This window comes from Dromiciops gliroides, chromosome 6 (genome assembly GCF_019393635.1).
Source record: "Dromiciops gliroides isolate mDroGli1 chromosome 6, mDroGli1.pri, whole genome shotgun sequence".
Taxonomy (NCBI): Eukaryota; Metazoa; Chordata; class Mammalia; order Microbiotheria; family Microbiotheriidae; genus Dromiciops; species Dromiciops gliroides.
Window position 1 is genome coordinate 16,382,358 of NC_057866.1, and position 72,089 is coordinate 16,454,446.

General features: G+C 38.6%; 4 protein-coding genes and 1 pseudogene across 4 annotated transcripts; all 5 read left to right on the forward strand.

The window, feature by feature from the left end:
- The first annotated feature begins 2,349 nt into the window (after positions 1-2,349).
- Positions 2,350-3,288, forward strand: LOC122731350 (olfactory receptor 1444-like). Its single transcript, XM_043971385.1, has one exon. It carries the CDS (start codon positions 2,350-2,352, stop codon positions 3,286-3,288), a length of 939 nt encoding a protein of 312 aa, XP_043827320.1.
- Positions 3,289-16,964: 13,676 nt separating this feature from the next.
- Positions 16,965-17,918, forward strand: LOC122731438 (olfactory receptor 5B12-like). The gene has a single exon (XM_043971546.1). It carries the CDS (start codon positions 16,965-16,967, stop codon positions 17,916-17,918), a length of 954 nt encoding a protein of 317 aa, XP_043827481.1.
- A 19,025-nt stretch (positions 17,919-36,943) lies between these two features.
- LOC122731829 lies at positions 36,944-41,565 on the forward strand (annotated as a pseudogene).
- Positions 41,566-49,290: 7,725 nt separating this feature from the next.
- LOC122731346 (olfactory receptor 5B12-like) lies at positions 49,291-50,247 on the forward strand. The gene has a single exon (XM_043971379.1). It carries the CDS (start codon positions 49,303-49,305, stop codon positions 50,245-50,247), a length of 945 nt encoding a protein of 314 aa, XP_043827314.1. The 5' UTR covers positions 49,291-49,302.
- Positions 50,248-65,639: 15,392 nt separating this feature from the next.
- LOC122731454 (olfactory receptor 5B12-like) lies at positions 65,640-66,584 on the forward strand. Its single transcript, XM_043971573.1, has one exon. The coding sequence runs from the start codon at positions 65,640-65,642 to the stop codon at positions 66,582-66,584; it is 945 nt and encodes a 314-aa protein (XP_043827508.1).
- Positions 66,585-72,089: the final 5,505 nt, after the last annotated feature.

Consider the following 72,089-nt stretch of genomic DNA (forward strand, 5'->3'; position numbering starts at 1 on the left):
TATTGCGGGAATCCAACAAGGGAACACTATGTATTTTCAGATTCCTCTCCATTTCTCCACCAAAGGGCTTGCATTGTCTATTTCATAGAGGTCTTAAAACGAGAGAACCCGGGTTCAAATTCTAGTTTTGTTACTTACCCAGTCTCCTCTCTGGACCTCAGCTTCTCCTACAATAGGAGGAAGCCTCTGGTTGGACTAGGCAATCTCTTCTAGCTCTAAATCCTATAAGCCTTTTTCAAATTAGGAAGAGGATGGCTTGGACAACCTCCATAAAATAGACAACAAAATTCCCTGATTCCAGTCTACTAAGTGGAGGTTTTCAGGATAGATGGGCACCGTGGCTGCTTCTGAGAATCTACACTCTTCCACCCTTTCTACAGGAGTCTCAGAACCAGCAAACCTTTAAAATCTCTCTTGCTCTCCTCATCCCATTGTTATTCCTTCCCTAATGGCCAAAGAAGAATGAATTTTCAAGGGCCTCCTTTCTTGGGGGCAGAACCAACCCTCCCCTGGCCGCCCTGCCACTTCAGATAGCGGGAGGGGGCAGCTCACCCAGAGTGCAGCCCTGGGGAAACTCCCTCCTCATTTCCTCTGAGGTTTCTTCATGCTAGTTGGGGAGGAAGAACATTGTGGTTATCTGGGAGAAGAAGCCCCATTCTGAGACACTAAGAGATTTCTGCCCTGATAAAGGAAGAGGGAGCAGGTCCTGGCAGTATTCAGCACTGCTGGTTGAGGTAGGTCTGAGCAAGGGACATTCTTGTCTGGTCCCTTTAACTTTTCCACCGTGGCCCCACGTGCTTACAACTCTACCTAGGGATCCACACAGCTGCAGTCAAATAAAAGGCATCCATCCGAGGGGAAAATCACATAGAAAATAGAACCCTGTTTTCATCAGGAGTCAGATCTTTCCCCAATCAGGCTGCCCTCCTCTTAGGGGTGGAGCACTGGCTTTTCTGAACAATTTCCATATAACTGTTATATGTTTCATAGAAGAACAAGCAGGTAGAGAAGATGGACCAGGATCAGAGGCCTCCTTGAGAATAACAGTTAACATTTATACAGCACTTGAAGGTTGGCAAAGAGCTTTATAAATAGTCTCTCATTTTATCCCCAGTTTTCATTTATGATTTCTTGAAATAGAGCTCTGAAAAACCAGGTTTTGAGAAAAACCGTTGGGGTTCACATGGATCTACTGGACTACGCCTTTCAACCCAAATGGCTCTGGCTCTCGCTGATTGGCCAATAAAAGGCCCCAGTCCAAGCCTCAGTGCTTCTCGTTTGGTTTTTGATGACTCAGAGTAAGCCTAAATAGCAATTGTTTCTCTTCCTCTCCCAGATTGATTCTTTTGAGAAGGTAAACTTGGCCATCTTTTGCCTCCTGTGCTGTAATCACTGAATGGGTGTTGCCTCAGACAAACAGAGACCTGGAAAAGACCTCATTGAAAAAGACCAGGGTCTCCCACCAGTGGTCCTGATCGATGATTTGCCACTGGATTCTTATGACTCTGGAGAAGAGAGTGAGGCTAATAACTGTGCACAGTTCTGCCTCACTTAAATCCAATTCACTTGCAAGTCAAGACATCTTCCTCCTGAAAGCCATGACCAAAATAAGAGCCTAGATGTCATCTTCCAAGAAATTATCAGGGAACATTGTCCTGATATTATAAAAGCAGAAGAAAGGATGACCACCAACAACTAACATGTTATCCTTATAAAAATCCTGGGTGGTAGGTGCTATTCTTATCCCATTTTATAGATGTGGAGACTGAGACAGAGGTTAAGTGATTTGCCCAGGGTTACACAGCTAGGAAGTGTTTAAAGCCGGATTTGAACTCAGATCTTCCTGAATTCAGACCTAGTGTTCTATCTACTATGTAACTTAGCTGCTGAAAAAACTTCAACCATAGATGATAAAAGCTCTAATGAGTCAAATTGTGCCCACTATTTCCCTCCTCTTAAATAACAATTAAGGATTGACTAAAGGTTTTCTTCTTATAAGTTCAGGGATGAACAGAATCTAGACATACAGAAAGTGATATAACCCACTTATTATTTGAAGGTGCCTGGTGTTTGTGTCTCTCTTGCTATGATATATTTTACCTGCTTTGTCTAGATTTTGTATTTGTTCATGCATATGCATATAGATGCTCCCACCAGAAGGCAAGCTAAGCCCAACGAGGTTAGCGCTGTTTAGTTTTTGTTCCTGTGTTCCCAGGACATAGTGCAGTGCCTGGCACATAGTAGGTGTTCAATCATAGCTCGTCGAATGAATGAATGGATGCATCCCTCTTTCATTGGTACCTTTTCCTTTCCCCTGTAGGTTGGAGAAATAAAAGGGGGCAACATTTCATGGGAAACAGCACTGAAGTAACAGAGTTCATTCTCCTGGGCCTGACAGATGACCCCAAGCTTCGTCTCCCACTCTTCCTAGTATTTTTGTTCATCTATCTTCTCACCCTTTCAGGGAACTTGGGAATGATGGTGCTGATCCAGTCTGACTCCCGCCTCCACACTCCGATGTACTTTTTCCTCAGTAATCTTTCCCTTGTAGATCTCAGTTACTCCTCAGCTGTGGCTCCCAAGGTGGCGGCTGCCCTCTACTCAGGGAATGGGGTCATCTCCTACTCGGAATGTGCTGCCCAGTTCTTCTTCTTTGTTGGCTTTGCCACAGTGGAATGCTACCTCCTGGCTTCCATGGCCTATGACCGCCATGCAGCTGTGTGTAAGCCCCTCCATTACACCACCACCATGACCACCAGTGTGTGCCTCTGTCTGGTGGTTGGCTCCTACGTCTGTGGCTTTGTGAACGCTTCCATCCATACAGGAGATACCTTCGGCCTCTCCTTCTGTAGCTCTAACGTGGTTCATCACTTTTTTTGTGACATCCCCCCACTCCTGGCTCTCTCCTGCTCTGACACCCACATCAGCGAGCTGGTCATCTTCTTTGTTGTTGGTTTTAATGTCTTTTTTACTCTCCTGGTCATCTTGATCTCTTACCTGTTCATCTTCATCGCCATCCTAAGGATGCGGTCGGCCAAGGGCCGCCAGAAAGCCTTCTCCACCTGTGCCTCCCACCTTACTGCTGTTTCCATTTTCTATGGGACAATCATCTTTATGTACTTGCAACCTGGCTCCAGCCACTCCATGGATACTGATAAAATAGTATCTGTCTTTTACACAGTGGTGATCCCCATGTTGAACCCCCTGATCTACAGCTTGAGGAACAAGGAAGTCAAAAATGCCCTTAGCAAAATGATCAAACAGGTGAGGTTTTCAAGGAATGTTTAAACTTCCCAGCAAGTGGGAATTTCACCTCTGGCACTACTAGATGACTTTGACTGAATGGGCCTCAGTTTCTTCATCTGTAAATTGGAGTGGGATTGGACCAGTTCCCTTATGGCTTTAGATTGATGGCCCTATGAATCTTGGGGTGTGAACTCACTGAAGCAAGAATGAGAATTCCTTCACCTGTCATAGATTTGTACATCACAGCCACTCTAAGACTTTGCAGTTAAGTTCTAATGCTTTTCCTGGGGGCACATGAGAGTTAAGTGACTTGCTGGGGGTGATAGAGCAGAAGCCAAACCCAGCTTTTCCGGACTCCATCCCTGCCCTCTATCTGCTACATCAAACTATCTTTACATGTAAAATTAACTAGGAAAAAAAAAAAAGCAGTAACCCAACTCAGTGGACCTTCTCAGCTGTCTGCACTTTGTGTTCTAGCAACGCATAGGTTAGAGATGCCAACAAGCAATAGAGTGCAATTGGGTTATACGAAGCGAGAAGAATAATAGTTTATGGAGACTGGAAGGGAGTATATAGCTGTATCCAAGGCACTGTGCAGTGTGGGTGTGTGCACAAAGAAGAAAAAAGTGGGTACTGAGAGAATGTGTAGATTGCTATTGCCATTTGTACTCTACTGTGAGTGTGCTTTTTAGAATCCAGCTCTGTCAGGATCCGTGCATCTGATATTAGGATTAAATGCCTTTGCAGTTGCTTCTTTAGGACTATCAAAGGGTAGAACCCATGGCTGTGCCGGCTTGCTTTAAAAGCTCACCGTAAGTCACCATTCAGAGTCTGATATCTGGGGCAAACCCCATTTTCCTCTGCATAATGTAATCCCAAGAGAAGTTTTTACTGATGTGTTTAAAAGACGGTCGGGGTACGGATAGGCGTAGGGAAGGCTGTTTCTTAGATAAGAATTTTGGGGGGCAAAGCCAATCAACTGCCAACAATAGTAGCAGACAAAAGCACAGAGTACTTTGAGGTTTGCAATGTATTTTCTATTTATCTCATTTGGTCTTCACAATAACCCTCTGACATAGGTGCTTTTATTGTAACAATAAGGTCCAATTTAATAGGGATAAATAGCTATAATAATTGACTCTTTGTATAGTTCTTTCTGGTCTGGAAAGTGCTTTCCAAGCATTATCTTGTTTTGAGTCTAGCAGATACTAGGTGTACTCACATCCCCATTTCACATTAATTATTCTCATTTTACATTGGAGGACAGAGACTCAGGAAGGTCATGGAATTATAGATTCAGAGCTGGAAGGAATCTTCGAGGTCACCACAATTTAGATTTTAAACATCACAGAGTTGACCACCTCCAGTCTCCAGATGGAGAAACTGAAGCGCAGAGAGGTTAAGTGATTTGAATGTGGTCACACAGCCAGAAAGTATCTGAGGTAGGGTCTGAAGTCATGCCTTCAAGTCCAGGGCCCTCTCTGTATTGCCAGGTTCTCTCTTATCTCATCCTTCTTTTCTACCTTTGATTTCACTGGTCTACAACACTCCACTCCCTGTACAAGTGCAGATCAGCCAGTGCTATGCAACTCCTAGCGTTAGAGAGCTGTTTGAGGTTAACAATGTGTCCAAGGAACATTTGAAATGATTCTCCTAATTCTGAGGTGGCCTTCTCCACTATGACACCATGATAATTAACAACAACAAAAATGCAAAGATCCCCTTACTCCAGATTCAAATCCCCCAAATTCCTGAAGAATAATCCAACGAATGAATAGAACTGGAATTGGAGCCTCAGCATGGACAGAACTATTTCCCACAATTGCTCATGCAAAATATTGACTCACAGAGATTTTAAGAATGATATTTTCAGTCGGTGTCACAGTATAGAATTCTCCTAACTTCCAAACTACATGGAATAAAAAGCTCTCTAAGCCCAGAGATGCAGAGGAAGAAATCAAACCATGTTGGAGGGGGTAGCTAGGTGGTGCAGTGGATAAAGCACTGGCCCTGGATTCGGAGTACCTGAATTCAAATCCGGCCTTAGACACTTAACACTTACTAGCTGTGTGACCTTGGGCAAGTCACTTAATCCTCATTGCCTGCAACCTCCCTACCAAAAGCAAAACAAAACAAAAAAGCCATGTGGAAGCAGGAAGACATGCATATCATTCCTTTCATCCTGACTGCTGCTATTGGAGGCCACCCAGAAATGCTTTCGATAAGTCTAAAGAGGATGAGCTTACAACATAGCACTTGTGTTTAATTGCAAAGAAAGTCATACAATCTATTAGCATAATAGTTCACCAAATATTAAAAGTAAAAGCATAATAGTGGGGTAACAATTTATGCCAGGACGTTTTCTCAGTTCCACAGAACATAAAAATGAAATAATGATAACAACAATAAAAATAAAACAATAATGATAATATCATACATAAGCGCTCAGTTCTCATAGTTTGTTGCTCATGGAGATTGCCGTTGGGTAGAGCACTGGACTTGGAGTCAGGAAGACCTGAGTTCAAATCTTGCCTTAGACATTTACTAGCTTTCTGACTCTGGGTAAGTCACTGAATTTCCATCAGCCTCATTTTCCTTATTTTTAAATGCCAATGATAATAATAGCACTAGCATCTTAGGGTTGTCATGAGGATCAAATGAGAAAAAAAAATATATATATATGTGTGTGTGTCTGTATATTTATCTTCTATAAACATATTAATAGCATTTACATAGTACTTTATGGTGTGCAAAGCACTATACACACATGCATGTATACATATATATAATATACATATATGCTCATATATAGAGACCCATACAAACACACACACACACACACACAAGCAGTTAATCCCTAGGGTTGTAGTAAGGATCAAATGAGATTTTATAATACACAATACATACATACACACACACATACATCATGTGTCATACACATGCATTATTTATTAAATATAAAAGCACAACAATTATCTAATAAAATTTATTTATTAAATCAATTCATTAATTATAATTATAATAAAAATATAACAAATAACTAAAATGTGCAACTATATTGTATATAAAATATATTTCATATATAAATTAATATATTAATATTTATGCTATTATATTAGAAATATTTATATAGGAAACCTGCTTTATATAAAATAAAACTGAGAATATCATAAGTAATAAATAAAACAATAAATTAATTAACATATTTATAAAATTAATTCATAAACTTATTAAACATAAGATGTATATGTATGGCACAGTATATATAATATATCATAAATAATATGTGTACACAACATATATGATAATATACAACATAATCTCATGTGAGATCATAGATCATATGTTATATAATATACAATACCATAAACATATACTTATAGATAGCAGTCACATATAATATATAATATATCACATATCACAAGATCATATAATTTATATAAAGTCTCATATCTATATCATTTGATCCTCACAATAGCCCTGGGAAGCAGGTACTATTATATATATTTACATAGATAGCATTTTGTAGACCTTAAGGTATTATGTAAATGATGACTTATTATTTTTAGAGAAGAAACATTGGTCACTGATGTTCCTTCAAGGCCCTAATTCATCTAATCTTCATCTCAAAGAAAAATAATCAACAAGTTTTCCCTCTTGGAAGGCCCTGAGTTTTCCATTAGCAAATTTCCTCAGAGTGCACATTTATGGAATGTTGATTGGAGGAAACTGGGAGTAGAGAAGAGGCTATTAAGAGCAGACTCTGTCTGACAGGAGGGTTTGTTGCTTTCAAGCTGAACTAAACTGAAAGCTGATTCTCTTCAGACTATGTCCTCAGAGCTCCATGACATGATCCCAACAATGAAGCTGAACATAGAAATTCCATCTTACACTGTTGTTGTGACTTCCCATAAGTGGATCCTTAATTGTGGGAGCCGTAACTGTGTTGAATTAGGCTATGGGATACCTGGTAGTCCTTGAAGTTTGAAACCCTGACAGCCTCAGTGGAGCTGGTCTGTCAAACTAATGACAAACCAGTGATTCCAGATAGAAGCTAGCCAAGCCAGAAACTCTGGTAGTTTTCTAGGGGTCAGGTATAATTGTCCCAGGACTTAGAAATCAACTGGGGAGGCTATGGTTTGGGGAAATTGATATTTACCCAATGAGATTTTTTTTTTCCTGTTTTTGGAGAGGTTGGATATGGGATGGAGTGGAATGTGCAACTGAAATGTATATTCAGATGTAGTTGATACTTCTACTCTTTCTATGTCTTTAATCAAATTAAACTGTGAACTAAGAAAATGATCATTTTTCTCAAAAGCATTTGTTTGACAGTAGTTATAATCAATTACGAATAAACATTTTTGAAGCACCTATGATATGCCAGGCACTGTGAAAGTGGCATAACCTAATGAGTGTGGAGAAAAGCCAAGAGATGGATTGATATACATTTGTCTAGATGATATAAGAGTCTAGGAGATGTTATATGGGGAGGGTAGAGTGTAGAATGTGGGTAATTGACCACCAATATGTGGTGCTAATGGCTTTATAGGAAGAAGCAGCTGATAGAACACTATTATAGAGCCACCTAGTTTGATAAACATTCCCCATTTGTCTTTTTCCAAGTCTGAAAATATGTTAAATAGCAGTGGGCCAGGGACAGGTTACTGAGACATTTTGATAAAGATCTTCCAAGTCGACATTAAAATATTAATTTTTATACTTTATGTATAGCCTTTCAACCAATTGTATGTCACTCCCAACCCTAGATCTTTTCTTCTTGTTTATGAGACTTAGTGAAATGCTTTATAAATATTGTGGTAAACTATATTGACAGCATTTTCCTCATCTGTGTATCTAGGAACCTTGTCAAAAAGGAATGAGATTAAGGTGGCACAGTGGATAAAACACCGACCCTGGATTCAGGAGGACCTGAGTTCACATTTGACCTCAGACACTTGACACTTAGTAGCTGTGTGACCCTGGGCAAGTCACTAAACCCTCATTGCCCCGCAAAAAAAAAAAAAAAAAAAAAAAAAAAGGAATGAGATCAGTCTGGCATGATTGTTCTTGATGAAGCCATGCTAATTTTTTTGTGGTTACTGCTTGATAACTATATCTTTTATAAGACACTCTGAAATTTCCCCTGGGGCAGCAAGGGGGCTCAGTGGAAGGGGCATTGGGCCTGAAGTTAGGAAGACTCTTCATGAGCCCATTTGGGATTTTCTTGGCAAAGGTACTGGAGTGATTTGCCATTTCCTTATCCAGCTCACTTGACAGATGAGGAAACTGAGGCAATAAGGGTTAAGTGACTTGACCAGGGGCACACAGCTAGTAAGTGTCTGGGGCCATATTTGAACTCAGGAAGATGAGTCTTTCTGACTTCAGACCTGGCACTTTTATTTACTGTGCACTACTTGGCTTCCCCTTCTTATCAGTAATAATGAGTTCTTTCAGAAATGCATTGCCTTTTGTCATATGGCAGCTTAGTCAGTAGGAAATATGTTAATCACCCAGTAATTAGCCAATAAGGAATACTGGGAAGAAGTGATATTCATATCAGTACCAGGTTTAAATTGGCCTTACTCTGAGAACTCTCTGAAATCACATCTGAGGCATGTATGATTGGACAGAAAACACAGTGAGCAATCTCTTGTCTTGCATGCGCCTAAAAAGAATCACATTGGAACTCTTCAAGTAGAGACTGGATGGTAATTTAGGCTTATTTTAAAGGGGATCCTTATTCATGTATGGACTGGACTAGCTAAAGGGACCCTGAGGTTCCTTCTAACTTTGAGAATCTCTTATTCTGAAGGCCAGAGATGTTGAGTGTCATACACTCAAATGATGACTCATGGTCTTTTCATAGTCCAGGCTGAGCTTCTACAATCAGAAGAACTTTATCATTCAAGTGACATGCTTTGGGCCAAAGTATGGTGGGACAACCTTGGGCTTCAGCTTCCAAGAAAGGAAGGGGATTACTCTGAAGCACGTGGGGTTGGAATAGGGAGCTCATTTTGAGATTTGTGGTGAACTGGAAAAAGGGAAGTTGTGTTCCTCTCTCATCTCTCACTTGGAAAGTAACCAGATTCTTTGACTGATTGTTACATGGAGTGCGTGCAGCCACATATAGTTTTTTTCAATGATCCAAATGCCATCAGGGTATATTTATGGGAAACCGCATTGCCTATCGTCTGTGAGACTTGTCTTGTTTCCTGTTTTTCTGTTACCTATGTGGTGGCTATCCTATGACACTACCCAATTAGCTTATGTCCTCTAGTACCTGACTCTTCTCAGAACAGCCACAACCCTTGTGCACCATGAAAAATACCTTTCCCCTTCTTTTTAGGTCATTTATTCTCCCTACTCCAAGATCAATTCTCCTTGAAAATAAGATTACATTGAATCTCTTCATCTTGATCACACCTATCCAACCTCTCCAAGGCATTTAATATAAACTATTGTGTTACACTCAAACTTGGATGGAGTCTCCATTCTTTCTCTGATGTCTATTTTTTTTGGGGGGGGGAATGAGGGTTAAGTGACTTGTCCAGAGTCACACAGCTACTAAGTGTCAAGTGTCTGAGGACAGATTTGAACTCAGGTCCTCCTGAATCCAGGGCTGGTGCTTTATCCACTGCGCCATGTAGCTGCCCCTCCTCTGATATCTTTTTGACCAAGATTTGAGTGACCTAAGTCACTTATCCCAAGGCCTCATTTTAATAGAACCTACCTTTAATCATGTCAACCAATTAGATGTGATTGCTATTTGATGTATCACCTACAGTTAAAAGGGTATATAAACTGAGTCCACTGCTATTTTGACCTTTGGTCTGAGGGAGATGTCCAGTGACCATCCTTTTATTGATAACCTGTCAGCCTTATTAATAAAAGGAATAAATTACTCAGAAACACTCTCATATTTTTAATCATCACAAGTAACTATACCCGTGACAATTCAGCAATTGGGGTTGAATCCCCATAGACTTCAGCATGTAAGTTCTTCTGCAGAGTAGCTAGAGTGGAGGGAAGGGAGGTTGTTCTCAAAGGAACCATTGTCCCTAGAGGACACTTACATTCCCATGGCAACATACCTCTATCCTCTAGTCATGAAAATTCCATTCTGACACTATTTGGGTTCAATTTCAATGGTATAAATGTGGAGTTGGGTGTTCTCTGATAGTTCATTTGGAAAGAGTTTTTTCACACCTTGGTTTGGTTAGAGACTTTGCTCAGACCAGGAGCCATGCAACAACAATGGCAATGGATCAGAATCTAGGACCTGGAGAACACTGAACATTTAGCCCTGGTCCCTGGGATGGAGCTCCTACAACAGAACCTCCTTCCTCCTCCCTTGGCTGGACTGTCAATGTAAGGCCCCTAAATGAAGGTGTTATGCCACTCCTCCCCTGTGGATCCTGTTCCCTGCCTGAAAGGACACAGGTAGGTCTGAGTTATTATAATCCTTGTGATATTCTGTCCGTGATGCAAGTGGTAGATCTTACCTGTATTTATAATACTAGTACCAGATAAAAGGAAAAACAAAAGCAACTGTGACTTCAGGAAGGGACAGAGAGCTCAAAATGCTACCTTCTGAACTTGCATATACTGGTATTTGGACCATGTGGGTATCATTAGATGGATTACAGTATTTATAGCTGGAAGAAAACTTAGCGATCATCTAATCCTATCCCCTCATTTTACAGATGAGAAAATAAAAGTCTAGAATGGACTAAATGAGTGGCCCAAGATTACACAAGTAATAGGCAACTGAGCTAGGATTTGAACCTGTGTCCTCTTGTCCGAAACGCAACTGCTTTGTACTTCTCCAGTAGCGTTTAATTCACACAGTTAGTAACTGTTCCTTTGGGTCTTTCAAAATGCTTTCTAAAGGATTCTACAGATTGAACTTCTCTTCTGCTATGGTTCTGGTTTTAGCAGTTGAAGACTTTGCTCACATTAGGCTCTTCCTGGCTTGGTTACATAGTTGTGTACATACTAGCCGGTGCCAGAGATGGAAGAGACCATTTTGTCTCACACTCTCCTTTTGTGGGTACCCAGAGCAGACGTCCAGAGAAGGGAGTGACCTGCCCAAGGCTATGAAATAAATTAATGGCAGAGCCAAAGAAGAGGCTAACTCAGAGCTTACTAAGTCTTCTACCACATCCTGCTACCTGTCCCTAGACAGAAATCATTGGCTGAAATAATGTGTCTACATTTTCAATGACAAGTCTTTTCTGTTTCTTTTTCTTTAAAAATGTATTTATTTTTTAAACATCATCTTCCTTTCCAAAATAGCTTCTTCTTTCCACCCAGGAGAGCTGTGCTTTGAACAAAGAATGAAAAAAAGAAAGACAAAAATGAAGTTCAGTTCAGCAAAACTTACTGATATATCAGGCACCTAGGTGGCACAGAGGATAGAGTGCCAGGCTTGGAGTCAGGAAGACCTGAATTAAAATGCAACCCCAGACACTTACTAGCTATGTGACCTTGGGTAAGTCACTTCACCCTGTTTGTCTCAGTTTTCTCATCTGTCAAATAAGCTGGAGGAGAAAATGGCAAACCACTCCAGTATATTTACCAAGAAAACCCCAAATAGGGTCACAGAGAGTTGGACATGATGGAAATGACTGAACAAGAACTAATATATGCTGGGTATCTGACAATATCTGCAATAACTCACAGCCATTGTCTTTTACCTCTGCAAAGCAAACAGATCAGTTTCTCGGTCTTTATACTCAGTGCTATTTGAGTTCAGTAATATAGGCTTATTCATTTCCTTAATGAACCTTATTAAGCCTACGGGGACTTTATTTGCTTAGAATGAAGTTTTCCGGGAGAAGAAGGACTTGATGCTCAAGGTCTACTCGAAAACTAGCTTGTGGTTTCCCTGGCAGATAGCTTCCCTAGTCTCTGCTCATCTTTGTTGCCTAAAAGAAAAAAAGTCTTACAGACATTTGCATATAATAACTTCTTTCCCCCAAATATTGGTTCTATTTTTCTTGGAAGCTTTAGATATAGGGGCCCTGATGTTGACATCTTCCTCTGAGGGTGCCCCTTGGTCTTCCTTGTTACTGAAGAAACTTTCTATGGTCCTCACCTTTCTCTGTTGGCTCATCTTGCCTTTCTTTTACTTGATTTTTAGCTCCTTAAAGTGGGGCACTGTTTCCAGGCTGCAGTATCCCAAGCTTAAGAAGTCCCAGGTGCTATGATTTAAAGAGGATCAGGTTCTTCACTCACCTGGCCTGTTTCCTGGTCCGTAGATGACCCCAGACCAACTTGCTAATCAACCAGCTTTGTGTGTTGTGGTTGTTAGCTCCGATGAGCCTGTGCCCCTCCCCCACCTGGGCCACTGCTACTGGAGCCTACCTCCTGGTTCTCATCAGGGGTGTAAAATCCAAATTCTGCCTTAGCACCAGCATAGACCCCTGTAGTCTCCCCCCTGCCTAGGGCTCAGCCTACTCACCAGACTGTGAGCTTAGTTCCAGACAACACTGGTGCTTCAGCTCTGGGGGTCTCCTTCTCTGGTGAGGACTTCCTGAGACTGGATCTGTGTCAGGGTGACTGTGGGGTTGGGCTCGACTCCTGTATCAGCACAGCAGCTCCCTCCTTCTGACCTTCCAAGCCGTTCTTGGTTAGAAGATGATTTCAGCACATTCTTTGGTGAGTTTTGCTGCTCTGAGCATTTTTCTATGGCATTATTTGGATGATTTTTCCCCCCAAATATTGGTTCTAGCAGTTTCAACTACCTTATAAACTTGTTTCCAATTTTTGAAAAGACATATCTTTTGTCTTTTTTCAGAAAGTTCTTCTTCCTCTTCCTCTTCCTCTTCCTTCTCCTCCTCCTTCTCCCAACTAGGGTTAAGTGACTTGCTCAGGGTCATACAGCTAGTAAGTGTCTGAGGCCAAATTTGAACTCAGGTATTCCCGATTCCAGGCCTGGTTCTTTATCCAAAGCAAGTTTGAACAGAATAAAGCAAGCCTCCCAAGCATATTTACTTTTCATTTTTCATGCCCATATAGAGGTCACCTCCTTGTCAAACTGCATGTTTCTATCTGATAAAGATAAGAGCCCATTTTCTTAAGGCTTCATTGGCACCACCAAGATTGCCCCTGCCATTAATTTGCCTGCACCATGATAACAATTCTATTTACCCTGCTCCTGTGGCTTAAGAGTTGGAAAGTTAGAAGTCACTCTTCATTGGATCCCAAGCATTACCATCAGTGATGCCATTTTCTGACTAAGGACTTGAGAATCACTCCACTGTAGGTTGGCAGCAATCTCAGATGGCGATACAGGGGTTAAGATCTTCGATTTAGAACTGGAAGGGATCTTTGAAATCAGTGAGTACAAATCACTAATTTTACAGAGAAGGCACTTGGGCAGGAGTGAATTGACTTGTTTGATTCAAACACTGGCCTTTTGAGACCAAATTCAACATTCTTTCCATGATTTACTTTACTTCCTCTTTGTCCTTTGAGTCAGTAGGACCTGGGCTCAGGTGTTGTATCTGACACATACTAGCTGTGTGATGATGGACCAGTACTCAATGTCTTATTGTATTGGGTAACAACAGATTAGTTTCTGATCTGCATCTATGGAGGGAATTTCCCCATGAGAAAGCTCCTACTATGATGACAAGACAGGGAAGAACAATTAAGCTTTTCATATTATGCTCTGCTTGTTTAACAGGAGGTCAAATAGTTATACCTAAACTGACAATATTTTTTGTTAGTCAGTCAATAAGCATTTATTAAGTACCTACTATGTGCCATGTGCTATCCTAAGTGCCAAGGATACAAATGTAAAAACAAGACAGTCCCTGACCACTAAGAGCTCACAATGGGAGAAAACAAGACACAAGAGGAAGCTGAAAATAAAGGCAAGGGTTCCCAAGGCAGGAGTGTGGGAGAAAAGTTAGAGAAGTCTCCAAGGAGTTCAGCCAGGTGAGAAATGAGTACATAGTCTGAGCTGAGCATCCTCCTTCAATGGAGGTTCTGGAGTTCATGACTCAGCTCTCTAATCAAAGGGACAGAGGGCGGTGATGAAGTAGAGTCTAAAGGCTGATGGAATCTGGCTGGATGATGGAATTATTTTTACCAATTATGAGCTTCCTGGAGCATGGTAGAAAATCCTAGAAGTTAATCCTGCCAATAAAGATAAAAGCTGAGGAGAGTGAAAAGACAAGTGAAGTGTCAGAAAGTGGAACAGAAGGTCACAGATACTAGGCATGAATGGTGGTAGGTCCTTGTTGGGGTCTGCCTTTTGGTTCAGTTTCCCTGTTCCATAATAGGTGAGATAGCCATGGAGGGATGTCCTAGGAAATTTCTGTTTTCAAAAATGCTGAAAGAAAAAAGCGGCAGCTTTGGAGCTTCTGTCTACACTGGGTCCCAAGGCCATGAGGAGAACTCAAGTCCTTGATATGGAATTACTGAATTCTTCACCCAGTGATTGTCCCCACTGGATGCTGTGAAGCCAATATCAGGTGGAAACTGTCTTGTATTTCTTACACCACTTTGCCATCTCACATTTGGAGTGGCCCATAAGGGTTGGGGTGGTTGTGGTAAAATAAACAATTGAATCATATTTTCCTAGAACATGGCTTCAGAGCATTCTTATATAGGGCTGACTTAGGACTTGGAAAAGTTGTGGGGTTGTATCTGTATAATAGGGATTTTATTTTCAGTTACATAATAGTTTAAATGAGTGTATGTGAAGAAAGAGTATAACACTGTACACAGAATTGAAATATGCCTATTTGTTTTGTTGGTGACCCAATACCTTATACAAAGGTCATGAAGCCAAAGCTCAGTGAATTAAAGCAGATTGGCGGATAAGGCAGGGTTTTCTAGTTGATAAGGCTTTGGAGATATTTTATTGCATCAATCCTCAATAACCATACTTCCGAGGCTAATGGGATTGTCATGAATGTGCAGGGGACAGTCAGAACTGGGGAATAGAGTAGGGGGTTTCTACTCTGTGGGAAACACAAAGAAATGTTCTACACTGCCAGTACCATGCCCTTATGAAGCAGAAAGAATTTCCTGTGGTGAGAAAAGTCTTGTCAAAGTACTGATCATTTCAGCTAAAAAGGGTTAGTCTAGCAATGCCTTCTTGTAGTTGAATATTGTCTATGATTTATGTATATGCTGCATCCCTTGGTAGGATGTTAGTTCCCATGAGGGCAGGAATAGTTTTAGTTTTGCCTTTCTATCCACAGTGCCTAGCACAGTGTTTTCTATGCTATAGATGTTTAATAATAGTTCATTGCAAAGACCTTACAATAACATTGGTTCTGGTATTTATAAATCTCCACTGGAAACTTTCCTTCATCTTCTGCTCTTTTTCACTTTCAATCTTTCTCACTTCTCTTGTCCATGTCCTTCCTTTATTTATCTTTCTTTAATTCAATTTAACAATTAGCTTGTAGTGATACTTTGAATTCATTCTACATCTTCCTCTCAAGATTCCAGAAGTACTCCTGAGGGATGATGGGGTTATTCTTCAATTCTATCAGTTCAAATCCCTATCCCAGTGTTTTTCTCCCAATATTACCCATCAAGAATCAGTTTCCAAGTTCCATTTAACCAATTAACATCAATTGGCTTTTACAAAATTATATTTGCTTTGAAGATATGGTAAGAACAGAAGTACAAACATTTCCCTCTCCATGGTACCTAGAGGTACACTATCCCTTATATAACCTTAGTCTCTGGGCAGACTGGGCTCCAACTTAGACTAGTCTATAAGTAGTATTCATCTCACCAAATTCATTTCAAAGTGCAACATGGATAAAAGATTGAAAAGTCTACATCTCTGTTGACATACATATCATTCAGGACTTTTCATTATCTGGCTTAAAAAAAATTCTAGCAAGGGGCAGCTAGGTAGCACAGTGGATAGAGCACCGGCCCTGGAGTCAAAAGTACCTGAATTCAAATCCAGCCTCAGACACTTAACACTTAATAGCTGTGTGACCCTGGGCAAGTCACTTAATCCCAATTGCCTCACTAAAAAAAATTCTAGCATGAATTCCAGTTCCCAGATTTCTGGTCGCTTGCTTTCTTGACCTTTCAAAGCCTGATGCTCATCCTGTATGGCTTAATGCCTTTAGAATTTACTTCACTTCCAGCTCCATAGCTAATAAAAACCCTCCTCTTCATTACTTGGTTACAGATCAGAACAAGTTACAAAGCGTCTGTGAATGCTTCAAGTCCACATGAAGATTTCAGATGAGCTCTCAGCCCAGGTTCAAAAGGGTGGGATTTATTGGTCCATCCCCTGTCCCAAGATTCTTCATCAAAGTGAAGCATATTTATGAGGAAGACATAGCCCTCCCACCCTACCTGCCACCACACTTCTCCCCATGTTAACTTTCCCCAGAAACAAGACACACACCTCTACATTAAGCTTGTAATGAATGGTTTGGGAATGGTTAAATCTAGTAAAAAAACAAACAAAAAAAACCCAGGGGAAAAGTATGCTAGAATCTTTCTTCAAAAAAAAAAAAGAACCTGGTAATAACAAATTAGAAGGACCTAGAATAGTTACCTTGACAACCGCTTCAATCCTCCTTATCCCTCAGGTACCTACATTTACCCCCTCTCATTCAAGGTTATGTGTCTGGTGATGGTTTATGTCTAGATGTGATTCATTGCACTGAATTAATTATTTTGATGGTTTCTTTCTTTTGACAGGTGAATGACCCAACTCCCAAATGGCAACTATGGAGAACAGATCAGAAGTGAATGAGTTCATCTTTGTAGGATTAACAGATTCCCCAGAGCTCCAGGTTCCTCTCTTCATAATGTTCACCTTCATCTACCTCATCACTCTGGTGGGGAACCTGGGCATGGTAGTCCTGATCTTCTCTGACTCCCATCTCCATACACCTATGTACTTTTTCCTCAGTAACCTCTCTCTTGTAGATTTTGGCTATTCCACAGCTATTACTCCTAAGGTAATGGCTGGGTTCCTCATGGGGGACAAGGTCATCTCTTACAATGCATGTGCTACACAGTTTTTCTTCTTTGTGGCCTTTTCCACTGTTGAAAGCTTTCTTCTGGCTGCAATGGCCTATGATCGCCATGCAGCTGTGTGTAAGCCCCTCCATTACACCACCACCATGACATCCAATGTGTGTGTGGGTCTGGCCATTGGTTCCTATGTCTGTGGTTTTCTGAATTCTTCCATTCACACAAGAGACACTTTCAGCTTTGACTTTTGTAGTTCTAATGTGATTCATCACTTTTTCTGTGATTTTCCAGCACTTGTGGCTCTCTCCTGTTCTGAGACACACATCAGTGAACTGATTGTCTTCTTTGTTGTGGGATTCAATGTCTTTTTTGCCATTCTAGTCATCTTGATATCCTACTTATTCATCTTTATTGCCATCCTGAGGATGCGCTCAGCTGAGGGTCGTCAGAAAGCTTTCTCCACTTGTACTTCCCACCTCACAGCAGTTTCCATATTCTATGGGACAGGAATTTTCATGTACTTACAACCCAGTTCTAATCATTCGATGGATACTGACAAAATAGCATCTGTCTTCTATACAATGATCATTCCTATGTTGAACCCTCTGGTCTATAGCCTGAGGAATAAGGAGGTCAAAAAAGCTTTCATGAAAATTTCTGAGGGGGTAAAGCCATCATTAGACTCATCCTTTTAATTCAGCAACAAATCTAGTGTTTTTCTTACCGTTTATGAAATCACAGTACACACAGCTCTACAGTCCATACCCTCTTTAGCTTCCATGGATCCAGAGAGCTAGATTCCTAGGAAGCATCTTTCCCTATAGATTTCCAACAATGAAGTCTCCAATTTTTGGTTCATAAGATTTTTGGGAAACTCAATTTCTCACAACTGCAGCCCTCTGCTCATGATACAGTTAAAAAAATGCAATGCATTTTCTAAAGGGATGTAGCTCTTACTATAGGGTAAGGTACAATGTTGAGCACTGGAAGCTGTCTTAGTGTTTATTTCACTTGCTCATTATCAGACCTTGTTTAAGTTACACAGCCCATATATTAAGTGACTTGGGGGATCAGAATACTTGAACTACCTGTCTCAGGTGGTGGTTGTGAGAAGAGTTCCATAGAACAGTAAATTTCTATTCTGCCCAATTGTATTTGTTTGCTTTGGTCTACAATCCTAATTGCTTTGGCATCAGTTGATTCCAGTGTGGCATCTCCTTCTACTTACACAGATCTATAACTTGCTTATAACTTGTATTTTCGTTTTTGTTTTCTTTTGCTGGGCAATGAGGGTTAAGTGACTTGCCCAAGGTCACACAGCTAGTAAGTGTCAAGTGTCTGAGGCTGGATTTGAACTCAAGTCCTCCTGAATCCAAGGCCAGTATGCTTTATCCACTGTGCCACCTAGCTGCCCCCATAACTTGTAGTTTCAGATGATTGCTTTGGGGCACTGATACGTCAAATGAATTGCTCACATCACACAGGTTATCAGAAGCAAGATGGGGACATAAAGTCTTCCTCACTACAAGCCAATTTTCTGCCATCAAGTCATGATATTATCAATAATTTTTTTAGTAGTGGAAATAATTATTCTATTTTTCACTGGATATTACTGTAGAAATAAAGACAAAGTCTTTTTTGGTGGGTTTTCTATTCTTTTGTTTTCAGTAGTGAGATTCAAAATCATCCAGTTTTGTGTTGCTAGCCTTTCCTTATATCTTTGATGCCCATGTCCTTCTTTGTTGTACTTATGTAGTCAGTCTAACTGAAAGAGAGACAGCACCACACCATGACTGAACCAACATGTGTTCTTGTATTGGCCAGAATAGATGACCTTTGAGGACCCTTCTACCTCAGAGAATTTCTGATTCCAAAGCTGAGTGTTTGAACTTAGGACTTTCTAAAGAGCCACAGAAGCCAGTCATTTTAACTGGCACAGGTTCAAAGGAAGTAAAGTAGACTGTCCCTTCAGCTGATCTGATCAGAATGCAGACCAAGCTGTTAGAATGATGAGTCATTCGCCTTAGAACTGACTCACCCATCACGTTTCAGGACATCACGAGAGAACTTGGAGAATAATTACAACAGGAGCAAAGGCTTTCTTTGAGCTGGTTGGACTAGGGAAGCTATTAGCTACTAGAGAAGTGCAGTGGGCTGGATAAAGGAAGTTGTTCTACTTCCTCATCTTTAACCTGGCACATCACTAATTTATTTGGGATGGCATATGTGGAAACATTTTTAAAATTATGAACTTAAGCATTAACAAACATGAACATTTCAATTTACAGAGAATATAAAAGGAAGATTGCATATAAGTCTGTGAATAACTACTATGTACAATTTTAAAGTGTTTATTTAACCAGTAGTAAGACTATCCTGCTTTGTCTACATTCCCTTTGAAAATTTTTTATGTTCCATTTCTGTGTATTTTTAATGCTTCATAGTTCTGTTTTAGGGTAGCTAGGTAGCACAGTGGATAGAGTACTGGGCTTGGGATCAGGAAGACTCATCTTTATGAATTCAAATTTGATATCAGATGCTGTGTGACCCTGGGCAAGTCACTTAATCCTGTTTGCCTCAGTTCCTCATCTGTAAAATGAGCTGGAGAAGGAAATGGCAAACCACACTAGTGTCTTTGCCAAGCAAATCCCAAATGGGGTCACAAGAGTTGGACATGACTGAAAATGACTCAACAACACAACAGCAAGTCCTGTCTTATTTCTTTACTTCTTTTTTTGCATCTCTTTTTTACCAAAAAAAATCCCTTAATTCACATTTAATATCTACTCCTCCCCTCCAGGGAAGACATAAGTTTTTCAAACAGAATATGGTTTTAAGCTTCATTATGGGAAGTCACTTTGTCTAGGACCTAAGGGAATTATCTCATCTCCTGCCAGTGTTCCTGTTGTTATGGCTTGATCCGGTCTCTATCTAATGAGTTCATGGCCTTGATGTCCTGACTCTTCTGAGAGCAGCCAAATCCTTTGTGTACTATTGAAAAGCTCTGACAACAGCTAAATACACCCACGAATTCCCTTTAGCAATCAATGATGCATTTCCACAGACCCAGGTATGCTATAATGTGTTTTTGCAGGGGAGCAGAATGAAAAGCACCATGGATCTCTGGGGAACATTTGTCTTCTAAGAGGCAATGCTTCTATACTTTTAAAACCCTATCTTCAGTTCTGGCCGCAAGCCATATAAAGCCTTCTTTCACTGTTTGGACTAATGTCAACGGGACAAGTGTGAAGTCAATTGCTCACCTGGCATTCATTTATTTATTAGTTTGGAAATAGTTCTCCAAAACCTCAGTTCATCTAGTGAACTTACTGACTCAATGATCCCAACAAGAATAGAGACTGAGCACAACAATCCATGCCCTGGAGAACTCTGGGTATTTAGCATCAAGCAATGATGCTAGACCCAACAAGGCCTCTTCTCCCTTCTCTGGATCAGGCTTCTATTTGAAGACACCCAAGTGAAGCTGCTCAGTCCTTAAGAAGAGTCTTGTTACCAGCCTAAAGGGCCTAAGTATGTATTAGATATGAGAATATTAGTGGCAGGTTGCACTAAGATCTATAATATGAGTGCCACATGAAAGCAAAATAGAATCCTTATCTTCAAGGTAAGGGGAGTCAGGTTCACAGTCCCAAATTTTTAGCCTCAAGGATCCCTTACACTCTGAGAAATTATTGCAGATCCTGAAAAGTATTTTATATGGATTATATATATTTAATATATACCACGTAAAATTGAAATGTCTTAATATGATTAAAATACTTTTATCTTTGTAGACCCTTTGAAAGGTTCTAGATCCCCAGACTACACTTTGGAGACCACTGTTTTAGATCATTGTTGGGATTCAATATTGAAATCCAACAAGATTTTGTAGAAGAATGAAATTTGTCAGCCAAATCAGATGGCAATGGCTCCTTTAATTTTATATTTTAAAGTCCCTTGCTGTGGCAATAAACATTTAAAGGAACAGTTATAGAGAAGCAAAGTACCAGGGAACCTATTTCTGCAGTGGAATAGCACCTCCCACCTTTTGATTTTATCCTCACAACAACCTTATTATTATCCCCATTTTACAGAGGAGAAAACTGGGGCAAGAAAAGGTTAAATAACTTGTAATTTGCATCAGAAAACTAGTAAGTGTCTGGGACCTGACGTGACTCATGTCTTCTTGACTCTAGGTCCAGCACTCCAAGAATGTTTTCCCTCAAACATTCCCTCTCTTTATTTTAATTTAATTATCTCATTACTCATCTCCTCCTTCTCTGGCATCAACAATAATGCCCAGATGTCCCCAACATTATAAAAAGAGGATCTTCCTTGAAAAAAAAATGCATTGTCCATGGATTTGTCCAACTCACATTCCTGAAAAACAGCTCTGTCTTCTGATCCTCAAGGCTCTTCAGTGGCTACCAACTGTTTCAAAATATAAGTCGAACTCTTCCCTTAAACATCTCTCTTCCACCCATATTTCCATGTTGATTCCACATTAGGCTCACTTACGTATTCCACATTCCAGGTAGACTGATATTCGTGCCTTCCCCTATGATTTCCCATCTCCCACTTAGGTGCCTTTGCACAAGCTTTGCCCCATAGCTATAATTCCTTTTCTACTCATTGCTTCTTCTTAGAATACCTCACTCCCTGAAGGGCTGCTCTAGGGTCAATACCTACACCAAACCTTTCCTATTCCTCCTGTTATTAGAGCCCCCCCAAGTAAGTGCTTAGATTGACAACATATATTTTCAATGGACTTATATGTGTGTATATATGTACATACATATGTATAAAATTTCATACCCGGTGAGCTCTTTGAGGGCAAGAATTGGTTTTGTATGTGTATCCTCAGAGCCTAGCACAATGCTTGTACATGGTTAGGGGGTGCTTAATACATGCTTGTGAAATTGAATTAAATTGAACATTTAAAAACCTATAATATATGGAATAGAAAGGAATAGAAAGGTTCTAGAAAATGATGAATATCAAGAATTTCCACCCAAAGTCTTCATAGATTCATGGATTTCAAACTGGGAATGACCTGAGTGTTCATTAAAGACAGTTTCATCATTTTACTAATGAAGAAACCAAAGACCAGAAAGATTCAGTGACTGGCTCAAGTTTCCACGACAGAACCAGAGTCTGGAACATGTTCCTCTAGTTCTAAATTCTGTACTCTTTATGAAAGTCTGCTGCGGTAGAAAGACTGGTGAGCACTGAGGGAGGAGAACTGAGTTCTAGTCCTGCCAATATCACTAACTTTGTGATATTATACAAGTTTCCATCACAATCTACACCTTTGCTCACCTGAAAAATGAGGGAGTAAGACATGATAGTCTTCGCTACATGAAAATATATACAATGTTGATCTAGACATTTATGACTACTAAAATCAAGGATTTGGTTGCTAGGTAAATTTCTAACAATCATAACAAAACATTATCTCTTGCAATAGCTAGAAGAGATTTTTTAAAATTCAGGGTGCAAAATTCTTTAGAAAGCACTTTGAAATAAATACCCAAGGAAACAAATAGGTGTGTGAATTGCTTGCAACTGGGGGTAGAGAGGCAAGACTTTTTCATTGTGGGTGAAAAAACTTGAGTTTAAATTTCCTTCCTTCCTTCCTTCCTTCCTTCCTTCCTTCCTTCCTTCCTTCCTTCCTTCCTTCCTTCCTTCCTTCCTTCCTTCCTTCCTTCCTTCCTTCCTTCCTTCCTTCCTTCCTTCCTTCCTTTCTTTCTTTCTTCCTTCCTTCCTTCCTTTCTTCTTTTTTTCTTTTTTTTTGGTGAGGCAATTGGGGTTAAGTGACTTGCCCAGGGCCACACACTGAGCCACCTAGCTGCCCTGAGTTTAAATTTTAATTCTACTGTTTCCTGAATGTGTTATCTCAGAGGAGACCCTTACCTTGTCAAAACCTGCCTCAGTTTCCTCATCAGAAAAAATACATGTTCTCCAAAGTTTTCTCCCCACTCAGTTTAATGATCAGAGAAAGTCTAATATTGGTATTGGATGACCAATAGGGTCTTCAGCACTGGTTATAAAATTCCAAGGGGTAAGAGTAAGAGTGGCACTTTTGGGGCAGCTAGGTGGCACAGTGGATAGAGCACCAGCCCTGGAGTCAGGAGTACCTGAGTTCAAATCCGGCCTCAGACACTTAACACTTACTAGCTGTGTGACCCTGGGCAAGTCACTTAACCCCAACTGCCTCACTAAAAAAACAAAAAACAAACAAACAAAAAAAGAGTGGCACTTTTACTTACTCATCTCTCATTAGATGAGTTCCTGGAAGAGAGGAGGCTCCCCTCAACTAACTCTTCTCTAATTCAGACTGCTGAAAAATCAGAACTCTCCAGAGCAACGAGTCTTATCCTTCACCATCACTACAGCATGGGGTTTTTCTTCAAGTAAAGTCGGTAACTGGTCTAATGCTTGGAAGAACTGTTTCCAGAGACACAAAATAAAAGAATAATGGTACCATACTTTTGTCCCATTTTGTCCAATCAAGTCTAAATGGAGTCAGGATCCATTTTCCATATCCAGTGGCCTGAGAGTAAACCTCTTTGTAAATATTGCACTTTAAGGGGGAAATTACTCCTCAGAGGGCATCGATACCTCTTCAGCCTGCTGCCTGCATGACATGCAATTTTACCCTGGTCTTTAGGGACACATATCTGATTTCTGAAGGAAGTCACAGGTGGTGTTTGACTGTTATTGTCAGGACTTTTCTGTGGTTCATATTAGGAGAGTCAAAAAACAATCTCCATGAGCTCTCTAGGAAGTAACACCAGATGTGCAAGAGAAACATCATCAGGGGATGAGACAAGTCACTTAGGGTCCAAGTAGTCTGGATTCCTGTGATGTCACTTAATTTCACTGGCCCTTTGAAAAGAAATGTCCATTAACATGCTTTTCATGTACTCATTAACCAGGAAGTTAGAGGATAAGGGAGTAGTAGTCCAGGTTCCTTTTTCCCAGTGTATTATAGGTTTCAAAGTTGTTTCTCTAGTTGAGGGACTCACGAAATATCATGTGCCTTTTTCCTGCTGGAAGAAGCATGAGAAAGGTTGGAATGATGCATGGTTTTCATCTATGACAAGCCCCAACTAACTCTAGTAGCTTAGCCTGGATTGTGAGGAGAATGAAGGGCCATGATCCATCCCAGCATGCACAGCTCAAACTCATTTGATCATGATGATAATCCTTTGAGGGAGGTCTGGTAATTATCCCTGCCTTAGAGATGAGGAAACTGAGGCTAAGAGAATTTAAGTGACTTGTCCAGGGCCATAGAGATAATAAATAACTGTGTAAGGCTTTGAACTAAGTTCTTCCTGACTATATGTCCTTTGCCAGTAGATCATAAGACTGAGTTGGAAAAGTCTTTATGAATGATCAAGTTTTACATATGAGGAAACTGAGTCTTTGAGAGGGTAAAAGCCTTGACTGAAGCAACACACTTGTAAATAGTAGAACCAGATTTTGAAATGAGGTATTCCCATCCCAAACCAAATAGTTTTCCTATATTACTAGGGGACACTACTTCCTACATTTGTTATTTATCTTCCTGTGTATTTCAAAGTACTTAAAAAAACAACAACAATTTTGAAGCCTAAATTAAAAAAAACAACAACAAAGATTTTCCTGCTTTTGCCTTACTTGTATTTTTTTTATTTTTGGAGGGGGTGGCAAGGCAATGAAAGTTAAGTGACTTGCCCAGGATCACACAGCTAGGAAGTGTCAAGTGTCTTGTACTTTGGTTTTAATGGTTGAAATTCTTCTATCAGATTATACCACGATTTAAATACTTGTAAATAGAAAGATCATATTGTACAGTTTGGGGCATGGACAAAGCCATCTAGTCTTACTGTTTAATTTTTCAGGTAAAGTAACTAATGACCAGAAAAGGGGAAGTGACTTGCCTAATTTCGTAGACTAAGTGAGTGGTAGAGGCAGGACCAGATTCCAACCCTCCTACTCTGAGCTCATCAGTTTTTCCACCACATCAAATTTCCTTAAAAAATTCAGACTCTAAAATCTGAGACCTTAGTTCTAATCCATTCTCTGCCACTGTAGACCTTGGGTGAATCATTTAATTTATCTAGGCCTCACTTCCTTGGCCTAGATCAGGGCTTCTTAAATTTTTTCCACTTGCAACCCCTTTTCACCTGAGAAATTTTTGCTCGCCCCTGGGTACTTAGGTATATACAACAGACATGTGTAACCTTTTACTGTTGCAAACTTTTCACATTTAGTTTTGTGACCCACAGTTTAATAGGCTTTGAACTAGATGGTCACTAAGGTCACTTCCAGCACCAATTCTATGAATATATATATGAAGAGTTTTGATAGAAATTCTTGGTGTTCATTATGGTTGCTAGGTCTTCTTAATCCATATTTTTTACATTTTTTATTTAATTCATTCAATTAAACAATCATGTATTAAGTGCCCCCTCTGAGCTAGGCATTGTATTGGACTCTAAATGTTTACAGGGGAACAAACAGAAAACAAACCCCAAACGGTTCCTGCCCACTGTGCCACCTAGCTGCCCCCTAGGGATAGTTTTAAGACTAGAAGCTGGTATTTGAACAGCAGCATTTAGGGAGCCAGGGATTCTAAAAGGAATATGATAGTAGATAGAGCACTTGAGGCCTTGGGGTCACTTTGTGTAAGGGCACATGGGCAGGATATAGGAGATTATGGATGGAGAAATGAAAGTAGATCAATCTTCTGGAACGTGGAATATAGGAGTGAAACTCATGGGAAATCAATCTGGAAAGTAAGGCTGGAGACAAATGGAGAAGGGCTTTAAAAGACAAATGGAAGAATTTGTCTTTTATCTTAGAAGCAAAAGGAAGACACTAAGTGTTGTCGAGCATCAGAGTGACAAGGTAGACTTGTGCTTCAGGAATACCAATTTGATAATTGGGTGAAAAAATAATTTTTTAAAAGGAATATTCCTTGTTAAAAGATGGAGGACTGTGGGCAGTTTTGTAGATAACAGGGACGGAGGAAATAGAATAAAGTGGGAATTCAAATAAAGATAAGAAATGATTTAGGGGTTAAATTCTTGGAGCAGCTAGTTATGTCTGTGGATAGAGTGCTCAATCTGGAGTCAGTAAGACCTGCATTCAAATCAGATCTCAGATGATTACTGGATCTGTGATCCTAGCCAAGTCATTTAACTTGTCTTCCTTAGCTTCCTCCTCAATAAAATGAAGACAGCAGCAGCAGTGGCGGCAACAGAAATAAGAGTAGTCCCATGGTTTCTGTGAGGATAAAATGGGATAAAATTTGTAAAGTACCTTCCAAATCTTATCGCACTATATGAATCCTAATTTTTAGTTACTGGAGGATTGATGAGGGATGAGATGAAGGGAACAAATGAATTTACCTTAGAAAGGATGAGATCAACTTCTTTCTCTAAAACAGGGCCAAAGAGGAAAGAAGAGGGGATAATTCAAAGGGTTTTGAGGTGTAGAGTAGAAGAAATAATGAACTTAAGAGGCATGATCCCTTTCTCTGAAGAAGTGGAGGAGGAAAAATCATAAGAGATCTTAGGAGACATAATAGTTGGAATAGTTTATTTTGAAGCATGTGATAGAATTAACTGAAGAATAACTGGATTCCTTTGGGCCAAGGAAGGTTAAAAGTGAGAAAAGACAACATTCATTTGCAGTTAAACAAATCAGGATGGTTTTGAAACTTATTTAGCAGCACATTCCTAGAACCAGAAATAGTCGATGGTAGGCATAACCTAGGGTCGGGGTGGCTGGGAAAAGCACAAGGGACTAAGGGTAGGATAGCTAATAGACCCTAGTTGAATCAGCTAATTACAGGATCAAGCCTCTGAAGGGAAAGTACATAAGTGTAGTGTTGGGGAAATTAACTTTTAAAAATATGTATTTTTAAGTCAAAATTATCTCCCTTACTCCTACCCCCTTACCCTGTACATTGTGAAAGCAAGAAATATGATATCCTATAAATATTAAAACCATGCAAAATATTTCTGTATTAGCATGTTCTGAAAAAAAAAGACAAGAAAAATAAAGAAAAAAATTATAGGCTTATATTCCAAGATCATAAGATCTCAGTCTAGAGGTGGATAGTATTTAATATCATGAGTCCTTCACAGTTGCTTATCATGAAAATATTGCTGTTACTATATCAGATTGTTTCTCATTAAGCTGATTTCATTTTCATCAATTTCTATAGGTTTTTCTAAAACCATCTTCTCCATCATGATAGTATTATGTCCACATTCATTATACCATAATTCCTGAAAATGGTCTGTTCATATGACTTTGATCATTTATCAATTGGGGAATGGCCCCTGATTTAAAAATTTGGCTCATATATTTCAGAAATAAGACCTTTATTAGAGAAACTTGTTGCAAATAATATCTCCCCCAACTTTTTACTTTTTTATAATTTTTGCTGCATTGATTTTGTTTGGGCAGCCCTATTTTAGATTCATGTAATCAAAGTTCAGTATTTATATTAATCATTATTTTGTAAATAAAATGTAATTTTCTTGATTATATCTTTTAATTTGGTCCATTTTTATTTTGCCTTTGTCTGAGATTGCTACCCTTGCCTTATTTTACTTCACATAAAATGCTCTAAATAAAAAAAAAGAATTAGAGAAATGAAAATTAAAATAGGTCTAAAGTACTACCTCACACCTATCAGATTGGTGAAAATAACAAAAAAATGAAAATGCTAAATGCTGAAGGGGATGTGGAAAAATAGGTGTACTAATGTATTTTTGGACAAGCTATGTACTAGTCAAAGTATTCTGGATAAAAATTTGTAACTATGCCCAAAAGTATACACCTCCGCATATTCTTTGATCAAGAAGTACCTTTTCTAGGTCTATGCCCCAAGGAGATCAAAGACAAAGGAAAATAATCCATATGTACACAAATATGTATAGCATCTCTTTTGTGGTTGTTGTTGTTCATCCTTCATTTTTGAAGAGGACCACTGACATCACAGAATAATGTCTTGACTTTTGAATGAATTCTATTTAAGTGAGACAGAGTTCACAATCATCAGCCTTGTTTTCTTTTTCAGAGTCCAGTGGCAAGACAAAAGTCAAGATGATTGGTAATGGCCCTGGATGCAGTGGATGATCCTTGTGGGGTCTTCAATGTCTGACCAAGCTCAAGCACTCCACAGCACCTGCTTCAGCTACCTTCCTGTCTGTTAGAACGAATTATTCTCATTTGCCCATTCCACCAGGGGAAGTCTTTACATGCTTGGGGTAGACCATCTCTATAACTCACTGACAGGTTTGAAGCTGCTATTGTTACCCCTGTTTTACCAGAGTTTCTACAGCTTCTTGGTGCCTATAGGTGAGCATTGAGGACAGGGTGGACATCAAAGGTAGATGAGTAGCCCTGATAAGGACTCGGCAAACCTTACACCATTGGTGCTATAGTCCCCTGCACACCCATGAACCCCTTTTTGTGGTAGCAAAGAATTGGAAACTGATGGGGATCAATTGGGGAATGTAAAGGAGGAGGGATGAGTAAGAATGCGTGATGGAAATATAGGAGGTTTGGTTCAAGGGAGTAATTTAATAATTATCATTCTGCAGTGGGGACAATTTTGAGTGGTGATCAATTATGAGGATAGGCTATTACTATGCATGGGTTAAGGAGAGAAAGTGGAGCCATGGAAGTTGAGAAGGCTGAGGAACTATTCAGTGATATAAATCCTTATAATGAGCTTAATGAAGTGTAAGAGGACTTGGTTTACTGTCACTTAGTGCTGAAAAATAATCATAACTGCCTATTGGTATCCACTGTATAAAATTAACCCACATTGAAAATTTAAATATAACCACAGTTCACAGCTTCACATTAAAAAATTACACAATTCTATAATGGTCATTAAAAAGAGTTACCTGTGCTATGGCTTATTTTGCTGATTGTCTTTCTCTTGTCCCAGTCGAATACCTAATATCATTATGGAAAGTGGCTCAGAGTCACCAAGAGCTACAACTCCCCCTTTTCACAATCTTCATATCGTCTGCCTCATGACCCTGGTGGGGAACCTGGGAGGATCATGAGGTCCGACCTTTCTGGGACCTTCTTTCTCCACATATCAATCTCCCTTTTTCTCAGTTTCATGGATTCGGGAAACTTTAGGTTGAGGTAATTGTTTGAAATTTTAAAGAGGAATTTCTGTTCAAGGATGTGTGGAATAGTGACTTCTGAAGCTTCTCTGGGAAGCTATGATTCTAAAGTTGAATTTGTCAGTTTACCTCTTTAAAAAGAGTTAGGGAAGGGGTGGCTAGGTGGCGAAGTGGATAAAGCACTGGCCCTGGATTCAGGAGGACCTGATTTCAAATCCGGCCTCAGACACTTGACACTTATTAGGCTATGTGACCTTGGGCAAGTCACTTAAGCCCCATTTGCCCTGCCATAAAAAAAAAAAAAGAGTTAGGGAAGCCACTCAAATTTAATAGAGTCATGCTGGAAGAATCCTCCATTCTCCTCAGAATCTAGACTGAACTGCCATAGATAAGAGGCACTTGCTAGAAGAGTGACCCACTTATCACCCCAACCATCTCATGATTTTGCTACCAACGGAGATCTCTGAGGTTTGAGTGGTTGTGTTATAGAAATTACTTTAAGACATGTGTGGGCTGAAAAGGAAGCTATGCTACTCCCTTATCCTTTACCGGCCACATGACCAGCTTCTTTGGTTGACAATTACGTGGAAGTAGGCAGACAGCCATTTATTTTAAAGAGGCCAATGGAATTAAGTGGCTTTATGGGAAGCCTCAATGCTTGTAACCTGAGGGACTTGCCTCTTTCACTATGTTTCGTTTCCGTCTGTTGTCTACAACATGTGCTGCAATGGAAGGCTTGTGGTTTTTTTTCTTAGCTCTATTTAGACACATGTCTTCTAATACACCATGGGACAACGCCTTGATAGCAACAGCTGAATACACCCATGACTTCCCTAAGAAATCAGAATTGTGTCCCCAAAGATAGGGGTGTAATCGCATGTTATGCAATCAGAAGACTGAGAAACTGTGGTTTGCCTCACTGGAGTAATTTTCCCCTAAGAGCACCTGAAGTCTCATTCCTTTATAGATCCATGTCCAAGCCTTTCTATGGAAACTGTATCCTGCGAACTGAGCCATTTTGACTCATTTAATTGGAACAAATGTGTGGTCAAGTGGTTGCCCATATGCTTTTATTGTTTTGATATTCAAACCATTTCTTCTCCACCTTAGCAGAAGCTGAGATTTTATCTGCAATAGACAGGGGTTGGGATAAACAGTAATTATGCCCGAAAATCTCTGATTAATCAACACCCATGAACTGTAAGAATTGTTTTTTTTCCAGTTGGATCTCTTTGTACTTCCATGAGCTAGACTTCTGATGAAAGAGGGGTAAGTGAAGATGCTCTGCCACTCTTAGCCCTTGGAATTATATTTCTCCTCCTGACAGACTTAGGTGGATCTTAGTACTAGGGTAGGACTTTACTTGGATTTAAAATACTGGTGACATATAAAAGAAAATAAATGGGGAATGTAAAGAGTTCAAAATCACAGGTTTTGAACTCCATGTGTATAAGGTATCATGTAGTCCAATGGATTTGTTGTATTTGAGGTACAATGGATCATAAAAGTGAAAAATGTCTTACTGATAAGGAAAGTAACTCCTGGAGGGGATGAGGGGACTTTCCTAAGGTGACACAATAAGGAGCAGAATAAGAATTTGAACACATAACCTCTCATCCAAATCAGATGTTTGGCTACTAGTTATAGTCCTATTAATTCTACTTTTTCAAGGCACATTATAAAGTTTCATACAATCTGAATTTTAAACTCTTTCCTTCTTATTTTAAGGGATGTTTCGTTTTATTGCTAGATATCTTATCACATTACTTCATCATATAAATGGTTTTAAATATATAGATCACATCATGCTGAATCTGGAAAAGACCATCTAGTTCTCCATAATTTTACAAATGAGGTACAGAGGTGAAGAGAGGAAAAGAGAAGGAAAGTAACTAGCCTAAGACAGTAGCAAGTTAGAACCAGAGCCTGGACAACAACTGAGCTTTCCTTACTCTGAAATAATGAATATTATCATCATGCCAGACATGCTTATAGTATGAATTCAGAATCAAAATATTTGGGTACTCTGTTATTATGCACATTTTGTAGATGAGGTAAATGAAACTCAGAGAAGTTAAATGACTTGCTCAGGCTCACATCAGAAAGAAAGTCTCTGGAACACTGAGACTCAGTATGGCTGACTCTACATCTTTTGTTCTATCCACTCTGCTAACTGACTATGGTTGTTCAGTTATGTTTGACTCTTTATCACCCTGTGGATCATAGCATGCCAATATTGTTGATGAGGTTTTCTTGGCAAAGACACTAGAGTGGTTTGCCATTTCCTTCTTCAGTAGATTAAAGCAAACGGAAGGGCAGCTAAGTAGCACAATGGATAGAGCACTGGCTCTGCAATTGGGAGGATCTGCATTCAAATATGGCCTCAGATGCTTACTAGCTAGGTTACCTTGGGCAAGTCACTTAACCCCAGTTGCCTTAAACATTCAGGGCCATCTCTTTTTGTCCTGATATATATCTTGCCACTAGACCCAGATGGCTCTGGAGGAAAGAGAGATGTTGGTGACTTTGTACAACCCTCCTCACTTCAATACACTGCAAGTCATGACATCACCCTCATGTCATGGCCCTCTTCAAGAAAGAAGGCTAAACAACAACAGCAACAATAAGGCAAAGAGGTTAATTTACTTGCTCAGGGTCACACAGCTAGTAAGCATCTGAGGCCAGATTTGAACTCAAGTCTTCCTGACTCCTTGCCTAGTGCTCTATGCACTGAGCCAGCCAGCTGCTTCACTGTGCCAAGTATCTGCCAGTAAATCATAAGACTGAGTTGTGAAAGACTTTGTAATTTATCCCATTTGACTGATGAGGAAACTAAGACTCTGGGATGGTAAACTATTTTCTTTCATTGACATGTATGAGAAATATTGAAATCAGAATTTGAATCTTGGTATTCTTATTTGTAAATCGAATAGTCTTGTCCCCCCCCCCCCCGCCCCAGGGCTGGTGCTTTATCCACTGCCACCTAGCTGCCCCTCCTTTTTCTTTTTAGAAAGGACATTTTCAAAGCAAATTTGAAATGAATAAAACATGGTTCCCAAGCAGATTTACCTTTTGCTTTTAACACTCAAGTAGAAGTCTGCAAAGGAAAGCTGTATCTATCTATCTATCTATCTATCTATCTATCTATCTATCTATCTATCTATCTATCTATCTATCTATCCATAGTGCTGTAATGAGTACAGAGATTGCCTCTGCCTTCATTTAATGTTTTTCAGCTAGTTCCCATCACTTCTGAGTCAGGGGGAGCTGCTACTTCAGGCCAGTGTGAACTAAAAATGAGATAGAAGCCATGGGAGGAAGGCAGGTTAGATTTGTGGAAGGTAAAAGTTTTGAGGGAAGAGACAAGATGGGGAAAATGGGGAGGAGGAAGCAAGCAAGTATGTGGAGTAGTCTGGAGAATCCAGAACAGTGACAACAAGACAGAAGGCAATTGAGAGGCATGGTTGGATGATTTAGACGTCAGCCTGCCCCAAGATAACAGTTCTCTGTGGTCTGCCCCTGATAATAGGGAGCAACTGGCAAGGCCCTCTATCATTGGACCTCAAGCTTTACCAATATTGGTGCCAGTTTCAACTCTGTCATGACTAAAGATTTGAGAATCACTCCTATGAAGGTTGGCAGCAATCTTGCATAAGATATCAAATCTAGACCTGATAAAGGACCTTAGAATGCAGTAAAGTGTAAACCATTTATTTTACAAAGAAGGAACTTGGGCTCAGATGATTGAAGTGATTTGAGCAAGGTGACACATGTACACCTTGGAACAGTTATGCCTCCAACACTGGCCATCTTATACCAAATCTAGTATTCTTTCCACTGTATCATGAAGATTCAATTTACTTTCCTATTTTTCTTTGGAGCCAAGAGGATCTGGGTTCACAACTCTTATATGTGACATACTAGCCATGTGACACTGGTCAATTACTTAACTTTTTGGTGTCACAGGTGATAATGAGGTGCAGATTAGTCATTCTGTATTTATGGATGGGATTTCTCCATGGGGAGCTACATATTTTGATGACACTCCAGGTCTAGACCAAAAAAATTGGCCCTACTTTAATATTTAAATTTTTTTTTCCACTGGTCTTTTACATTATCTGGCATAGAGACACCTTGATGGGGCTCAGGCTAAGGATTTGTTTGATTATTCAAAACAGCACATGGACCTAGGAAATGCTGTGAAATTTCAAAGTGGCTAAGGGACTGGAAAGGACCTAATGCTATATCAGGAAGGAAACTGCCTGGGGAGGGAGCGGGGGCACAAATGTAGTGTTGTGATGTGGTGAAGTTTAGGAAGGCAAATCTCAGCTGGACAACCATACAAGTTATTCAACAATGGAACAGACTGTCTCACAAGGCAGTAAAAAGTCTGCCTCTGAAGACACACAAGTAAAGCTCTATTGTGTTGTTGTTGTGAGAATTCCTGCCTAAGGGAGAGGAGACTGGCTTATTCAGTTAGTTAATCAGTTATTATATTTTTATTAAGTGCCTGCTATGCGCTAGTGCTTCACTAATCACTGGGATACAAAGAAAGGTAAAAGAGATTCTCTACTCTTAGGAGCTTCCGGTGTAATGGGGGAGACAACATGTGAACAATGATGTACAATCAAGATGTATATCGTGTTTGTGTATGTGGTATGTGTGGATATGTGTGCATGTATATGTATACGTGTGTATATATATATACATATTGTGTGTATATACATATACATATATCTTGATCGTACATATTATATACATATACATATCTTGATGGTACATAGTTGTATATCTATCTATATATATACAAAGCAAACAGAGAGAAAGCATTAGAATTAGGGGGATTTGAATCTAGCATTGCAGCTGAGCTCTTATCCATGACTCCTCCAAACAGATCTAGAAAATATACCAGACTGAATCCTATGGGGAAATTCAGAAGAAAGTCATAGTGAATCCTTTTGTGCACTTAGGCATAGGAAGACAGAAGAGTATGCTGACACTGGAGTCTGTGGGAAGGAATACACTTCCTGAGCCCTCCCATGCCCAGGGGGAAGCTGTGCACCAAGACAAAAGGTGGTTCTCAGACCCTTACTGAGGCCCCCACTTACTGAGGTCCCTACTAGGCACTGTGATGGAGACAGATTTGTTGCCCACTACTGGCAGTTTGTTGCCCACTATTCAGTTCTCCATCACAGATACAAGGCAGACTGAAAAAGAACATTTTAAATGGAAGTGTTATTTCATGAATAGGAAGGCCCTGGGGAGTGTTCCGAGAAAGGAAGAAATTCCAAACTCAACAGCATTGGTGTGTGCTTAGATCCCCCATGAGAGCAGACAGAAGCTAGGCCCATCCTATAAAGGAATAGCCAAGGCAAGGATCTTAAGCCCAAAGGGGAGCCTACACTCTACCACTATGAACTAACTGTGAACTATCGAGCGTCTGATAGTTGCTGAGCCTAGTAGCAGTGGACTGTGGCTCTGGACTAAAAGTCAGGGTCAGGAGTTGCAGAGCTCAGACCAGGGTGGCAGTAATCAGACTTTGCCCTTTAGGCTACATTGGGATCATTGAAAGCTTGAAGGTGCCCAGTTTGTACTTGAGATCCTGAAATAACATAATATGCAATATCTTCAGAAAGCAGAACAATACCAGGCCAGACTTTCATTTTAGAAGTGTTACAGAGCTCAGCCTTAACATCAAGTCCAAGTCAGATAAGTAGGCTAGAAAAGTGGGCAAGCCAAAGAAGAATCACACAACATTGACCTTTTATGTTGGTAGAGATCTGCCAACATGTTTATGTTGGAGAGATCAAAACATCTATCTTCAATGCCTCAGAGAAAGACACAGCTTGGGTACAAACTCAACAGAATTTTTGGAAGAGATGAATAAAAAGTGTTTCTTTTTTTTTTAGGTTAAATTTTTATTTTTATAAATGAAATGAGGGGCAGCTAGGTGGCGCAGTGGATAAAGCATTGGCCCTGGATTCAGGAGGACCTGAGTTCAAATCCAACCTCAGACATGTGACACTAGCTGTGTGACCCTGAGCAAGTCACTTAAACCTCACTGCCCCACAAACAAAACAAAACAAAAACAAAAACAAAAAACAATCCCCAACTAACCAAATAAATAAATGAATAAATGCATGAATAAACAAACAAATAAATAAATAAATGAAATGAGTTCTTGAGAAAATTTTTTAAAGAGATCAGTGGAAGAAAAAATGGAAAGGGAATTAGCAGCTTAATACAAGAGATACAAAATCGTGCCCAAGCAATATACTTTCTGGAAAAAAGATCAACCAAATAGAAATCCAATGGAGAAATGAGCAAATGGGAACTCGTGAGATGGGGTGGAGGAGGTAGGTCATGTAAACAAGAATAAGGTTAAGATATTGTGAGGGTAGGGTGATTGAGGAAGTAACATTATATTGAAGTGTGAGAGTTGGGAGAGGGAGAAAGAAAAAACAGCAGGCATTTCTTAGATTTATGCAATGTACACTTGGTCCTTTGTTCCTCAAAGAAGACCATGACATCAGGGTGATGTCATAACTTGCAGGGAACTGGATTTTAAGTGAGGGAGGGCTGTGCATGGTCACAGAACCTCACTCTCTTTTCTCCCAAAGCTTTCAGGGTTCCAGTGGCAAGATATGTTAGCAGGATGACTTAGCTTTGTCCCCAGATATTTAAAGCAATTGGGGTAAGTGACTTGCCCAGGGTCACACAGCCAGTAGTGTTGAGGTGATATTTGAACTCAAGTCCTCCTGACTCAAGGGCCCAGTGCTTTATCTACTGCGCCACCTAGCTGCCCCTGGCTTTATGCAGGCTCCGGATGAGAGAGGACCAAGAAGCTCCTTCTCCAGTGACCTTCAGAAGTTTATTCTCCTTCTCTAAATGACAATAAGATCCATTGAGAGCCACACACTTTGAGGCCTCACCCTGGGTGGCTATATCTTTTGAACTCACCATAATTTCAGTCATATGGTGACAACACAAACAACAACAACAATAACAAACAAAGGTTCCTCTTTACCACTTAGTTACAGACCAGAACCAGTTACAGAATTACCTGTGAGTGCTCTGAAGTCCACAAAGAAATGTCACCTGATGAATTCTGTACAGGCTTACAAGGGATGAGACTCACTGGCCGGCCTCGCTGTTACAAGATTCTTTAACAGAGTGCAAGATTTGCATGAGAAAGATGAAAGCCTTCCCTCTCTGACTTAGTAGCACATTTCCTCATGCTAATATTTCTCAGCAACAAGGCAGACCTCAGACTGACCTATGATGTAGAAACATTTAGAATTGTTCAGTTTGGTAGACAAAAACGAAGTTGGGATGGGAATATGAAAAAACATTTCTATCACCATGAACCTGTAAAAGTAAAGTAGAGGGAGCTGGAACAGTTACCATGATGATCACACAGATCTTCCTTATTTCTCAGGTCAATATTGCTGCCCCTAACACAAGCTATGTCTCTGGCAATGGATTGTGCCTAGAAGTTATTCACTGCACAAAATTAACTTTTTGATGGTTTCTTTCTTGTCACAGGTGAATGACCCAACTCCTAAAGGGCAATTATGGAGAACAGATCAGAAGTGAGTGAGTTCTTCCTTGTAGGATTAACAGATGCCCCAGAGCTCCAGGTTCCTCTCTTCTTAATATTCACTGTCATCTACCTCATCACTCTGGTGGGGAACCTGGGCATGGTAGTCCTGATCTTCTTTGACTCCCATCTCCATACACCTATGTACTTTTTCCTCAGTAACCTGTCTCTGGTGGATTTTGGATATTCCCCAGCTATTACTTCCCAGGTGATGGCCATCTTCTTTATGGAGGACAAGGTCATCTCCTATGGTGGATGTGCTGCACAGGTTTTTCTTCTTGTGGCCTTTTTCCACTGTTGAAAGTTATCTCCTGGCTGCTATGGCCTATGATCGCCATGCAGCTGTGTGTAAGCCCCTCCATTATACACCAACCATGACATCTAGTGGTGTGTGTAGGTCTGGCCATTGGCTCCTATGTCTGTGGTTTTCTGAATTCCTCCATTCACACAAGAGACACTTTCAGCTTTGACTTTTTAGTTCTAATGTGGTCCATCACTTTTTTGTGATTTTCCAGCACTTGTGGCTCTCTCCCTGTTCTGAGACACACATCAGTGAACTGATTGTCTTCTTTGTTGTAGGATTCAATGTCTTTTTTTGCCATTATAGTCATCATTGATATCCTACTTATTCATCTTTATTGCCATCCTGAGGATGCGCTCAGCTGGAGGGCCGGAAGAAAGCCTTCTCCACCTGTGCTTCCCACCTCACAGCAGTGTCCATATTCTATGGGACAAGTCATCTTCATGTACTTACAACCTAGTTCTAGTCATTTCAGGGACACTGACAAGGTAGTGTCTGGCTTCTACACTATAGTCATACCCATGTTGAACCCTCTGGTCTAGAGCCTAAGGAATAAGATGTCAATGCGTGCTTCATTAAAATTCTCAGGGTGCAAAGTCCTCATTAGGTATATCCTTGTGATTAAGGGCAAACGTAATACATATTTTCTCCTCACATGCTTCCTAGTTCACACACTCTCCAAGCCTACACCCTCTTTATCATCCATCAAATGGGCAGATTGGATTCTCCTTTTTCTTTCTAAAACCTGGAAACATCTATCACAGAAGGTTTCCACTACTGAATCACTGATATACGTTGTATAGTGTAATGACTGGAATGACACCACCTGCTGGAGACTTACTGTAGAAAAGCTCCTCCATGAGGTGAAGGGTCTCTGAGGGCAAGACCATGCATCTTTTCTTTGGTGCAGGAAGTGATGTTTGCTTGTGGGAGGAATAGGGGGGAGCCTGGTGCCTTGACTCTCTCTTGTCCTGAGGACTCTGGTGGAGAAGGGAGCTAGAAATGTGCTCTCCCTTTAATAGATAGATGAATGTAGGCCTTTCTCTCTCTCTTTACCCAAATTCTTATTCTCCTTAATAAATGCTTTAAAAATCTAACTCTTGCTAAAGCTTATAATTTATTGGTGACCACTCATGAAGATATTTTAGACAGACTAGCTAGAATTTTAGCCCTTACAATAGGATTTGGGGGAATATGAACTAGTTATTTCAATTCTAGCTCACACTCCATGACACTTTCTGAAGTTCAGAAAATTTCACTTGAATTTATAAAGGACTTTAGCATTTTCTCATTGCTGTTGAACAGAGCATGATGTCAAGACTGAAGGAAACCTTTGTGTTTATTTCATTTGCTCACTGGATTACTTGGCAGCCTGAGTAATTATTAAATGAGTTGGGGAATATAATCCCCTGAATGATCTCTCTTGGTTATGAGAAAAGTGCTACAGAAAAGTTAATTTACTATTCTCCTCAAGCTGAATTTTTGTCTGCAATTGTATTTATTTCACATGAGGTGCTTCCAGTGCAACATTTTTCCTTTATATGTAGACAGATTTACCACTTCTTTATAACCTATATAGAAGACTGCTGGTCAGTGAAATTATGATCACACAGATAGCCCAAATCAAGAATCATCTTATGTCTCCTCACTACAAGGTCACCCTTTGCCATTGGGTCATGCTGTTATCAACGTGTTTTATTTTAGACAGTTGAAATAAATGTTCTAATGGATCTGGTAATCCTGTAGAAATAAGGCCACAGCAAAGAACGGAAATTGAGGGAATGCCATCAATCAGGAAACGGCTTGAACAAGTATGTACTTATGAGATGGTGATAGAATATTCTTTTGCCTATTAGAAATGACCAGCTTGCTTTTAGAAATACCTGGAAAGACTTACATGAATGAACTAATGCAAAGTGAAATGAAAACTAGAAGAATGAGGAGAACATTGTACACAGTAGCAGCAATATTGTACAATGGTGACAGCTGTGAATGACTTAGCTATTTTCAGAATGTAGTGATCCGAGACAATTAATAAAGGATTTATGGTGAAAAATGCTAACCACCTCCAGAGGAAAAAAACCCTGATGAAGTCTGAATGCAAATTGAAGCACACTTTTTAAAACTTAATCTTGGTTTTTTAAATATGTTTTTCTTTTGCAAACATGGCTAATATGAAATGTTTACAGGACTACACATGTATAATATATAGTATATTGTTTGAATTCTGTAAGGAGGAGACAGTGGAGAAAGGAAGGGGAGAGAATTTGGAGCTCAAATTTTAAAAGAATAAACGTTAAAAAATTTTTGTTTACTTGTAATTGAGGAAAAAAAGTAAAAAATAAGTAAGGCCACAGGCCTTTTCTGAGGGTTTTCTATTCTTTTGTTTCTATTAACAAGAAGTAAGAATCATCTCATTTGTATTGAGATCTTTCCTCATGTTCTTTGATGCTTATTTGTAAACCTAACTGAAGAACTGAAGAAGAGACAACAGCCCTTTCTCACCACAACATGATTGGAACCACACTTTATAACTGATTCCATCTCCATTATCTCCTCTGCATTGCAAAGGGGACTCTTGTTCATGTACTGGCCAGACTAGATGGCTTCTTAGCTGCCTTCTATCTCTGAGTGCCTGATTCTGGTAGTTTAATGTTTCAACTTACCTGTTTACAAAAAGCTACAGAAGCCAATAAATAGCTTGAATGGCTTAGCCTGGGAAACAGTAAACTTGAATTGCTCCTTCATCTCAGCAGAATCCAGCCTGAGAGCTGCTAGAATGGAAAGTCATTGGTCTTAGAATTAACTCACCAAGTACTCCAAGATATAATGGGGGGGGCATCTAGGTGGCACAGGGGATAAGGCACGCGGCCCTGCATTCAGGAGAACCTGAGTTCAAATTTGCCTCAGACACTTGACACTTACTAGCTGTGTGACCCTGGGCAAGTCACTTAACCCCCATTGCCCTGCAAAAGAAAAAAAAAAAGAACAAGAAAGATATAATGACATTGTTTCTAACAAGGTCAAAGGCTCTCCTTTAGGCTTGGATGGTTGAATTAGATAAGGCCTGGAGAAGTGCATTGAGGCAGGATTGAGGAAGGGTGCTACTTCCTCATCTTCCACCCAGTACACAACTAGCTTATTTGGAGAATGGCTAGATGACAGCTAGGGGGTGTAGTGAATAAAGCACTGGGCTGGAGTCACAGGGAGTCCTGAGTTCAAATCTAGCCTCAGATACTAGCTACATGACTCTGCTATCCCTTAACCCCTATCTATCTAAGTTTGTTAAAATAGAGAAAATAACATCTACTTCCCAGGGTGTTGTGAAGATCAAATAACATAACATTATAAAAGCCTTTAGGACAGTTTCTGGCACATAGTGAGCACTTAATAAATTCCTTTCACTGCTTCCTTATATTGAACTTGCGTGGGAAACACTTTCACATTCTATCATTTTAAAATACATTTTATATGAGTTTACAAGCATTAATAACCAAGAACATTCAATATACAAAGGATGGATTAAAAATTGCACAGGAATTTATTATTATTATTTTATTTGAATTATTATTAATATTAATTAATATTATGTACAACTTTTAAGTATTTATTACTTTTGACCAATAGTGAAATTGTACTGCTTTCTGTGTACTCATTTTAAAATTCATTCTATTCTTTTCTTTGTATTTTAGTGATTCATTGTTCTCTTATTTCTTTTTTTTATCACTGAGATTTCATCACTGAAGAACTCATTAAACCCCTTTATTGTCAGCCCCTTCCCCTTGAAAGCAGACGTACTTTTCAGTGTGACCAAATGAATTCAAGCTACATTATAAGAAGCCACTCTGCCTGAGGCCTAAGGGCCTATTTTCCTCACCTGCCTTTTTTCCTGTTGTCCACCTAGTGCCTCCATAGGTCTCTGCCTAGTGAGCTCCAAAAAGCTAATGGTTTAGTTTCTTGACTCTCTTCTGAGAGCAATCATTTCTTATGAGTACCATGGAGAAGTTCCTCTCAACAACTGCTGAGAACATCCATGACTTACCTTGGCAAGAGTTGTATGAGTCCCCCATAGACCCTGGGGTGTTTTTACACGTTTTTCACAGGAGCAGAATGAGGATCTTCAGAGGTCCTCAGAGGAGTCTTTGTCCCCCGAGGACACTGATGTTCCCATGGCTTATAAAACTCTACTCTCAGGTCTTGGCCACAAGCCACAGAAAACCTTTTCTGACTCCATTTGTACTATTGTGCATGGGACAAGCTTGAAGCAAGGTCATCACCCATTATTCACTTGTTAATTTATTCAGAAACAGCTCTCCTTTGCTTTAGTTCTCTACTTACCTCACTGACACCAATATCCATGCAACATCAGTGACTGAGGACAACAGCCATAGCCTGGAGAACTCTGTGTATTTGGTGCAGACACTGAGAAAGTTTCTCCAATAAAACCTCTTCCTACTCTTCTCTGATTTAGGCTTCTAATTGAAGACCTTCAAGTGTATGTACTTGGTTAATCTTCCCCCTTGGAGTCTTGTCACCAAACTAAAGAACTCAGGTAGGTCTCATAGGGCAGCTACGTGGCACAGTGGATAGAGTATCAGGCTTGGAGTCAGGAAGACTATCTTCCTGGGTTTAAATTTGCCTCAGATACTTACTAGCTTTATGACCCTGGGCAAGTTTACTTAGCCTTAGATTTGCCTCAATTCTCCATCTATAAAATGAGCTGAAAATAGCAAATCACTCCAATATCATTATGAAGAAAACCCCAGATGGGTCCATGAAGAGTTGGGCATTACTGAAACAACTGAACAACAACAACAAGGTCTCATACATTAGAGCATTAGTGACAAGACATACTCAGATCTATAATAGAACTGTCATGTGAAAAAGCAAAAGAATATCCAAGGAAAGGGGAGACACAGGGTTCCAAATCACAGGTTTAGGAAGCACCATCTTTATAGCATTCCATGAGCTTATATTTTAAAAGAGAATCATCATCATCATTTATTTTACAATGTGAAGTTATAAAGCAATTTACATTATTTTAAATTCATTTGATCCTCCCAACAGACCGTGTGAGGCAAGAGATATTATTGACCTTATTTTAAAGATGAGAAAACTGGGGCAGCTAGGTGGTGCAGTGGATAGAGCACGGGCCTGGAGTCAGGAGTACCATGAGTTCAAATCTGGCTAGGACACTTAACACTTACTAGCTGTGTGACCCTGGGCAAGTCCATTAACCCCAATTGCCTCACTAAAAAAAAAAAAAAGATGAGAAAACTGAGGATGAAAGAGGTTAAGTGAATTGGCCTGGATCATGTAGATTGTAATGGCCTAGAGTAGGATTTTGAATACCAGGTCTTCCTAACTCCATATCCTTTGTTCTATCCACTTTGCTGCTGAGTCTTCATTTACATTAAGTTGAGGAAAAAATCCTTTGGGAGAACAGGCAGTTTTACAGATGAGGAAATGGAGAGCCTGAGAGAAAATAAATATTTCGTTATGTTTGTTACACATGTAGTAAATTGGAAAAAAAAAAACCCATAATTGGAACCCAGGTCTTCTCACCATGATTTGGATGGTCTCACTATTCCACCACTAGCCACTTGTTCATAGACTTGTTATTTCTCTATGTATTTCATTTAAAATATTATATTTATCTCATTACAAGGAAAAAATTTACATTAAAAACATTTTGAGTTACAGATTCTCTCCCTACCTCCTCCCATCCTCTCCTCCCCTACTGAGAAGGCAAACAATTTGAAATAGTTCATACAGTGCAGTCATGCAAAACATATTCGCAACATTAATCATGATTGTTTAGCTTGATATTTACTTATTTTTAATGTTTAACTTTCCCAATTACATGTAAAACAATTTTAGAATTCAGTTGTTAAAGTTTTGAGTTCCAAATTCTACCCCTCCTTCCCTTCCCTTTCCCCTCACTAAGATGGTAAGCAATCTGATATAGGTTATACATGTCTAATCATGTAAAATATTTTTATATCAGTCATTTTGTGCAAGAAAGCTCAAACAAAATAAAAAAAGAAGGAAAGCAAAAAAGTACTATACTTCAGTCTGTATTTAGATGCCATTGTTCCTTTCTCTGGATGAGGATAGCATTATTATTATTATTATTATTTTTACTTTGGGATTGTCTTGGATCATTGTATTGATGAGAATGGCTAAGTCATTCACAGTTCATCATACAATCTTGCTGTTATTGTGTATAATATCCTTCTGGTTCTGCTCATTTTACTTTGCAACAGTACATGTAAGTCTTTCCAGGTTTTTTCTGAAAGCATCCTGCTCATCATTTCTTATATCACAATAATATTCCCTTATAATAATATACCACAGCTTGTTCAGCTATTCTTCAATTGATCAACATTTCTTTAATTTCCAATTCTTAGCCATCAAAAAAAGAGCTACTATAAGTATTTTTGTACCAATAAATTATTTTCCCTTTTAAAAAATCTTTTGGGGGCAGCTAGGTGGCACAGAGGATAAAGCACTGGCCCTAGATTCAGGAGGACCTGAGTTCAAATACGGCCTCAGACATTTGACACTTACTAGCTGTGTGACCCTGGGCAAGTCACTTAACCCCCATTGCCTGCAAAAAAGATTAAAAATCTCTTGGGAAACAGAACTAGTAGTGGTATGGCCAGATAAAAGGGTATGGAGTTTTATGGCCCTTTGGGCATAGTTCCAAATTACTTGCCCATATCCCCTCCAATATTTATCATTTTCCCTTTCTGTAATATCAACCAATCTGATAGGTGTGAGCTGATATGTCAGAGTTGTTTTAATTTGCATTTCTCAAACCAGTAGTAATTTAGAACATTTTTATATGACTATAGATATCTTTGGTTTCTTTTTCTTTTTTTGTTTGTTTGTTTTTGCAGAGCAATGAGGGTTAAGTGACTTGCCCAGAATCACACATCTAGTAAGTGTCAAGTGTCTGAGTCTGGATTTGAACTCAGGTCCTTCTGAATCCAGAGCTGGTGCTTTATCCACTGTACTATCTAGCTGCCCCTGGTTTCTTTTTCTGAAAACTGCCTGTTCATATCCTTTGACCATTTATCAATTGGAGAATGACTTTTATTTTTATAAATTTAACTCAATTCTCTATGTATTTGAGAAAGGAGGCCTTTACCATTCTTTATTTGAAAGCACTTTATCAAGAACTATATACCATGGATTTCAAAATTTTCAACAAACTTCTCTAGCTATTACAAAAGATGATATTTCAATAAAAAGATGATATTTCAGCTTTATGGTTAGAAATACTCCCGAAATAATTTTACAAATTAAATAGTTGTAAAAACATGGATCACGGTATACAGTTTTTCATGTTGCAAAGACCTTTTCTCCTCCCTTATTTTATAGGTGAGTAACTGAGGCCCTGGGAGGATGGGTGACTTGCCTAATGTCAAAGAGTCATTGCAGAAGCAGTGTAGAAGCCTGTTCTGCAGTGTAGAAGTCTTCCCTCCATACCTTAAAAATGATAAAATTTGGAACCAGAACTTGGTTCAAATCCTGGATTTGACATGCAGATCTTGGAAAAGTCCCTTAACTTTTCTAGGCTTCAATTTTGTCAGTAAAAAGAAGGGATTGACCTCAATGGTCTATCATGTCCCACCTAATTCAAAATCAATGAATCTATGAAAATTCTTCTGTAAATTCTTTACTTTTGTTACTATTTGCTGGATTTCCCTATTGCATACTTTGTGTGTGTGTTTAATTTAATTCATTAAATTAATTAAATTCAACAAGAGTTTATTAAATGTTCACTCTGTTCTGGGCATTGTGCTAAGCTCTAAGGGTATATAAACAGTCGAATAATCAACAGTTGTTCCTGCCCTCGAGACACTTACACCTTACACAGTAAGAAATTGTCTACAAAGATAAATCAATATACATACATTCAAAGCCAATAAAACATTCAAGTGAAGGTTACTAACACTCAGGGAGAATAGGAATGATTTTTAATGTAAGACTTGACACTGTTAAGACAAGTAGGGATGTGCAGAGGAAGTATTGAGGAGACTGAACATTTGGCACATGAAGGACAGCTTTTGCAAAGGTATATAGATCAGAGATGAGAGATCATGGATAGAGAAATGGAAGTAGATTTAGTGTGCCTAATTCTGGAGATATATGGAGAGATAATGTGAAATCAATTTGGAAAGAGAGGTTTTAGACAGATGGCAAAAATCTTTGAGTGCCAAATAGTGAAATAGTTTTTAGTCTTAGAAGCCCTGGGGATCCACTGAAGATTCTTGAGCATCAAAGTGCCAAGGAATAGCTGTGGTTTAGGAATATTAATTTAACAATTATATGAAAGATCTGTTGGTGAGGAGAGAAAATTTCAGTAAGGAGACCAATTAGAATTCTGTTTAAGTATTCTGTGAAAGAGGTAATAGGAGCCTGACCTAGAGTTGTAGTTTTATGACTAGAGATAGGTGGGTGCAAGAGATTTTGTGGAAGTAAAATTGATGATTCTTCTTATTGTTTGTCCTTTGTTCTTGAAGAGGACCATAACATTTGGGTGATGTCATGACTTGCACCGAATTGGATTTAAGTGAGGGAGGGCTATGCAAGGTCACCAAGCTTACTGTGTCCTCCAGAGTCATCTGGGTCCAGTGGCAAGATATATGCCAGGATGATTGGTGATGGCCCTGGATATTTAAAGCAATTGTGGTTAAGTGACTTGCCCAGGCTCAAATAGCTAGTAAGTGTCTAAGGTGAAATTTAAATGCAGGTCCTCCCTACTTCAGGGTCAGTCCTCTATCCACTGCACCACCTAGCAACTTTTAAAATGTAGTCGTTGACATAAATTCAAGATTTGATGATGACTTTAAGTCTGTGACTGGGTTGCTGGGAAAATGGTGGTACCCTCTTAGTGATTCTATCTGCCAGTTCTTTCAGAATACAAAAATATAGATCATTGGGGCCAGCTGACTTGGATTCATCAAGGGCAGCCAAATGATCCCTTAAAATTTGGTTCCTTATTTTTGATCTCAACTATCTTGATAGAAATTTTGTTTTTTATAATTTCCAATATAAAATTTCCTTTGAAGAAAAAAGAAAGAAAATAGAAATGGAGAAGCTCTGCTTTCTCTGTTGTCATTTATCATCTCCCCAAATACACCAAACAAATGGTTTTGTACCTTTTTATCATCTGTTTTCTTTAAATATAATTTTAAAAGGTTTTTTTTGTTCTTGTCTTCCTTTGCCAGTTTCAATTCATTTGAGTCTTAGCATTCTTGATGTGACTCTTATATAACCATACCCAACTCTTTCTGCATTGTCTGTTTTGTTAAATGACATTTCTTCTCTATCTTGTATATTTCTGCTTAAAAATCCAAGTATGTGCCCAGTGTATTAATCACATTTTTCTTCCTTAGTTAAACATTTTCCTTCTGTTTCTTCAGATAGCTCTTATCCTTTCTGGGATGACTTCTTCTAAAGCATTTTAGTTAATGGAATCCCACCTATATTTGCTTTGAACCAACTGAAATCAGTTTCTAAAAAAACTAGAAAATATATCAGATTATGCTTATCTTTTTCTTCTCCTTAGTCAAAATTTCTATTATCCAGTGATCCTTTCCCTGAAGGTTCCCATAATTTCCATACCAGGAACAAATTCTTCTCTATTAGTGAGTGAGAATCAGATCCAGAATAAAATTTCTTCTTATTTGTTCCTACATTTTTTTAAGGATGAAATATCCCTATGATAAATTAAGATGCCATGAGATGATCTGCCTTTGGAAGAGGACTCCAGCAGATGTGTGGATAATTGAAGCCCCTAATATCACTATATCATAGCTCTGGGTCAGGCTTATGGTCTATTTTCCCCTTCTCATAAGTAAATCAATTCTAATTCTCCCTTCTTTGTATTTCACTCAAAATTTCTATTATATCTCACACTGCTCTATTTCCTAAGACTGCACATATTGACATAGGAACCATCTGCAAAGAAATGAAAATTGAACTCATGGAAACTGATACATTATCAAAAGAGAGCTCATAAAAAGGGAAGAGTAAATCACTAAAGACAGAGCCCATGCTTAGGGGATGTGTGATAGAGAATTATACAGATAAAGAGAATGAGGAGTGATAATATACTCTAGGTATGAGAACTAGAAGAGAATAGTATCAGAAAAACCCAGTGAGAAGGGACTATCAAGGGCTAAAGTGTGGTCTTGGTATCAAATGCTGAAGAAAGATCCAGTAGAATGACGATTTGCCAAAAATCCCCAAACCATTGGATTTGGCAGATAAGAGATTTTTTGTAACCTTGGAGAAAGAACTTTTTTGGGGTGTTAAGTCAGAAGGCAGAACATAAAGGGTTGAGGCTTCAATGATTAGTGAGGAGACTGAGTAAAGGGGAGTAGATGTTCTTTTCTAGGAATTTCTCAGTGGAAAAAAGGGAATTAATAGGGCAATAGTTTCAGTAGATGGCAGAGAAGATTTTTTTTAAAGGATAGATGAGTTGGTATTATTAAAAACAGCAGGGAAGGAGAAAGTTAATAAGGAGAGAATGAAAATAAAGAGATTGAAAGATTGAAGGGTTAAATTCTCAGAGCCATCAAGGTGCCCCAGTTGGATAAAGAGCTAAGCCCAAAGCTAGGAAGACCTTAGTTCAAATTTGGCCTCAGACACTTAACTTGGTGTGTGACATTGGACATGTCATTTAACTTTTGTTGTCACAGTTTGTTTCTCTAGAAAATGAGGATAATAGAAGCACTCAAATCCAGCAATACTGTTAGGATAAAATGAGGTAACATTTGTAAAGCACTTTGCAAATCTTAAAGTGCTATATGAATGATGTGATGATGATGATGGTTATTTAAGATGAAGAGCATAATTGGAGAGGTTAATGTAGGCAAGGAGAAGACCCATCTTTTTCTCTGAAATAAAAGAAAAAGAGGAGAGAATGGGGAATAACAGAGAGCTTGGCAGCTCAAGGGGGATGGCATTTATTTCTGATAAGATGAAAGGGAAATGAAGTGGCATAGTAGGTCATACAAGACACAAGTTTTTGAGAATAGTTTACATTGGAAAGCGGGATAGTGGGTGATTTAGTGAAGAATTGATTTCTTTATCCCAGTGAAGATTCAAGTGAGACAAAATAAGAAGTTTGTAGTGAAGCCAGTCAGCACAATTATGGGACTTATTGAGCATCACATTAGTGGGACAAGAAAAAGTAGACGTTACATATAACATAGAATTTGCATGACTGATGAAAGGACAAGGGGGAAAGGGATCCTTCCACTTAGTTGAGGGAGTTTGGTTGAACCAGTTAATCACAAGGTCAATTATGTGAAGGAAAATAAGACTAGAGTGGAGGTAATGAACTTGGAAACAGGAAGGCACTTAGGAACTGGTAAGAATATTGGTAAGAAGTAAATCTGGGCTGAAAATGGGTGAAGCAGAATATGCAATGGAAAGACAGAATGTTGTGATCAAAGATAGAGATTCCACAGTTTTGCTTCAGAGAGTTGAAACAATTATGAATGAAGGTCATATAAAGGATAGGGTCATGTTCATGTGTGGCTGAGGTGGAATGAAGATGAAGGTCGCTATGGTAGAGGAGGTTAAGAAACTGTTCCAAAATGTAAACTCATTAATAAGCTTTAAAAGTATAATGGGGGGCAGCTAGATGGTGCAGTGGATAAAGCACTGGCCCTGGATTCAGGTGGACCTGAGTTCAAATCCAGCCTCAGACACTTGACACTTACTAGCTGTGTGACCCTGGGCAAGTCACTTAACCCGCATTGCACCTCAAAAAAAAAGTATAATGGGAATTTGGCTCTTACTCTGTGTGTTACAAAATCATAATTATAGAATTGGTATTATTATGTTAAGTTTAACCCACATAAAAAAAGCAATTTTTATATAATAGAAGTTCAGTTTCTTAATTAAAAAGATTCTATACATCTCACAACTTATTGATCACTAGCCATGATTTATTCTGCTATATGTTTTTCTCTTGACCCAGGCGATTCACAAAATCTTTAAAGATACGTATGGAGAATGGTTCAGAGGTGAGAGAGTTCATTCTTGTGGGATTAACAGATGTGCCAGAGCTCCAGATTCCCCTCTTCATAATGTTCACTGTCATCTACTTCATCACCCTGGTGGGGAACCTGGGAATGGTGGTGATTATCTCTTGGGATTCTCATCTCCACACGCCCATGTACTTTTTCCTCAGCAACCTCTCTTTGGTGGATTTTGGCTACTCTACAGCTATTACTCCTAAAGTCATGGCTGGGTTCCTCACAGGCAACAAAATCATCTCCTACAATGGATGTGCTGCACAAATGTTCTTCTTTGTGGCATTTGCCACTGTTGAAAGTTATCTCCTGGCTGCTATGGCTTATGATCGACATGCAGCTGTGTGTAAGCCCCTCCATTACACCACCACCATGACATCCAGTGTGTGTGTGGGTCTAGTCATTGGCTCCTATTTCTGTGGTTTTCTGAACTCTTCTATTCACACTGGAGACACTTTCAACCTCCACTTCTGCAGGTCCAATGTGGTTCCCCACTTTTTTTGTGATATTCCACCCCTCTTGGCTCTCTCCTGCTCTGACACACACATCAGTGAATTGGTGGTTTTCTTTGTTGTGGGATTCAATGTCTTTTTTGCCATTATAGTCATCTTGATATCTTATTTATTCATCTTTATTGCCATCCTGAGGATGCGCTCAGCTGAGGGTCGTCAGAAAGCCTTCTCCACTTGTGGTTCCCATCTCACAGCAGTGTCTATATTCTATGGGACAATTATCTTCATGTATTTGCAACCCAGTTCTAGTCACTCCATGGACACAGACAAAATGGCATCAGTGTTTTACACCATGATCATCCCCATGTTGAACCCTCTCATCTACAGCTTGAGGAACAAGGAAGTTAAGAGTGCTTTTAGGAAAGTTGTTGAGGGTACAAAGTCTTCATTAGGCTCTGATTTTTAATTAAGGAAGAACCTGATAGGCATTTTTGTTCCTCACTTTGATCTTCAAAGCATAACATCTCCATTTCTCATGCCCTAATTATCTCCCATGAATCAAGGGACCCAAATTTCTTCCTTTCCATCCTGAACATGGGGAGCATCTGCCTCTAATTGGCTTTCAACATTTGAGTGTCATCTGCCATTTTTATATTAATATTTCCTCACAACTCCAGTCATTAGTTGATGGTAGTTTTTGAAATTTAGAAAGGGTCATTGATCTTTTCAAAGGAGCTTTAAAAAAATTCTGATAACAGTAAGAGGTTGAATATGGTTTAATGGAATTGGGGCTCTTCTGAGTCTGGCCATTTACACTTGGTGTGACACTGGGCAAGTCACTGCTAACTGAATTAGGGATTGTCCATCCCTGCAATAATTAACTCAAAGGATTACTGAAGATTCTGTTAGAAAATAAAGCTATTTTCTCTCTGCAGTTGTGCATTTGGGGGATGGTGGTAGGGTTATGACTTGGGAGGGAGCAGGCATATAGAATTCCTAGTGGTATAACTTCCTCTATGGAAGCAGATTGGAAATTCCTGAGTAATTTATAATCTCATTTTTATTCATTATTTTGTTCAGATCTCAAGCCTTTTGTAAATGAATATAAAGATCTAATCAACTATATTGATTGCTATACAAAGAACATCTCAATTTTGGGGGAGGATATTAATCTTCTATAGTTTTATTAATTAAAAAGTTCACCATCACTAGAGATAGAATCAATGAACTTTAAATTTGGAAATTACCTCAGTGAACATATAGTCTAACTATACCCCAAGTGGAATAAGGTACTATAACATTTATGACAAGGAATCATCCAACTTTTTCTTCTTGAAATCTTCCAAGGAGAGCGAAAATCCTCATTTTCAAGGTAACCCATTCTACTTTGATTCAGCTTTAGTGGATATAGAAGTTCTTCTTTTTTATGTTGTTGTTGTCATTGAGTTTTTTTTTTTCTCGTTTTTTGATTTTTGTTTTTGATTTTGTTTTTGTTTTGGGGCGGGGCAAATGGGGGTTAAGTGACTTGCCAGGGTCACACAGCTAGTAAGTGTCAAGTGTCTGAGGCCGGATTTGAACTCAGGTATCCAGGGCCAGTGCTTTATTCACTGCTCCACCTAGGCTGCCCCCAAGGAAGTTCTTCTTGATATAAAACTTTAAATTTCCCTCATATACTTCTACCCATGCCTCCTACTTCAGTATCTGTGTTAATTTCCTTAGAGGTTCTCAGCTTTTCAATGTTCTGTTGCACCAAGAAGTGAATACAGGTCTGTCTTATGTGGCAAATTCTCCATGCCTTTCTTCTTCTCATTTTAAAGCTAGTCTAATTGGAAGAGATATAGCAGCCTTCTTTTCACCCTGAAAGTATCAGATCAACAATTTATGCATAAATTGAGTCCCTCCTCCTTCCCACAAGAATCTGTAGATTTTTATATAAAACCCCTATAGTGTTGAACACTGTTGAACAACTGTCTATAAGCAATCTTTTTTTCTTCCTCTAATTAACACTGTCATACACCTCCAAAATTTTCAATGTGAACATTTATACCCTGAAAGCTATCAAATGCATACAATCAGGGCTTTATTATTGTATTATTGAGGTCAATCTTGGCTAGGGGAAAAGACATAACCTTTTCTCTAAAAGAATAAATAAGAGTTCTAGGGGGCCATGGAGTTGGGGGAAAGAGGAAGTCCAAAAGTTGCAATATCTGGATCTGCTCAGATGGAGGGGGACAGGAAGTGGCATAACATGATCTTGGGAGATCAGAAACTATATTTGAATAGTCTTTTTTGGAGTGTGTGATAGCATTAATAAGGTAAGAAAAAAGATTGCTTTAGGACAATGAAGGTTCAAATGAGACAACAATCTAAGATAGGTTTGTGTGAACTCATCAATGTGGTTATGTGACTTGCTCAGTAGTGTATTAGCAGAACCAGAAAAAGTTTGAATATAGTTTAACCCAGGCTTCAAGTGACTTGAGAAAGGACAAAAGGGTACGTGATTCCAGGGGAGCTCACGGAATAAAGCTAAATCGTTAACAACAGGGTCAGATCTATGAAGGGAAAGAAAATAGGCCTAACATACAGTAGGAGAGTTGCACTTTGAAAACAGGGAGGAAGGTAGGGAAACTGGTGTTTCACAGTAAGGATATATCTAGGCAGAGAAGAATGAGGCAGAATATTTGATAGGGCCGATTGAAGGCAGAGAGGAATTATAGAGTTCTGACAGATGGAGGTGGAAACAATTAAGAGTGACTGGTTCAGGGGGCAGCTAGGTGTGGCGTCAGTGGATAGAGAACTGGCCCTGGAGTCAGGAGGAACCTGAGTTCAAATCCACCCTCAACCCTTACACTTACTAGCTGTGTGACCCTGGGCAAGTCACTTAATCCCAATTGCCTCACTTAAAAAACAAAACAAACAAAAAAAGAGTGATGGTTCAATAAAGTATATGTCTATCTATATATGTAACTGGAGTCAGCTACATGGTATAGTGGACAGGGTGCCAAGGTTGGAGTCAGGAAGACTCATTTTCCTGAGTTCAAGTCTGACCTCAGATACTTACTAGCTGTGTGATCCTGAGCAAGTCACTTAACCCTGTTTGCCCCATTTCTCATCTGTAAAATGAGCTGGAGAGGGAAATGACAAACTACTCCAGTATTTTTTCTAAGAAAACTCCAAATGGGGTCACCAAGGGTTGTACACAACTGGAACAACTGAACAACAACATATATGGCTAAGGTGAAATGAAGATGGAGGCCATGGGATTTTAGGAGTTTGAGAGATTGTTTAATAATATTAGGTTGTTAATGAGCTTAATGAAATATAAGGGGACTTATTGTAACATAAGATAAAAATACTAATTGCAGGATGGGTATGACTATCAAATTTAACTTACATTAGTAACCTTACATTAAATTTTATGTAACTTTACATTAAAATAAAATTTTGCATGTAACAGAAGTTCATAGTTTCATATTTAAAAACACACAATTCTGTGCTATTCACAAAAGTCAATCAATAACATGATTTATTTTGTACATTATTTTTCTCTTTCCCCAGTGAATCATGCAACTCTTTACAGGCATTTACAGAGAATGACCCAGGGGTGAAGGAGCTCCTCATAGTGGACTTAACAGATGCCCATCAGCTTCTTGTCCCCCTCTTCACAAGGTTCACCATCATTTACCTCAACCCTCTTGCCAGGAACTTTAGGCAAAATAGTTCTGATCTTCAGGCACACCCCCATGCACTTTTCTCAGTAGTCTTTCTCTCATGTATTTTGGCTATCCCACTTCTAAAATGTTGGCTGAGTTCCTCACAGGGGACACAATGATCTCCTCTAGTGGATATGCTGCATGGATCTTCTTTGTGAACTCTGCTGCTATGGCTAATTTTCTCCAGGCTGCTGTGGTTTATGAGTGCCTTTTATAAACCCTTCAGTATGATTACCAACATGACATCCATTGTGGTTCCTATGTCTATGGTTTTCTTAGTTACCTCAATTCATACAGGAAACACTTTCAGTCTCCATTTCTGCAGTTCCAATGTGGTCCATCACTTTTTCTGTTATATTTTACCCCTCCTGGCACTCTCCTGTTCTGACACATATAACAATGAATTGGTTATCTTCCTTTGAAGGATTTGATGTCTCCCCTACCATTTTCATCTTTAAGTCCTATTTAGGGTTATGTTGTCGATTCTGAGGATAGCAGCTAAAAGTTGCCAAAAGCACCCTCTGCTTTGCTTCCCTACCTCACAGCAGTACCCTTATTCTATGAGACAATAATTTTTATGTATTTAAAATCTGATGCCAATCGTTCTCTGGATACAGACAAAATATCTTTAGAATTCTACACCATGGGGTTATTCAAATTGCACCTTTCAGTCAACAGCTTAAGGCAGTCATGGTGCTCTTAGGAAAGTTGCTGAAGGGACAAATTCTTCATTAGGCTTCTTTTAATTGAGTAACCTTCACAAGTATTTTCTTTCTTCTTTGATCTTTAAAGTACAACCTCTTTACGTCCCACATCCTAATTATTTTCCATGAAAGGAGAGCTGAAATCTCCCACTCTATTTCTGAGCCTGGGAAATTCATCCTTTATTGGTTTTAAGCAACTGATTTTGAGATATATAATTTTTAGAAATGTGGGGAAGCTGAATTTTCCCTCAGAACACCATACCTCCACTGAGGATACTTTTTGAAGTTTTACACAATAATCAGTTTATCTTTCAAAAAGGAACATAACCAAATTCTCATAACAGAGAGAGATATGTATGATATGCTCCAGTGAAATAGTCCTTTTGTATCTGCTATTTCTGTCCCTGGGAAAGTACCATATATAATCCTTGAATTCTTTATAGTGTTTCCTGAAGAGTTCAATAGAAAATCATGCAATTATTCTCCCTCCTAAGCCTTGCATTTGGGGATGGTGGGCTTCTTAGTGGTTTGTGCATAGATTCTTTAATGTGGTGACTCCCTCTAGTGATACAGATTGCAAACTGCTGATTAATTTATATTCTTAGGAATATTTCCTGGAGGGAATTGAGAGATTAAGTTAATTACACATAATTACACAGCCAGACATACATGGGACCTAGCATAGTGCCTGTTACGTAGTAAGAACTTTAAAATGTTTGTTCAGTGGCTGGCTACCTTGCAAACAACCTCTTGTCCATTTTTCCTTGTGGTCTCAACTTTTTGTACAATGGAAATGTACACAAACATCCAAGGCCTTTTCTGTGTGTTTCACTTTTTATAAACTTTTATTTATTGATAAATTCACTATCATATAGGATTAGAATCAAAGAATCAGAGAATTAGAAATCAGAAGGCACCTCAGTAGCCATATAGTAATAGGCTTTATAAAAAGGAATGAATCTCCACTGTAACATTTCTGAGAAAGTTATGTAGCCTTTGGTTAATGACTTCCAAGGAGCAAGAACTACTTCCTTTCAAGGTAACCCATCGGATTTTGTCCAGCTCTAATAGCTAGAAAGGTTTTTTCCCCTGATATCAAGCCTAGATTTGCCTCTTTATATCCTTTATCCATTGCTCTTAATTCTGTCTCTTGTTTTCAAACAGCATAATTGGAATTTATTCTACACATGAGTTTTTCAAATTTTGAAGATAGCTATCTTGTTAATCCCACACTCTCTTATCTCAATCTTCTCTTTCTTCAGATTAAATATATCCATATTTACAAATTAGGGTTTTTATATATACAGGACTCCAGGCCAAGCATTCTTCTACTTGTCTTCCCTTGGGTTCCCTTCAGCTTATGAATGCCCTTTTTATACTGTACCACCAAGAACTGACAACGATTCAGTCTATGTGGGGATTATTCATTCACTTCTTTTTCTTTGGTAATTTTTTTGTCAGTCTAATTGCAAGAGAGTCAGCAGTCTTTCCCCCATTTTGCTTGTGATCACGATTTAGCACTCTATAACAAATTCCATTTCCTTCTCTTTCCATAGAAATCTACAGATTTCTACTCAGAAAGTCATATAGCTGAGATTGTGCCATTTGGAACAGTGCTTGAATAAGTCCTTAATATTTGTTGAGTGATTGATTTGATTTTTAAAACAATTATGTACGGGGGCAGCTAGGTGGCACAGTGGATGGAGCACCGGGCCCTGGAGTCAGGATTACTGAGTTCAAATACGTTCTCAGACACTTGACACTTACTAGCTGTGTGACCCTGGGCAAGTCACTAACCCCAATTGCACTCACTAAAAAAAAAACAACACAAAAAACAATTAATGTAGTGAAATTCTCCATTTCACGGGGAACATTAATGTATTATTTGATCAAAAGGAGTTCATTGTGCCATAGTGGAAAGTAACTAATTATCAATAAAATCTCAATAACTATGCAAACTCATTGTGTGCTTATTTATTATAAGTGGAACAGAGTATGTGGTAACAGAGTCTGTACTTTATGAATAGTTAGGACCATGGTGTGATAAAATAATGGAATTTGGCAGATACTCAAAGGCCCACCTGGAGATTAGTCTGTAGTACTCATCCGTGTAATAGTCCACCAACTGCTCAACTGATACCTTTTTACCTACTGATATAGGAACGCGATTTATTCTATTTTTTTGCCTGATTGCACCACCTATTTTGCCAAAAAATTTTCTTCTCTTTGTAGTCTGTTATGTTCATTCAAAACTTCTTCCCCCCGCCCTTTTTTTTTTTTGGTGAGGCAATGAGGGTTAAGTGACTTGCCCAGGGTCACACAGCTAGTAGTGTGTCAAGTGACTGAGGCTGGATTTGAACTCAAGTCCTCCTAAATTCAGGGCCAGTGCTTTATCCACTGTGCCACTTAGCTGCCCCTAATTCAAAGCTTCTACACCAATATCATTAACTTGTAAGATTTACCTATTAATTATAAATGAGAGGATTCTGGGAAAATTGCAGAAGGTGGAAAATACCTGACTCTCCCAAATTCCCCCCCAAATACTTTAAAATAATGCCTCAAAGTGAACTGTAGAAAGTTAGAAATAATTAAAAGTCAAGGTAAAGCAGTTGTTCAGCTTAAGACAACTTGGGAAGACAATAGGAAAACATGACCTCCCAGGCCAGTGGTCTGGCCTGACTGAATAGCAGATCCCTCTGGGAAGATCCCACTGAGTCAAGAAACAATAAATTCTAGGGGCAGCATTGTGGGGTGGAAGCCTTAACTTAGGAAATTTCACCCCACAGATAGTACCAGGTTGGAGAGGCTGATGGGGGAGGATTGAAGGTCCCTCCACTGGATGCTGGATTTGGGGCTCAGATGCACTGAGTGGATGGAGTCCCAGGCTGTGGCTGTAGGTGAAAAGGACTGAGCACACACTGGTGAATGTGTTTTGCAGAGGGGTGGAGTTGTACTGTCTGTAGTCACTTAGCAGAGAGTTGAATCCCTGATTTTAGTTGCAGGGCAGAGGGGTGAGCTGAAGTTTGCACCCAAGGGAGGGACTGAAGGGAATAAGAATGTTTGTGGTGACATCATTGCCACGGGTGCTGGTCACAGCTCAGGGATGGAGAGGAGTACCTGAGGTTGGGCCTCCAGACAGAGTTCAGAAAACAACAGCAACAAAAACTGAAGCTTGAGACATTATTCTCCATATCTAGAGACTGGAGCCCTACTTTAAAATAAAGTTAATTGCCAGGAAATAAGCCACTAAAATAAAAGTAAGCAAAAGAGAAAGAATCCAACCATAGATAACTACTATGGTGAGAGAGAAGATTTGGATTTAAACTCAGAAAACAATGAAGTCAAAATTGCCATTTCCATTTCAAAGAAAAATGTAAGAGGATCACAAGCCAAAAAAGAGTTCTTGGAAGAGCTTAAAAAGGACTTTAAAATTAGAAAAATAAAAATACTGAAAGAAAAAGAAAATTATGAAAAGAAAGTCAACCAATTGGGAAAAAAGATCCAAAAACTTATGGAAGAAAATGACTCTTTAAATATTAGCATTAGGCAAGAAGAATCTAATGACTTCAAAAACCTGAAGAAATAATGAAACAAAACCAAAAGAATGAAAAAAATATAAGAGAATGTGAAGCATATTATTATAAAAACAACTGCCCTGGAAAACAGATCAAACAGAGACAATATAAGAATTGTTGGCCTACTTAAAAGTTATGATTAAAAGAAGAGTCTAGACAGTATACTTCAAGAAATTATTTTTAAAAACTGCCCTCAAATTTTAGAACTAGAAGATAAAATTGAAATTGAAAAAAAATCCACTTGTGGGCCAGATAGGTAGTGCATTGGATAAAGCACCAGTTCTGGATTTAGGAGGACCTGAGTTCAAATCCAACCTCAAATACTTGGCACTTACTAGCTGTGTGACTCTGGGCAAGTCACTTAACCCTCATTGCCCTGCCAAAACCAAACCAAACCAACAAACAAGCAAAACACAAAAACAAACAAAAAACCAAATAGGATCCTTCCTTGAGGACACTTAGGTGGTACAGTGGATAAAGCCCTGTCCCTGGATTCAGGATGACATGAGTTCAAATTCAACCTCAGACACTTGATACTTACTGTGTGACCCTGGGCAAGTCACTTAATCCTCATTGCCCCAGAAAAACAAAAGAAAAAAAAAGAAAAAAAATCCACTTATTATCACCTGAAAGAGATCCAAAGACAAAAACTCAAGGGAACAGTATACTTAAGATTTGAAGCTCCCAGGTGAAGGAGAAAATATCACAAGCAACTAGAAAGAAATAATTTAAATACTGTGGAGCTACAGTCATGCTAACACATGATTTAGCAGCTTCTTGATTAAAAAATGATGGTCATGGAACATGATATTCCAAAGAGCAGAGGAGCTAGGTTTTCAACCAATAATAACTTACTCAGCAAAACTACATGGAAAAGGGGGCGGCTAGGTGGCACAGTGGATAAAGCACCGGCCCTGGATTCAGGAATACCTGAGTTCAAATCTGGCCTCAGACACTTGACACTTACTAGCTATGTGACCCTGGGCAAGTCACTTAACCCCCATTGCCCCGCAAAACAAAAAAAAACAAAAAAAAACCCAAAAAAACTACATGGAAAACCCCAAATATTTAATGAATTAAAAGACTTTCAGGTATTTATGAGGAAAAGACCAGAATTAAATGGAAAAAAATTGACCTACAAGAATCAGGAGAAACATAAGAAGGGAAACATGAAAGACCAATTATAAGGAACATAAAAGGTTCAATTGTTTACTTATTATATGGGAAAATGATAACTATGGTTAATATTGGGGCAGCTAGGTGGCACTGGGGATAAAGCACTGGCCCTGGATTCAGCAGGACCTGAGTTCAAATCTGGCTTCAGAAACTTGACACTTACTAGCTGTGTGACACTGCAAGTCACCTAACCCTCACTGTCCCTCACACACACAAAAAACCATTAACATTATTTTGGTAGTTTGGAAGAGCATACATGGATATGGGGTTGAGTTGAGTGTGATAGAATGATCCTAAAAAATAAAATTAGGTATGGAGTGGTAAAGTGGAGCAATTATTTTTTTTCACATTTTAATTTTCTTTATTATTAAAAAAAACATATCCTTTTTATTTACTTTTTTGACTCTGTGCCTGTGCCTTAAACACCATCACAACAATTTTCAGCTCCTCAATCAGGAAAGCATGCTTGATCCTGTCATGGACACATTTAGCACACATGGAGCCACCATAAGCCCTGCTGACATGTTTCATAAGAACTTTAGGTCTCACTGCATGAACATCTTGAAGTCTTCCTGGGCACACACCACAGGCTGTTTTTGGTGCTTTTCCAACTTTCTTAGTATAAAGGTAAACAATTCTGTTACCTGGGGTTCATGACAGCTGAGTTTTGTTGGAAGCTGTGTTGTAGGACAACCTATGGTGACATGTCAGAAGCTGAACCATTTTTAATTTCTGTCAAGTCCATCACCGGAATAGGAAAGAGGAAATATGTCCACAATTATTTCTTACAAACAAGGCATCCGTGGGGGAAAAATCATCACAGTGGAGGCTAAAAGGGGGTGGAGGGATAATAGTGGTAGAACTTTATTCTCATCTGAACTGGGTTAAAAAGGAAATAACATATACATCTAGATGGATATTAAAGTCTTCTTAACTTACAGAAAAATAGTGGGGTGAGGGAATAGGATATGGAAGGGTCTTTTAGAAAGGCATGCAGATCAAGAAATAGGAAGGTGAGGGAAGAGGACAAGGGAGGGATTCTTAGAAAGGGTGCAGATTATGGAGGCAGTGGTCAGAAGGAAATTAGACATCTAAGGAGGGATAGGGTAAAAAGAGAGGGAGAGAAGAATAAATGCTGAGTAAAAATAGAATGGAGGGAAATACACAACTAGTAACTATAACTTTGAATGTGAATGAGATGAACTCACCCATCAAATGAAAATGGAAAACAGAATGGATTAAAAACCAGAATCTGATACGTTTTTTACAAGAAACACATCTACAAATGGCAGATACACATAGAGGAAAAGTAAAGGGCTGGAACAAAATTTATTATGCTTCAGCTGATGCAAAAAAAGCAAGGGTAGTAATCATGATCTCAGACAAAGTTGAAACTAGTATAGATTTAATTAAAAGAGATAGAGAAACTACATTATCATAAAATGTATTATAGATAATGAAGTAATGTCAATACTAAACCTATATGCACCAAATGCCATAGCATCCAAATTTTTAAAGGAGAGATCATATGAATTACAGATGAAGAGATAGAAAAACTATAATAGTGGATGACTCTAATCTTTCCCTCTCAGAACTAGATAAATCTAACCAAAAATAAATGTGAAAGAAGTAAGGAAATTAATAGAATCTTTGGTAGACTAGATATGATAGATATCTGGAGAGAATTGAATGGGAATAGAAAGGAATATATCTTTTTCTCAGTGGTATATGGTACCTTTAAAAATTGACCATATATTAGGGAATAAAAACTTTACATGTTAAAATGTTAAAAATTAAATGCAGAAAAGAAGAAATATTTAATGCAACCATTTCATATCATAATGCTATAAAATTATACTTAGTAAAGAACCATGGGAAGAGATTAAAAATTAATTGGAGACTAATCTAATCTTATAGAATGAGTGGGTTAAAGAATGTTATAGAAGCAATAAACAATTAAAGAGAATGGTAATACAAAGACAAGATACCAAAACCTATGGGATCCAGAAAAAGCAGTAATTAGAGAAAAAATTATATATCTAAATGCTTATATCAATAAAATGGAGAAAAAATCAGACTAATGATTAGAAGCCAGGCAGGCTGAGGGCAGATGGTAGAATGAAGAGAATTGAATGGCCCTTCATCTGATCAAATTCACACAAGAGCTACTAAATTTGGAGTCATTAGCCTTAGAATTGACTGATGCCACTTTAAGGCATAATGAAGAAAGTTGGAACCTGTTTCCAACAAGGCCAGTGACTCTCTCTGAGGCGTGGATTAGAGAAATTACTAAAGAATGCAGTGGACTGAAGAAAGGAAATTGTGTTGTGTCTCCATCTTCCATCTGGCATGTAACTAGCTTACTTGGGGATTGGCTATTTGGAACATATAGAGACAGATTTTTCCTCATTCTTTTAATTTGCATTTTATTTTTCTTATGAACTCAACAAGACATGGTCATTTCAATACACAAGTAATAGAAGACAGTCGCGTGTGAAACAATTTTCATTATGTACAGCTTTAAGTATTTATTATATTAAACCAATAGAAAAGTTGTACTGCTTGTCTGTGTTCCATTCTGAAATTCTCTCTGCTATTTTCTGTATATTTTTAAATGATTCATTAGTTCTCTTTTGTCTTTTCTTTTTCCTTGAATCATTGTCATTACCCATTAATCCTCCACATTTCTAGATACATCATCCTCCGTCAGACTTTTTTATTAAAAGGGCCAAATGCAGGGAAGCTTCACTAGAAGAAGGCACTGTGTCTGGGCCCTAAGGGGCTGTCTCATCCACTGGCTATTTTTCAGTTGTCCATGTGGTAGCTCTGTCAGGTCTAGGTCTAGTGAGATCATAGCCCTGATTCCTTGTCTTCTGAGACCAGCCATGTTCTTCACATACCATGGAAAAGTCCTGAAAACGACATCTGAATACACCCATGACTTTCCTTAGTAATTGTGATTGGGTCTCCACAGACCTGGGTATGCTATTATGTACTTTTCAGAGGTGCACACTAAGTAGCTCTGGCTGGCCTCAGAGGATCCTTTGTCCCTTAAGAGCACCAGTATGCCCCTTCTTGTAAAACCCTACTGCTAGTGTGTGACCAAAATCCAGAGAAAGCCTTTTATGTTTCATTTTGGACCAATGCTCAGTGGAGAAGCCTGATGTTTGGTCGTTATCTTTCATTTATTAATAAGAACAGAAATAGTTTTTCCTTGCCTTAGTTCATCTAGTAACCTTACTGTTATCAAGATCAAGGGAGCAATAATGGCTGAGGACAACAGACTGTGATGTTGAAAACTGTTTTAAGCAGCAGATGCCAGGAAGGGTATCTACAAATCCTCTTCTCTTGTTTTTGGATTAAGCATCTAATAGAAAATAACCTCAGGTGAAGGTACTCAATAAGTCCTCTCTCTTGAAGTCTTGTCACCATCCTAAAGGACCAGGTAGGTCTCAGCTATTAGTATACTAGTGATAGGTTCTACTCAGTTCTATAATATGAGTGCTATATGAAAGAAAAATATTATCCTTGTCTTCAAGGTATGGGGAGGTAGAGTTCAGAATCATAGATTTAGAACTATCATTTTCATAATGTTTCATGTTATTCTATTCAAATAGATGCTAAAGGTGGCTAGTATTTGTTGGGAACTTTAAGATTCACAAAACACTGTACTTTTAAAAATCTCATTTGATTCTTACAACAACTCTGTGAGGTAGGTGTTATTATTACCTCCATCTGAGAGATGAGGAAACTGAGGTTGAGATATGGGAAGTGACTTGTTAAGGGTCATATAGATGATAAGTATCTTAGAGTTTGAATTCACTTCATCCTGATTTCAAATCCTTCACTGTATCTTTTCTGCCTCTTATCTGCATCCTAGAGCATAAGATTGAATAAGAGAAGACCTTATGTATCATCCGCTTTGATAGCTTAGGAAACTTAGACTCAGAAATGGTAGGAGTCTTGCCTGAGGTGGCACATGTAGTAAAGAGCAGAAGTGGAATTCAAAACCAGGTCTTTTCACCCTAAATCAGAGTCTTGCCATGCCACTAGTTGTCATTATTTCATATACTTATCATGTGGTTGCCAAATTATTTCAAAGCACTAAAGAACTCTGAATGCTGAATATTTTTTTAAATCTCTCCCAGATATTGTAAAAGATGATATTTTTGTTTTAGTAGCAAAATTCTCCTCTCAGATTTGTCCATGATTTAAAGAGCTGTAATTGCCTATCCCTCTCTACATTTTGTATGTAAAAATGACCTCGTGGCCATCTGTCAGCCTGCAGGTGACATAGCTGAGACTCAGGTTAAAGTTCCAGATCAAGTTAGTAGTAGTGGCAGGACTAGAACCCAGCTCTCTTAAACTAAAAGCTCTATACTCCTTCCCAGATACCAGGTTTCCTTAAAGAGGGTAGAATTTAAAACCAGAGTACCATGATTCAAATCCTGGGTCATCCATATTGACTTTGGGCAAGTCACTTATAAATGAAAGGATTGGATTTGATGACCTTCAAGGTTACTCCCAATTTTAAGTGAATGAATCCATTAAGCCTTTATGTAGCAATTCTTGGTCTTTATTATTGTTTCATGTTTTCCTATTCAATTGTTTTAATGCATTCAATTTTATTCATGTAATAAATTGAATTCAACAAGCACATATTTAGCATGGACTCTACCAGATATTGTGCTTTTCTCTGAGGATAGCATCCCCCCTCCTCCACCACAAACACACACATGCAGTCAAGCACAAATATTTCCCATCATGAATGATTGTGTAGTCTACAGGTAGAAAACAATTTTTACACAAATAATTCAATAGAAAATATGCAACACAAGAATATATACTTTTAAGGGAGGGTAATTAAACTGCTCATTCCAGGGAGCCAAGGATTCTAAGAGAAAGTGTTGAAGAAGTAGAGATTTAGAGGTATGGAGTTGTACAAAGTTTGTACAAAGGCCCATAGATGAGAGATCAAGGATGAAGAAATGAATGCAAATCCATCTGCCTAGAATGTGGGACACATAAGAGAGGGAATAATGTGAAATCAATAGAGGAAGATAGGAAGGAAAGAGTTGGGGAAAGGTGTGAAATGTGAAACAGAGGCATTCATATTTTATACTAGAAGCAGTGATCCACTAAACATCATTGAGCATGAGAGAGACAAAGTACATCTGTGCTTTATGAATACCAAATTGTAATTGTGTGGAAGGTGCATTTTTTACATGATGTTTTTTTAAGATGACAGAATTTAGGAATTATTGCAAATTGTAGGGAATGAGAAATTGTTTAAGAGGAAGGAAATAAACTAAAACAATCTTAGAGGGGTTGGATTCTTGTAAGCTCCTAGGTGGATATAGTATAGGACCTAGAGTCAGAGAGATACATTCAAATTGGGCCTCAGACACTAGGTGATCTTAGTCAAGTCTCTTATCTTTGTCTGCTTCCTTTTTTTTTGTGGGGCAATGAAGGTTAAGTGACCTGTCCAGGGTCACACGGCTAGTAAGTGTCAAGTGTCTGAGGTCAAATTTGAACTCAGGTCCTCCTGAATCTAGGGCTTGTGCTTTATCCACTGTACCACCTAGCTGCCCCCTCTGTTTCCTTTTCTGTAAAATGGGAACATCACCTACATTTCTGGTTTATTGCGAAGACCAAATAAGGTAATATTAATGGATCCTTTCCCTAAACTAATAGTGCTATTTAAATCCTATCGATTTGGAAGAGATGAGACAAGAAGAGCATACATAGAAAGATTAACCTTGGCAATAAGAAGACCCACCTCCTCCTTTAAGATAGGATCAAAAAAGGATGAAACAGGGAATAATGAAGAGAAGTTTGGAGTGTGTAGTAGAGAAAAGAGAAAATTCAAGGGTGATAATATCTCTCTTTGCTGATGCCAGGGGAAGAAAGTGGTATAAGAAAGTGGGATGGAGAGTTAATGGGGGAAGATTAACTGGGTTCCTTTGGACCAGGGAGGGTGCAAGTGACAAGAGATTATCATGTTTTTATAGAGAATTTGCTCAGCATATTTATGGACCTTGTTATGCCCATGTTTATGGGACCATTAAAAGTACAAAGTGAGCAGTCTAAGTTGGAATGTCGGGTGAAAGGCAACAGAGAAAGGAATTCCAGGGTAGCTGAGGGACTATCACTGAAGTAGTTGATCATCAGTTCAATACTGTGAAGGGGAAAGAGTTAAGCCAAAGTGGGGGAAATAAAACTGAAAACATGGCAGGGATGTAGGAACTAGTGTTTCTGGTAAGGAGTAGATCTAGGGAGAGGAAAGGTAAGGCATAATTTGCAATGGAAATATAGTAGAATGTGTTCAAAAGAGGAATCTCAGAGTTCTGGGTTACAGAGTTGAAGGAATTATCAGTTCAATGGTATGACCACAATATATGTGACTGATGTAGAGTAACGGCAGAGGTCATGGGAATTGTGTTCAGTAATAATCTTAACGAGTATAAGGGGACGTATTATGATGTAGTTGAAAAAGTATAATTGCAACATTAGTATGTTAATTTATCATACATCAAAACCCTACAATTTTTATGTAACAAAATTTTATAATTTCATATTATACAAAATATGATTCTATAATTAAAAAAAGAGTGATAAATGCCACAATTTATTTTGCTTACTGTGTTTCTGTTGTCACAGGTGAATCATCCAAATCCCTACAAGGCATTTATGGAGAATTGTTCAGAGGTAAAGGAGTTCATCCTTGTGGGATTAACAGATTCCCCTGAACTTCAGATCCCTCTTTTCATAATATTCAGTATTATTTACCTTATCACTCTATTGGGGAACCTGGGCCTGGTGTTCCTGATATTGTGGGACTCTCATCTTCACACACCCATGTACTTTTTCCTCTGTAACCTCTCTCTGGTAGATTTGGGCTACTCTTCAGCCATTACTCCTAAAGTGATGGCTGGATTGCTCCCAGGGGACAAAACCATTTCCTATAATGGATGTGCTGCACAAATGTTTTCCTTTGCGTGTTTTGCGACTGCTGAAAGTTATCTCCTGGCTGCTATGGCCTATGATCGCCAGGCTGCTGTGTGTAAGCCCCTCCATTACACCACCACCATGACATCCAATGTGTGTGCTTGTCTGGCCATTAGTTCCCATATTTGTGGTTTTCTTTCTGCTTCCATTCACACAGGGAACATATTCAGCCTTTCCTTTTGTAATTCCCGCATGATAAATCACTTTTTCTGTGATGTTCCACCCCTCTTGGTTCTCTCCTACTCTGTCTCATACATCAATGAAGTAATTGTTTTCTTTGCTGTAGGATTCAATGTCTTCTTTGCCCTTTTTTTCATCTTGAAATCCTATTTTTTAATTTTCATTGCCATTTTGAAGATGCACTCAGCTGAGGGCCGCCAGAAGGCCTTCTCAACCTGTGCTTCCCATCTCACAGCTGTGTCCATATTCTATGGGACAATAATTTTCATGTACTTGCAACCCAGCTCTGGGCATTCCATGGACATAGACAAAATGGCTTCAGTGTTCTATACCATGGTCATCCCCATGTTGAATCCTTTGGTCTATAGTCTGAGGAATAAGGAAGTCAGTAGTGCTTTTAGGAAAATCATGGAGAAGACAAAGTCTTCATTAGGCATGTCCTTTTAATTAAGGAGAAAAGTATTTAAGTATTTTTCTTCCACACTGTGGTCTTTAGAGTGCATCCTTTCCTAGGGTGATGCAGCTTTTCTTATCCATGCATCATAGGTGGTAACTTTTCTCTTTCCATCCTGAATTTGGAAAACAACTCCCACAATTAGCTTCCAGTATCTGGCTCTATTATCTATAATTTTTAGAAATTCAGAGAATCTGGATGTTTTTACATTTAAACTGTCAGTGGAAGACACTTTTGAAGTTTTAATATTTGTTCATCTTTTCACAGAAGCTTTAAGGAAATTACCACAGAAAGTTACTATGTGTTAAACACATAAGCCTTTTATGAGTCTGCCATTTTCATTTCATGTGAATATGGGCAGGCTATTGTTAAGTGACGGGCAGGAATGGTCTTCATCATTGTATTACCATTCTCAATATTTTAATGAAAAGTCAAACTTCTTATATGTGAAAATTTTGTGAGTGCTCTTAAGACTATCATCATTACTTGGGTACTTTGAAAGAGAGATTTGACCTAAGCTCACTATTGGTGGAGTGGGTTTTTTAATTTAAAAAAATTTGCAGGACAATGAGGGTTAAGTGACTTGCCCAGGGTCACAGAGCTGGTGTCAAGTGTCTGAGGTCGGATTTGAACTCAGGTTCTCCTGAATCCAGGGCCAGTGCTTTATTCACTGTCCCACCTAGCTGCCCCCTGGAATGATTCGAAAAAACAGAATTGGGTAAGGAGAAGGTAAAAAAGTATTTATATTATTGGCTAAAAATGAGGTATGGAAAGGAAGTTACCCTGATAATGAAGAAAAGGGAGTGCTGGTAGTGCTGAGAATCTTGCTCTCCTCAGAAAGGGGTTAAAGAGGTCACAGCATATACATCTAGAAGGGTATGAAAGTCTTCTAAATCTAAAAATAAGAAGGTGAGGGAATAGATAAAGGAAGGACTTTTAAAAGAGTGTGTAGATTAAAAATTAACAAGGATGGTGGAGAATATAAGGAAGGGACCTCTTAGGTGGATAGATTAAGAAATAGGAGAGGGGCAGCTGAGGTGGTGCAGTGGATAAAAGCACCAGGTCCGGGTTCAGGAGGACCTGAGTTCTAATCCAGCCTCAGACACTTGACACTTACTAGCTGTGTGACCCTGGGCAAGTCACTTAACCCCCATTGCCCCACAAAAAAAGAGAAAAGAAATAGGAGAACAAGGCAGTGGTTAAAAAGAAATTAGAACTGTGAGGAGATGTAAGATAAATAGGGTGAGAAAGATAGTGAGGAAATATAAGATGGATAGAAATGCATATTTTTTATTTAGAAATATATAATTAATAATAACTATGAATGTGAATGGAATGAATTTACCCATAAAATGAAAGTATGTAGCAGAGTGGATCAAAAATCTAATTCAACAATATGTTGCTTACAAGAAACACAACAGAAAATGAGAGTTACACAGAGCTTTAAGATAAAGTGAAAATTTATTATGCTTCAGCTGATGTAAAAAAAGCAAGAGTATCAATCATGGTCTCAGACAAAGTTGAAGCTAAAATAGATTTAATTAAAAATAGAGAAACTATGCACCATCGATATTATTCAATATTGTTTTTAAAATTTAGCAGTAGCAGTGAGAGAAAAAAAGAAATTGAAATAATCAAAATGAGAAATGAGGTAAGAAACTTTTTCTTTTTGTAGAAAATATGATGATATATTTGGAAAATCCTAAAGTTACAACTAAAAGTTAGTCAAACCCATTAAAAATTTTAGCAAAGTAGTATGATATAAAATAAATCCACATAAATAATTGGCATTTTGTATATAATCAACAAAACCCTGCAAGAATATATAGTAAGAGATAGCCCATTTAAAATAAATGTAGACAGTTATTTTATAACACACCTGAGAGTATATCTGCTAAAACAGATCCAGGAACTACAGGAACATAATTTTAAAATTTACTATTTATATAAATAAAAGCAGATTTAAATCATTGGAAAAATATCAATTTTGATGGGTAGGCAATGCCAAAATAATAAAAATGACAAATTTACCCTACTTACCTATTTATTCAATGGCATCTCAAATAAATTACTAAAATTATTTTATTGAGTTAGAAAAAATAATAACAAAATTCATTTGGAAGGACAAAAGTTCAACAATTTCAAAAGGAATTAATGAAAAGAATGCAAAGGAAGGTGGTTCAGCAGCACCAGATCTAAAAGTATCTTATAAGTCAGTAAATATCAAAACTATCTGCTACCGGTTAAGAAATTGAAAGGTAGGGGCAGCTAGGTGGTGCAGTGGATAGAGCACCGGCCCTGGAGTCTGGAGGACCTGAGTTCAAATCCGGCCTCAGACACTTGACGCTTACTAGCTGTGTGACCCTGGGCAAGTCACTTAACCCCAATTGCCTCACTTAAAAAAAAAAAGAAATTGAAAGATAGATCACTGGAATAGAATAGACATACAATACACAGAAGAAAAGGATTATAGTAACCTTGTGTTTGACAAATGTAAAGATTTAAGTTTTGGGGATAAGAATTTATGATGTCAAGACGTATACATTACCTACAAAGGGAAATATAAAAAATTAGAAGGATATAGAATATATTACATATTAGACATGGATAGGAGAACAATTCATGAATAAACAAGTGATAGAGGAGGATGTGGAGGGGTAAAATGGATAATTTTGATTATATTAAATTAAAAAGTTTTTTTAAAAAATAAAACCAATATAACCAAGAATAGAAGGAAAGCAACAAATTGGGAAAATTTTCATAATCTTTCAAATAAAGCTTTCATTTCTTAAATATATAAGGAACTTTGGCCAAATGTACAATTAATACACAAGGTCATCTTGTAATTGATAAATGGTCAAAGATTATGAACAAGTAGTTTTTCTGTTAAATATAATCAAAACTATATTACAGTCTTATGAAAGAATTACTTTACATCATTCTTAATTAGAGAGAATTAAAATTAAGGACAAATTTGAGATATCATCTTACACCTATCAGAATGGGCTAAAAATGATACATGCTCTTCAATTGGAAAATGGCTAAATAAGTTGTTGTAAATGAATGTGATGGAATACTACTATGCCATAAAAAGTGAGGATTGATTTTTAGAAAAATGTGGAAACACATGAAATTAGTGAAAAAGTAATATATGCAGTACCAAGAGAACATTGTATATAGTAACAGAAATATTTATCCTAAGAACAACTTTGAATGACTAATTCATGTTGAGGTATACAATACACATAGCAGCTACAATGGACCCATAAAGATGCTATCCCCCGTTCCAGAGGAAAGAACAAATACATTACAGTACAGTTTTTAGACACACACACAGACTCATACATATCTGTCTATATCTATATCTATATCTATATCTATATCTATATCTATATCTATATCTTTCTATATCTATATCTATATCTATATCTATATCTATATCTATATCTATATCTATATCTATAGTCTAGTATCGATATCTTATCTATATCTATATCTATATCTATATCTATATCTATATCTAGCTCCTAGTTCTATATCTATCTCTATAGCTATCTCTTATATCTATATCTATCTACAGATATGTGGTGTTGTTTTAATTATAGCTTTTCTAAGATGGGGGGGAGGGAAAGGAAAATAAATTAAAAGTGCAACAGCAGAGAACGAAATAAAACTGTGAAGGAAGCACAGAAAAGCAGGGTAGCTTGAAAACAATGTATTATATGTTATTACCTAGTTTTGTTTTCTTTTAATGTAAATTATCTGAAACAGAAATTCATAGTTTTAGATTGAATCTTTTATATTCTGCTATTTAGTAGAAATGCTATTTTTTCTTTTTGTTTAGGCACAATAGAAAGTGGGTTTTTTTGTTATTAAATCTCATATCTATGCAAACTCAATAAGCTTGTGTATTTATTATAACTGGAACAGCATTATGTGGTAGTAGCATCTGCCCTTTACCAGCAGGGCAGCAACCATGGTTAGGTGAAGCTGTGTCTGCAACAAAAACCCTGTACCCAAGGTGGCTTTATTACCTTTTCTTGTAACCTTTCTGCCTAGGACCTTTTTATCTAGGAGAAGGATGTACCATTTCTTTCTGACTAGTGAGGCCACCTAGTGGGACCCACCTTTACTTTTCTTCTCAAAAGATTGTGTCAATCCAAATGCTTCCACACCCCAGAGCTTTAACCTAGAAGATTACTTATGAATTATGAATAAAATTATAATCTTTAAACCTTGTTTTGAGTCAGTGAATAGTGCCCTCAGTTTACTATTTTGGTCAGGTTTTACAAAGAAGAAAATTATTGGTGTTTCTGCTTTTTTTTTTTTGTTGTTTGTTTGTTTTTATATTTGGCAGGCTAATGGGGGTTAAGTGTCTTGCCCCAGGGTGCTCACAGCTAGTAAGTGTCAAGTGTCTGAGGCAGATTTGAACTCTGTTACTCCTTGAATCCAGGGCCGGGCTTTAACCACTGCGCCATCTAGCTTGCCTGAAATATTTCTTCTAATACTTGGCTAGGAAAAAATTGAGAAAATGAATATGTGCTTCTTCTTTGAGTTGCCTTGAGCGTCTCCCAATTATCCAGTTACCATGGGGGGAGAGGTATGGACTAACTTGACCATCAGGGATACAGAATGGCATTGACAAACTAACAGTCATTTGTGGTGACCAAGTGTAAACCCAGCTGGAAGTGCAAAAATAGTGACCCTGAAACTAACTTAGTTCAAAACAAGCTTCAGTAGCCCCTGAACTACCAATTAGTCTTGGACTCTTGGAGACACTCCACTCATCTTGTCTGTACTCAAGCCATGGACTGTCTGAATCATAGTTTTTATCTTGTTTGCTGTTTAGTGTACCAAGAAGTCAGTGCCTTCACTGTTGGTACTCTCCACCCCTCCTCCCTGGAACTCCCTGACCACAATATATCTTGTTCCCATTCCCTGCCTCCCTCTGTTAGAAAAATATTTAAACCCCTCCCTGCTTTCTGGAGCTGATTTTTTCCAGCATTATGCTGTCTTCTCCACAGGCATGTCTGTACTTTGTGGTAAAATAATAGAATTTGGCAGATGTCCAGGGACCCCATCTGATTTAGTATTGTTTGAATTGGGTGAGAATGAGAAACTAAGTACCTACTTAAGGATGATTGGATGGAGGCCACATCTGGCTGGCCCTGAGTGATGTGTTGGCATACTACTGACATCAGCAAGAGACCACTCTCAACCAATCAACTTGAAGGACCTCTCCTTTGGAGGAGGGAGAGAGGAACTAGGAAGGGAAGAGACATTCATTCTGGGGTGAGAGAGCTTCAGAGCTAACCGGAGAGGGATTGCACAGCTGACTCTCATTGAAAAACTACCAACCCCAGGTGGTGAGTGGAAGTGAGGACAGCTCTTTGAGCTAGCTGAGCAGCAAGCAAGTTTGGGGTTTCAATAAGTCATTGATAGAGCCTTGGAGCTTATTCATTTTCTCTTCCTCATGTCCCTGGTTTTATTAACTTCAC

Bases quoted from the DNA above. Each gene is read 5' to 3' on its own strand.
- LOC122731454 (XM_043971573.1), top strand. From the start codon at position 65,640: ATGGAGAATTGTTCAGAGGTAAAGGAGTTCATCCTTGTGGGATTAACA.
- LOC122731438 (XM_043971546.1), top strand. From the start codon at position 16,965: ATGGCAACTATGGAGAACAGATCAGAAGTGAATGAGTTCATCTTTGTA.
- LOC122731350 (XM_043971385.1), top strand. From the start codon at position 2,350: ATGGGAAACAGCACTGAAGTAACAGAGTTCATTCTCCTGGGCCTGACA.
- LOC122731346 (XM_043971379.1), top strand. From the start codon at position 49,303: ATGGAGAATGGTTCAGAGGTGAGAGAGTTCATTCTTGTGGGATTAACA.